Raw genomic sequence first — 70,155 nt, forward strand, 5'->3', positions numbered from 1 at the left:
GCTCCAGAACTAGCCGCGCCCCTAACCAAGCTGTTACTGTTCATGTCAGTTCCAGGACATCACTGCAGGAGTTCCTCAGGGTAGTGTTCCAGGCCCAGCCATCTTCAGCTGCTTCATCAATGACCTTCCTTCAATCAGAAGCTCAGAAGTGGGGATGTTCGCTGCTGATTGCACAATGTTCAGCACCATTCGTGACTCCTCAGATACAGAAGCAGTCCGTGTAGAAATGCAGCAAGACTTGGACAATATCCAGGCTTGGGCTGATAAGTGGCAAGTAACATTCACGCCACACAAGAGCCAGGCAATGACCATCTCAAACAAGAGAGAATCTAACCATCTCCCCTTGACATTCAATGGCATTACCATCGCTGAATCCCCCACTATCAACATCCTAGGGGCTACCATTGACCAGAAACTGAACTGGAGTAGCCATATAAATTTCATGGCGACAAGAGCAGGTCAGAGGCTAGGAATTCTGCAGCGGATAATTCTCACCTCCCCTTTCCCCAAAGTCTGTCCACCATCTACAAGGCACAAGTCAGGAGTGTGATGGAATACTCTCCACTTGCCTGGATGGATGCAGCTCCAACAACACTCAAGAAGCTCGACACCATCCAGGATAAAGCAGCCCGCTTGATTTTCATTTTAGCCATTCAGATTTGCCCAGTTTACTGTGGACAGTTTCTGTCTCTGCATTAAAGTCAGCTTTATCCAAAGGTATTATTTTAGTAACTGTTTCACATTTCTCCCTTTCACATATGATAAACTCTTTTCGAGCACTAATGTTTTCCTTCATCAAAACTGTTACCCTCTCCTTTCTTCCCCTTCCCTATTTTCCCCAAATACCTTGTACTCAGGAATATTAAGCATCCAATCTTCCTTTACTGCACCCAGGCCTTCGTTATCACCACATTATATTCCCATGTGGCTATTTGAACTTGCAACATTACACACTCATTCCAAAATTAATTAAGGCCTCTATTTTCCATGGTCCCATCTAATTCTGTATTATTTCTAACTGTCTTTCCCCATCCTCTGCACACTTTTCAAAAATGTTAGTAACCTTAATGCCCAAGCCCTTGCTAAATTAGCTTAAACCCTCCCCATCAGCACTAGTTAACAGACCTGCAGAGATATTGGTCTCACCTCTTTAGGTGCAAACTGTCTATCTTTAACAGGTCCTTGCTGCCACAGACCTGCTCCTAATGTCGCAGGAATCTCAAGCTCTTTCTCCTGCACCATGTCTCTAACCATGCATTAACCTGCCGTATCCTGCTAAATCTATTCTCACTCGCATGTGGCACTAGGAATATTCTGGAGATTGCTACCTTTGATGCCCTGCTTTACGTTCCTCCCGAGCTCCTTAAACTAACTGCAGAACCTTAACCCTTTCCCTCCATGTTGTTGGTTGTGGCATGAAAACAGAGTTCCACCCTTCCCCTTCCTGCTGCAGAATGTTCTATGCCCTCCACAATATCTCTTACCCTAGTAATAGTGAGGCAATGTACCATTGCCCCCTTCCTATCCTTCAATTGACTACATTCTTTATGTTTTTCCTGATATATATTAATGACCTAGACCTTGGTGTACAGGGCACAATTTCAAAATGTGTGGAAGATAAGGAAGCATTGTGGCGGCACAGTGGCACAGTGGTTAGCACTGCAGCCTCACAGCTCCAGGAACCCGGGTTCGATTCCGGGTACTGCCTGTGTGGAGTTTGCAAGTTCTCCCTGTGTCTGCGTGGGTTTTCTCCGGGTGCTCCGGTTTCCTCCCACAAGCCAAAAGACTTGCAGGTTGATAGGTAAATTGGCCATTATAAATTGTCACTAGTATAGGTAGGTGGTAGGGAAAATATAGGGACAGGTGGGGATGTTTGGTAGGAATATGGGATGAGTGTAGGATCAGTATAAATGGGTGGTTGATGGTCGGCACAGACTCGGTGGGCCGAAGGGCCTGTTTCAGTGCTGTATCTCTAATTGTGAACTGTGAGGAGGATAGTGTAGAACTTCAAAAGGACGTAAACAAGTTGGTGGAATGGGCAGAGAGGTGGCAGATGAAGTTGAACGCAGAGAAATGTGAAGTAATTCATTTTAGAGTCATAGAGTCAAACAGCACAGAAACAGGCCCTTCAGCCCATCGTGTCTGTGCCAGCCATCAAGCACTGACCTATTCTAATCCCATTTTCCAGCACTTGGGCTGTAGCCTTGTATTTTGGTAGGAAGAACATGGAGAGACAATATAAAATAAAGGCTACAATTCCAAAGTGGGTGCAGCAGCAGAGGGACCTGGTGTATATGTGCATAAATCATTGAAGGTGGCAGGACAGGTTGAGAGAGCGGTTAATAAAGCATACAGTATCCTGGGCTTTATTAATAGGGACATAGAGTACAAGAGCAAGGAAGTTATGTTGATCTTGAATAAGACACTAGTTCTAGGTCTGGGCGCCGCACTTGAGGAAAGATCTGAAGGCTTTAGAGAGGGTGCATAAAAGATTCTTTTTCTTTATTCCTTCCTGCAATGTGGGTGTCACTGGCTAGGCCAGCATTCATTGCCCATCTCTAATTGCCCTTGACAAGGTGGTGGTGAGCTGCCTTCTTGAACCACTGCAGTCCATGGGGTGTTGTCCAGGTCTTGCTGCATTTGGACACAGACTGCATCATTATCTGTGGAGTTGTGACCGATACTGAACATTGTGCAATCATCAGTGCACATCCCCACTTCTGACCTTATGATGGAGAGAAGGTCATTGATGAAGCAACTGAAGTTAGTTGGGCCTAGGACACTACTCTGAGGAACTCCTGCAGTGATGTCCTGGAGCTGAGATGATTGACCTCCAAAAACTACAACCATCTTCCATTGTACTAGATATGACTCCAGTCAGCAGAGAGTTTTCCCCCCGATTCCATTGACTCCAGTTTTTCTAGGGCTCCTTGATGCCAGACTCGGTCAAATGCTGCCTTGATGTCAAGGGCAGTCACTCTCGCCTCACGAGTTCAGCTTTGTTGTCCATGTTTGGACCAAGGCTGTGCTGAGCGGCCCTGGTGGAACCCAAACTGAGAGTCAGTGAGTAGGCTATTGCTGAACAAGTGCCACTTGATAGCACTGTTGACACCTTCCATTACTTTACTGATATTGGGAGAAGACTGATAGGGTGGTAATTGGTCAGGTCGGATTTGTCCTGCTGTTTGTGCACAGGACATACCGGGGCAATTTTCCACATTGCCGGGTAGATACCAGTGTTGTAGCTGTACTGGAACAGCTTAGCTGGGGGTACCACAAATTCTGGAGCACAAGTCAGGGTCCATAGTCTTTGCAGTATCCAGTGACTTCAGCCGTTTCTTGGTATCACTTGGAATTGACCGTAGTCTGGCATCTGTGATGCTGGGGACTTCAGGAGGAGGCCGAGATGGATCAGTCACTCAGCACTTCTGGCTGAAGATTGTTGCAAATGCTTCAGCCTTTTCTTTTGCACTGGTGTGTTTGGCTCCCCCATCATTGAGGTTGGAGATGTTTGTGGAGCCACCTCCTCCTGTTACTTGTTTAATTGTCCACCACCATTCACAACTGGATGTGGCAGGACTGCAGAACTTAGATCTGATCCGTTGGTTGTGGGTTCGTTTAGCTCTGTCTATTGCATGCTGCTTCCACTGTTTGGCACGCAAGAAGTCCTGGGTTATCGCTTCACCAGGTTGACACCTCATTTTGAGGTATGCCTGGTGCTGCTCCTGACATGCCCTCCTGCACTCTTCATTGAACCAGGGTTGGTCTCCCAGCTTGATGGTAATAGTAGAGTGGGGGATATGCCGGGCCATGAGGTTACAGATTGTGGTTGAATACAATTCTGCTGCTGCTGATGGCCCACAGCGCACAGTTGCGAGATATGTTTGAAATTTATCCCATTTAGCACAGTGATAGTGCCACACAACATGATGGAGGGTATCCTTAATGGGAAGACAGGACTTTGCCTCCACAAGGACTGTGCAGTTTTCACTCCTACCAATATTTACTATGACAGGTAGATTGGTGAGGATGAGGTCAAGTATATTTTTCCCTCTTGTTGGTTCCCTCACCACCTGCCCCAGACCCAGTCTAGCAGCTATGTCCTTTAGGACTCAGCCAGCTCGGTCAGTAATGGTGCTACCGAGCCACTCTCGGTGATGGACATTGAAGTCCCCCACCAAGAGTACATTCTGTACCCTTATCACCCTCAGTGCTTCCTCCAAGTGCTATTCAATATGGAGGAGTACTGAGTCATCAGCTGAGGGAGGACAGTAAGTGGTAATCAGTAGGAGGTTTCCTTGCCCATGTTTGGCCTGATGCTATGACACTTCATGGGGTCCGGAGTCCCTTCTGACTGTATGCCACTGTGCTGCCATCTCTGTCCTGCCGGTGGGACCGGACTTACCCAGGGATGGCACTGGTGGTGTCTGGGACATTGTCTCTAAGGTATGATTCCGTGAGTATGACTATGTCAGGCTGTTGCTTGACTAGTCTGTGGGACAGCTCTCCCAACTTTGGCACAAGTCCCCAGATGTTAGTAAGGAAGACTTTGCAGGGTCGACAGGGCTGGGTTTGCCGTTGTCATTTCCGGTGCCTAGGTTGATGCCGGGTGGTCCGTCCGGTTTCATTCTGTTTCTTAGATTTTGTAGCAGTTTGATTCAACTGAGTAGCTTGCTGGGCCATTTCAGAGGGCATGTAAGAGTTAACCACATTGCTGTGGATCTGGAGTCATATGTAGGCCAGACCAGGTAAGGACAGCAGATTTCCTTCCCTAAAGGACATTAGTGAACCAGATGGGTTTTTACAACAATCGACAATGGTTTCATGGTCACTGGAGTGCTGACTTGGGTTGCATTAGAGTGCTATAGTGGAAGTTTGGTAACTGAGGATAATGAGGGTTAATTTTATCTTAAATCTAATCTGTCTTTTATTTAGCGGATTAATTTAACAGTTGCTGTTAGGGTTGGAGAAGGTGAGTTTTAAAACAGCTTTAAACAGGGTTCACTCAGGCTCTGCTTGCAGCTGCACCTTGTTAATTAGAGAAGTGGCTTAAACCAGTTTTCAGGGGGCTAGAGTGAGTCAGTATAAAAGTGAGCCATCTTAAAGTGCTGACTTTGTTTCCACTAGGGTGCGACAGTGGAAGTTTGGTAACTGAGGAAGTTTGGTAACTGAGGAAGTTTGGTAACTGTGGAAGTTTGGTAACTGTGGAAGTTTGGTAACTGTGGAAGTTTGGTAACTGAGGAAGTTTGGTAACTGAGGAAGTTTGGTAAGGAGGGAGCGAGGAGCTGCTTTCATTTCCTCCCTGTCCTCAGAGTGAGGGGAGTCGAGAGCTTCCAAAGAGCACAGCTGACTGGGAGAAGACTCGGAGGGCGGAGATCCGGACCGGTAAGTATAAAAAAACTTACCTCTGGTAAAAAAAACTGAAAGTGACGTCACAGAAAGCTGTGACCTGATTGGCTAGTCGGGATTTTTTTTTTACTGATTTTGAATATAAAACATTGATAAAAATTGATTTAAAACCCTAATTAACTCATTAATAAGTAGAGTATTTCAACCAGAGGGAGGAGATGACTGTATTTCGATAGCATTTAATATTTATAGTAGGAATCTAGCACTAGGGACTATATAGTTATGATAACAATTTAGTAAGGATTTAATAAGTATTTATTTATCTTAAATTAATTAGTGCTAGAAATGTCAGTTAGAGGGGTGAAGTGCTTCACCTGTGAGATGTGGGAGGTCCGTGATGCTTCCAGCATTCCGGACGACTACATCTCCAGAAGTGTACCCAGTTGCAGCTCCTCACAGACCGCATGGATGGGTTGGAGAGGCAACTGGCTGCACTTAGGAGCATGCAGGTGGCAGAAAGCATCATAGACAGGAGTTTTAGAGAAGTGGTTACACCCAAGGTACAGGCAGATAGATGGGTGACCACTAGAACGGGCAGGCAGTCAGTGCAGGAATCCCCTGTGGCTATCCCCCTCTCTAACAAGTATACCGTTTTGGATGCTGTTGGGGGGGATGGCCTATCAGGGGAAAACAGCAGCAGCCAGAGCAGTGGCACCACGGCTGACACTGTTGTTCAGCAGGGAGGGGCATAGTGCAGAAGAGCAATAGTTATCGGGGACTCTATAGTCAGGGGCACAGATAGGCGCTTCTGTGGACGTGAAAGAGACACCAGGATGGTATGTTGCCTCCCTGGTGCCAGGGTCAAGGATGTCTCTGAACGGACAGGGGGCATTCTGAAGGGGGAGGGTGAACAGCCAGAGGTTGAGGTACACATCGGTACCAACGACATAGGCAGGAAGAGTGACGAGGTCCTGCAGGGGGAGTTTAGGGAGTTAAGTAGAAAGTTAAAAAACAGGACCTCTAGGGTTGTAATCTCGGGATTACTCCCTGTGCCACGTGCCAGTGAGGCTAGAAATAGAAAGATAGTGCAGCTAAACACGTGGCTGAACAGCTGGTGTAGAAGGGAGGGTTTCATATATCTGGACCATTGGGATCTCTTCAGGGACAGATGGGACCTGTACAAGAAGGACGGGTTGCATCTAAACTGGAGGGGTACAAATATCCTGGCTGCAAGGTTTGCTAGCGTCACTCAGGAGGGTTTAAACGAGTGTGGTAGGGGGGTGGGAACCAGAGCAGTAGGACAGCTAGTGAAGTAAATGAAGGGGAACTAGTAAATAAGGTCAGTAAGACTAAGAGGAAGAGCAGGCAGGGAGATGTTGCGGAGCACAGCGGGACTGGTGGTCTGAAGTGCATTTGTTTCAATGCGAGAAGTATAACAGGTAAGACAGATGAACTTAGAGTTTGGATTAGTACTTGGAACTATAATGTTGTTGCTATTTCAGAGACTTGGTTGAGGGAAGGACAGGATTGGCAGCTAAATGTTCCAGGATTTAGAAGCTTCAGGCGGGATAGAGGGGGATGTAAAAGGGGTGGGGGAGTTGCATTACTGGTTAAGGAGAATATCACAGCTGTACTGCGGGAGGACACCTCGGAGGGGTCATGCAGCGAGGCAACATGGGTGGAGCTCAGGAATAGGAAGGGTGCAGTCACGATGTTGGGGGTTTTCTACAGGCCTCCCAACAGCCAGCGGGAGGTAGAGGAGCAGATATGTAGACAGATTGTGGAAAGATGTAAAGGTAACAGGGTTGTGGTGGTGGGTGATTTTAACTTCCCCTATATTGACTGGGACTCACTTAGTGCTGGGGGCTTGGATGGGGCAGAATTTGTAAGGAGCATCCAGGAGGGCTTCTTGAAACAATACGTAGATAGTCCAACTAGGGATGGGGCCGTACTGGACCTGGTATTGGGGAATGAGCCTGGCCAGGTGGTCGAAGTTTCAGTAGGGGAGCATTTCGGGAACAGTGACCATAATTCCATAAGTTTTAAGGTACTTGTGGATAAGGATAAGAGTAGTTCTCGGGTGAAGGTGCTAAATTGGGGGAAGGCTAATTATAACAATATTAGGCAGGAACTGAAGAATTTAGATTGGAGGCGGCTGTTTGAGGGTAAATCAACATCTGACATGTGGGAGTCTTTCAAACGTCAGTTGATTAGAATCCAGGATCAGCATGTTCCTGTGAGGAAGAAGGATAAGTTTGGCAAGTTTCGGGAACCTTTTGATCAGCGGTAGCGGTGATAGTGCGAGCCAGGGGGCAGCTGGGAAGGTAAGTTTCACTATAAAGTACTTACCTCGTGATTCGGCGGACGCGGACACGGGGACTGCTGGGTAAGTGAACTTGTATATTCGGGCAGTGGCTAAACCTGAAACACTACACCTGTAGTGTCTCCCACCCATCCTCCTCCTCTAACCAAAAAAAAAGGACTCTTGTGTGGAGGGTTTGGTAAGGTAAGGTTTTCCTTTATTTGTTTTTATTCTCTGTTGTCCATTTAGTGCAGAGGGGATTGAAACTAGGGCAGTTGCATGCTCCTCTTGCAGGATGTGGGAGGTAAGGGTCACCACTGGTGTCCCTGCTGACTTCACCTGCGAGAAGTGCACCCAACTCCAGCTCCTCGCAGACCGCGTTAGGGAACATGCGGGAGGCTGAGGGGGTGATAGAGAGCAGTTATAGGGAAGTAGACACCTAAGCCACAGGATAAAGGTAGCTGGGTGACCGTCAGGGGAGGGAAAGGGAATAGGCGCACAGTGCAGGGATCCCCTGTGGCCGTTCCTCTCAATAATAATTATACCGTTTTGGATACGGTTGTGGGGGGGGGACCTACCAGGGGAAAGCCACAGCGGCCAGGTCTGTGGCACTGAGCCTGGCTCTGTGGCTCAGAAGGGAAGGGGGAAGAATAGGAGAGCGATAGTGAAAGGAGATTCAATGGTTAGAGGAACAGACAGGAGATTCTGTGGTCGTGAACGAAACTCCCGGATGGTATGTTGCCTCCCGGGTGCCAGGGTCAGGGATGTCTCGGATTGAGTCTACAGGATTCGTAAGGGGGAGGGGGAGCAGCCAGAAGTCGTGGTACACATCGGTACCAATGACATAGCTAGGAAAAGGGATGAGGACCTAAAAAGCGAATATAGGGAGTTAGGTTGGAAGCTAAAAGGCAGGACGAGCAGAGTAGTAATCTCAGGATTGATACCAGTGCCACGTGCGAGTGAGGCTAGAAACAGAGAGCGAGTGCAGCTGAACACGTGGCTACAGAGCTGGTGTAGGAGGGAGGGCTTCAGTTATGTGGATCATTGGGATACCTTCTGGGGAAGGTGGGACCTGTACAAGAAGGACGGGTTGCATCTGAACTGGAGGGGCACCAATATCCTGGGCGGGAGGTTTGCTAGAGCTCTTCGGGAGGGTTTAAACTAGTTTGGCAGGGGGATGGGAACCGGAGCTACAGATCAGTGGATGGGGTAACTGTTGAACAGGCAGATACCGAGTGCAGAGAGTCTGTGAGGATGGTTAGACAGTTGACAGGGCAAAGTTGCAGCCAGTATGATGGGTTGAAGTGTGTCTATTTTAACGCAAGAAGTGTCAGGAATAAGGGTGATGAACTTAGAGCATGGATCAGTACTTGGAGCTACGATGTTGTGGCCATTACGGAGACTTGGATATCACAGGGGCAGGAATGGATGTTGGATGTTCCGGGGTTTAGATGTTTCAAAAGGAATAGGGAGGGAGGTAAAAGAGGTGGGGGAGTGGCATTGTTAATCAGGGATAGTATCACAGCTGCAGAAAGGGAGGTCGTCGAGGAGGGTTTGTCTACTGAGTCATTATGGGTGGAAGTCAGAAACAAGAAAGGAGCAGTCACTTTATTGGGAGTTTTCTATAGACCCCCCAATAGCAACAGAGACACGGAGGAACAGATTGGGAGGCAGATTTTGGAAAGGTGCAGTAGTAACAGGGTTGTTGTCATGGGTGACTTCAACTTCCCTAATATTGATTGGAACCTCCTTAGTGCAAATAGTTTGGATGGAGCAGTTTTTGTCAGGTGTGTCCAGGAAGGTTTCCTGACTCAATATGTAGATAGGCCGACTAGAGGGGAGACTATGTTGGACTTGGTGCTTGGCAACGAACCAGGCCAAGTGGCAGATCTCTCGGTGGGAGAGCATTTCGGTGATAGTGATCACAACTGCCTGACCTTTCCGATAGTCATGGAGAGGGACAGGAGCAGACGGGGTGGGAAAATATTTAATTAGGGGAAGGGGAATTACAATGCTATTAGGCAGGAACTGGGGAGCATACATTGGGAACAGATGTTCTCAGGGAAATGCACGACAGAAATGTGGAGTTGTTTAGGGAGCACTTGCTGCGACTGCTGGATAGGTTTGTCCTGATGAGGCAAGGAAGGGATGGTAGGGTGAAGGAACCTTGGATGACAAGAGATGTGGAACAGCTAGTCAAGAGGAAGAAGGAAGCTTACTTAAGGTTGAGGAAGCAAGGATCAGACAGGGCTCTAGATGGTTACAAGGTAGCCAGGAAGGAACTGGACTTAGGAGAGCTAGAAGGGGACATGAAAAAGTCTTGGCGGGGAGGATTAAGAAAATCCCAAGGCGTTCTACACTTATGTGAGGAACAAGAGGATGGCCAGAGTGAGGGTAGGGCCGATCAGGGATAGTGGAGGGAACTTGTACCTGGAGTCGGAGGAGGTAGGGGAGGTCCTAAATGAATACTTTGCTTCAGTATTCACTAGTGAGAGGGACCTGGTCGTTTGTGAGGACAGCGTGAAACAGGCTGATATGCTCGAACAGGTTGAGGTTAAGAGGGAGGATGTGCTGGAAATTTTGAATGATATGAGGACAGATAAGTCCCCGGGGCCAGACGGGATATACCCAAGGTTATTACGAGAAGCGAGGGAAGAGATTGCCGCGCCTTTGGCGATGATCTTTGCATCCTCACTGTCCACTGGAGTAGTACCAGATGATTGGAAGGTGACAAATGTTATTCCCTTGTTCAAGAAAGGGAATAGGGATAACCCTGGGAATTATAGACCAGTCAGTCTTACGTCGGTAGTGGGCAAATTATTGGGGAGGATTCTGAGAGACAGGATTTATGATTATTTGGAAAAGCATAGTTTGATTAGAGACAGTCAGCATGGCTTTGTGAGGGGCAGGTCATGCCTCACAAGCCTTATTGAATTCTTTGAAGATGTGACAAAACACATTGATGAAGGAAGAGCAGTGGATGTGGTGTATATGGATTTTAGCAAGGCGTTTGATAAGGTTCCCCACGGTAGGCTCATTCAGAAAGTAAGGAGGCATGGGATACAGGGAAATTTGGCTGTCTGGATACAAGATTGGTTGGCCCACAGAAGTCAGAGGGTGGTAGTAGATGGAAAGTATTCAGCCTGGAGCTCGGTGACCAGTGGTGTTCCGCAGGGATCTGTTCTGGGACCTCTGCTCTTTGTGATTTTTATAAATGACTTGGATGAGGAAGTGGAAGGCTGGGTTAGCAAGTTTGCCGATGACACGAAGGTTGCTGGAGTTGTGGATAGTGTGGAAGGCTGTTGTAGGTTGCAACGGGACATTGACAGGATGCAGAGCTGGGCTGAGAAGTGGCAGATGGAGTTCAACCTGGAAAAGTGTGAAGTGATTCATTTTGGAAGGTCGAATTTGAATGCAGAATACAGGCTTAAAGACAGGATTCTTGGTAGTGTGGAGGAACAGAGGGATCCTGGGGTCCATGTCCATAGATCACTCAAAGTTGGCACCCAAGATGATAGGGTTGTTAATGAAAGCCAACACACCATACGCCTTCTTAACGGGGGGATTGAGTTTAAGAGCCGCGAGGTTATGCTGCAGGTCTATAAAGCCCTGGTTAGACCACACTTGGAATATTGTGTTCAGTTCTGGTCGCCTCATTATAGGAAGGATGTGGAAGCTTTAGAGAGGGTGCAGAGGAGATTTACCAGGATGCTGCCTGGACTGGAGGGCATGTCTTACGAAGAAAGGTTGAGGGTGCTAGGGCTTTTCTCATTGGAACGAAGAAGGATGAGAGGTGACTTGATGGAGGGGTACAAGATGATGACAGGCATAGATAGAGTGGATAGCCAGAGACTTTTTCCCAGGGCGGAAAGGGCTATCACCAGGGGGCATAATTTTAAGGTGATTGGAGGAAGGTTTCGGGGAGATGTCAGAGGTAGGTTCTTTACACAGAGAGTGGTGGGTGCGTGGAATGCACTGCCAGCGGTGGTAGCAGAAGCAGATACATTAGGGACATTTAAGCGACTCTTGGATAGGTACATGGATGATAGTAGAATGAAGGGTATGTAGGTAGTTTGATCTTCGAGTAGGTTAAAGGTTCGGCACAACATCGTGGGCCGAAGGGGCTGTACTGTTCTATGTTGCGGGATATTGTGAGCCTTGTCAAAAAAGTAAAAGGAAGCATTCGTAAGGGCTGGAAGGCTAGGAACAGATGAATCCCTGGAGGAATATAAAGACAGCAGGAAGGAACTTAAGCAAGGAGTCAGGAGGGTTAAAAGGGGTCATGAAAAGTCATTGGCAAACAGGATTAAGGATAATCCCAAGGCTTTTTATACGTATATAAGGAGCAAGAGGGTAACTAGGGAAAGGGTTGGCTCGCTCAAGGACAGAGAAGGGAATCTATGCGTGGAGCCAGAGGAAATGGGCGAGGTACTAAATGAGTACTTTGTATCAGTATTCACCAAAGAGAAGGACTTGGTGGATGATGAGCCTCGGGAAGGGAGTGTAGATAGTCTCAGTCATCTCATTATCAAAAAGGAGGTGGTGTTCTCTTTCCACAGATGCTGCCAGACCTGCTGAGTGGTTCCAGCATTTCTTGTTCTTATTTCACTCATTCCAGGTATCAATCTAATAAATCTCATCTGAACAGCCTCCAATGCACTTACATTCTACCTTAAATAACAAAACTGCATACAGTATTGGAGATGTGGTCTCACCAATACCCTGTAAAACTGAAGCACAACATCCTTACTTTGATTTTCAATTCCTCTTCTAATAAAGGATAGCATTCTATTAGCCTTCTTTATGATTGGCTGTACCTGCATACTAACTTTGTGTGACTCATGCACCAGAACACCTAGATCCTTCTGCACCTCGGAATTCTGCAGTCATTCTCTGTTTAAGTAATGCTGCTTTTATATTCTTCCTGCCAAAGTGAACTTCACATTTTCCCACATTATACTCCATCTGCTAGATTTTTGCCCACTCACTCAACCTATCTATATCTGGCTGCAACCTCCTTGTGTCCTCTTCACAACATACTTTTCTACCTATCTTTGTGTCATCTGCAAATTTATCTTCCTTGCCATCATCTAAGTGATTAAAATTGTAAATTTAAAGAGGGCTGGTGCAGAAAATAGGCTGAATGGCTTCCTTCTATACTCACAATTCTGTGATTCATAATGGATGGTGAACCAGTCTCTCTCTTCCCCCACAACCACCAGAAAGATTTGGTTCCTTCATTGCAGTATCTGGCTATGTTAATAGCAGTAACCACAGTCAAGTCATTTGAGAAACTATTCCACATGTGACCTCCAGCACATAATAGCAACAGGAATAAAGAAAGCAGTTATAAGCATGCTCCACAACTGCCAGTGAAGTAGCATTGTAATCCAGGAAATGCAGCAGCTAATTTGCACACAAGCTGCTATAAAAACAATGTGATAATTAGATCATCTGTTCTGTTTATTGGAAGATAAATATCAGCCAGGACACCAGGGATAAACATCCTGCTCGGAGAGTGCCAGGGGTTCTTGGACAGCCAGCTGAGGGGACAGATGAGGCCTCGGTTTAATGTTTCATGCAGAGGATGTTACGAGTGCAGCATTAGAATTTATGCTCGAGTGCTGGACTGGGACTGAAACCCACAACCTCTGATTCAGGTGAGCAAGCCATAGGGTCCCCTCAGACTTTGCCAATCAGTATCATTACTGACCGGGGGGGGGGGGGGGGGGGGCGGCGGGGGCACAATAAAAACAGTATTCAGGTGGTTATACAAACCAGCTCCAGACTTCCATTTGGAGAAATCACTCCTACTGGAGTGGGAAAAGTTCAACTCATTTCCTCCATAAATCCTTTATTGGATTGAGGATTTTTGGTAGGAAAGTGACTGCTGATTTTACTGAACAGAAAAATCAAATGTAATTAATTATAGACAAGAGGAAATCATTTGACAAAGGTTTATTTCAGAATGCAGTTACTTCTAAAATTGCAAGATACAAATTCATTACTCAATGTTGAGTATTAGTATTGAGGCCTTTGGGAGAGATGTGATAAACCTGCTCCTAAACAGGAGTGATGTTCCTTTCAACCCTCCCCTTAACAGGCAATTGAACTCTACTCACAAAACTGTCTCCAGTACCCAACTTAGATTCCAATTCGAGTTAGAGGTGGAAAGAGGAATTGTAAAAGGAAGCAGGATGTATGCAACAGGATACAAAGATAGAGCAGAGACTGCAGGTTATATTGTAAGTGAACTAAACCTGGCAAGTAAAAGCCCTGCAGCAGGTTAGAAGCACTTGCGATGGATTATAGAGGGACCAGACTCATCATACTCTTGCTTACTGATCCACATTTGCTGGAAGGTGGAGAGAGAAGCCAAGATGGATCCTCCGATCCACACTGAATACTTCCTCTCGGGTGGAGCAATGATCTTGATCTTCATTGTGCTCGGAGCCAAGGATGTGATTTCCTTCTGCATCCGATCAGCAATACCTGGGTACATGGTGGTTCCACCAGACAAGACAGTGTTGGCATACAGATCCTTCCTGATATCTACATCACATTTCATGATGCTGTTGTAACAGGTCTCATGGATCCCAGAAGATTCCATCCCAGGGACAGAGGGTTGGAAAAGGGCTTCTGGTGCCCTGAAACGCTCATTACCAATGGTAATGACTTGGCCATCAGGGAGCTCGTAGCTTTTCTCCAAGGCTGAAGAGGAGCTGGCCGTCGCCATCTCAGATTCAAAGTCGAGGGCCACATAGCAAAGTTTCTCCTTGATGTCACGCACGATCTCCCTCTCGGCTGTGGTTGTGAAGGAATACCCACGTTCAGTCAGGATCTTCATCAAGTAGTCAGTCAGATCCTGGCCAGCCAGGTCTAATCTCAGGATGGCATGAGGCAAGGCATACCCTTCATAAATTGGTACAGTGTGGGTCACACCATCACCAGAATCCAGCACAATGCCAGTCGTGCGGCCAGAGGCGTACAAGGACAGTACGGCTTGAATGGCAACATACATGGCCGGTGTGTTGAAGGTCTCAAACATGATCTGGGTCATTTTCTCCCGGTTGGCTTTGGGGTTGAGAGGTGCCTGAGAGAGGAGAACTGGATGCTCCTCTGGGGCCACTCGCAGTTCATTGTAGAAGGTGTGATGCCAGATCTTCTCCATGTCATCCCAGTTGGTCACAATGCCATGTTCGATTGGATACTTCAGGGTCAGAATTCCCCTCTTGCTCTGAGCTTCATCACCAACATAACTGTCTTTCTGACCCATTCCAACCATCACCCCCTAGAATGAGGAATAAAAACAAAAAGATCAATTCACAGTAAACCAGGGCAAAGAGACCGACACTAAAAGCCATCAGGGAGCTTCTGTTCTGACCTATATCCAGGGCTTCTAATGAATGCAAAAGCATTTAAAATAGATTTCCTTGTGTGTTATGCTCAGCTCGAGAAAACAGTTGAACATGCTCAGATCAGGGCTGAAGTTGGAGATAGAGGTGTCCAGACACCTGTATTAACTACACTTGTAATATAATTGTATATGGCCAGAAAAAGTAAAAGGAAGCCCATGGGATAAAGGGGAATGTGGAGAGTTCAATCCAAAATTGGCTCAGTGACAGGAAATCATGTGTAATGTTTGACAGATGTATTTGCAAATGGTAAGTGGTTTCCAGTGGTGTTCCACAGGGAAGTGTTGGGTCCCTTGTTGTTTGTGATGCAGATTAATGACTTGGACTTAATTTGGGAGGCATGATTGGGAAATTTGCAGAGGATACAAAAATTGGCCGTGTAGTTGATAGAGGATAGCTGTAGACTCCAGAATGATACCAGTAGTTTGGTTGAGTGGGCAGAAAAGTGAATTCCATTTGCCAATCAAGAGAGGTAATGCATTTGGGGAGGGCAAGCAAAGCAAGGGAATACACAATAAATGGGAGGATATGAGATGGGTAGAAGTAGTGAGAAATCTTGAAGTGCATGTCCACAGGTTTCTGAAGGTGGCAGGATAGCTAAATAAAGTAGTGTGTGTATGGAATGCTTTCCTTTATTGGCTGACATACAGAATACAAAAGCAGGAATGAAACGCTGGAATAAAAACAAGAAATGCTGGAAATACTCAGGTCTGGTAGCATCTGCGGAGAGAAGCAGAGTTAATGTTTCAGGTCAGTGACCCTTCTTCAGAACTGGCAAATATTAGAAATGTGAAAGGTTTTAAGCAAGTAAAGCAGCGGTGGGGCAAGAGATAAGAGGTGTAGATAGGACAAGGTCACAGAATAACCGACCAGAAGGTCGTGGAGCAAAGGCAAATAATATGTTAACGGTATGTTAAAAGACAAAGCATCAGTACAGATAGGGTGTAAATGGACTGAAACCTGAACAGCCACAAGCACAAACATGAAAAAAGTGGGTAAGCAAACTGAACAAACTAAGATAAATTTTTTTTTTTTGAATGTATAAAAAGAAAAACTAAAAATAAAGTACAATGGGGGGCCTCCCCATCATGCTCTGAAATTATTGAACTCAATGTTCAGTCCGGCAGGCTGTAGTGTGCTTAATCAGTTTAGGAGATGCTGTTCCTTGAGCTTGTAATGCTGGAACTGTATTAAATGCTATTTCGGCATCCCTTTGATAGTGTCGAGGCAGTAGAGTGTGTGGTATCAGTAGGTGTCCAAGAAAAGTGAGTACAGACTTGAATTGAAGTTGGATATTTATACCATGCAGATGTACTTACTAATTAGAGAAGGAGGCGGCCACTCGGCTGTTCAATAAGTTCATGGCTGAACTGACTACTCCACATTTCTACCTGCCCCCGATAACCTTTCATCCCCTTGCTTATCAAGAATCTACCTACCTCTGCCTTAAAAATATTCAAAGAATCTGCTTCCACTGCCTTTTATAGGAACAGCATTCCAAAGACTCACGACCCAAAAAAAGTTCACCTCATCTGTCTTAAATAGGTGACCCCTTAGTTCTAGATTCTGCCACAAGGGGAAACATCCTTTCCACATCCACCCTGTCAAGACCTCTCTGGATCACATGTTTCAATCAAGTCGCCTCTTACTCTAAATTCCAGTGGATACAAGCCTCGCCTGTCCAACCTTTCCTTGTAGACAGCCCGCTCATTCCAGGTATTAGTCCAGTAAACCTTCTCTTTTGTCTCCAACATATTTACATCCTTCCTTAAATAATGAGACCAGTACTGTACTCCAGATGTGGTCTCACCAATGCCCTGTATAAATGACACATAACCTCCCTACTTTTGTAGTCAATTCCCCTCATGATAAACATTCCTAAAGTTTTCCTCATTATGTGCTGTACCTGCATACTAACCTTTTGCAATTCATGCACTAGGACACCCAGATCCCTCTGCATCTCAGCTCTGCAATCTCTCACCATTTAGATATGCTTTATTCTTCCTGTCAAAATGAACAATTTCACACTTTCCCACATTAAACTCCATTTGCCAGATCCTTGCCCACTCACTTAATCTGTCCATATCCCTTCGTACACCCCCTTCTGGCCTTTTCACAAGTTACTTTCTGACCCATCTTTGTCATCAGCAAATTTAGCAACCATACCTCTGGTCCCTTCATCCAAGGGATTTATATAATTTGTAAACAGTTCAGGCCCCAGAGATCCCTGTGGCATACCACTAGTTCCATAATTCCTTAATCGATGTAATGAATGAGTCGAGTTGCAGATCAAGGCTGAATCCAATTGGATAGTGAAAATGGGTAAGGGGCTGATAGATTGACTCATCTGGGCTGTATACAGTAAATAGTTTTGTGATGGCAGTGGTACTGCCAATCAGAATCCCTTAGCACTTGCCATAGGAAGTATTTCCCCAACCTATCTCATGTTGGGAAGATTGTGGAACACCCAATACACAGATGTACAGGCAGGTAAAAATATTCTTTACCTCATGCAGGCAAAGGTGTCCATCCCAGAATTAAACTGGGCAGCAGATCTAATGGAGTCACAAGGATAGAATCGTGCTAGCCACAAAATATTGGCTTCAGGAGCAAGAGTACAGGCTTCTAATGATGGAGGATTCATGCTGGAGTAAGCAAAAGCCAAATCCAGGACCCCAACACAGTTCAGAGCCACATTGAAGAAGTGCTGCACTGTCTGATGGGCAGAGGCTAGAAAGGGAAGGGTAGGAAGGTCAGTCTTAGAGCATTAAGTCCCATCTGCCTACTTGAGTGGATGCAACAGGTCCCACTGCATTTCTCCACCCCCCCAACAGCAAAGCTGAACAGTTCTCCTGGTTAACACACCTCCACTAGAACAGTGGAACTGATCATTGTGTTAGTGTTATCCTGCAGTTCTCAGCCTTCCTCCAATCAGATGCCCAATCCACTGGAGTCAGCTCTTCTTGCTTCCCATTCCATCAGCTCTTGTTTTCTATTCTTCATTCAGGCTGCTCTAACATTCCACCTGCCAATCAACTCTGGTCCTTCAAACCTCAGCATTTTGTTTCTCTACCCTTACCTGTTCAATAGAATTTAAAAATACAGGGGAAAAAAAAAGCTATTCACCCCATTGTGCTGTCTCCTTAGCTATCCAATTCATCCCACTCCTGCTTTCCATAGCCCTGTAAATTGCTTGAACATACAAATTAGGAACAGGAATAGGCCACTTGGCCCCCTGAGCCTGCTCTGCCACTCGACAAGATCTTGGCCAATCTGATTGTAACCTCAACTCCACATTCCTGCCTACCACCACCCCCCCCCCCCCCACCAAATAATCTTTCACTCCCTTGAGTATCAAGAATCTACCTTAAAAATATTCAAAGACTGCTTCCACCAACTTTTGAAGGAGAGTTCCAAAGACGCATGACCCAGAGAATAAAATTCTCCAATCTTAATGGGCAACCCCTAGTTCTAGAGTATCCCAAGGGGAAACATCCTTTCCACATGAGCATTGTCAAGACCCTTCAAGGTCTTGTATGTTTCAATCAAGTCACCTCTTACTCATCTAAACTTCAACAGATATAAGTCTAGCCTAGCCTGTCCAACCCTTCCTCACAAGACAACCTGCCCATTCCAGGTACAAGTCTAGTAAACCTTCTCTGCACTGCTTCCAAAGCATTTACATCTTTCCTTTTAAAAAAAAAGAGAATAGTGTTCACAGTACTCCAGATGTGGTCTCACCAATGCCCCATATAATTGAAGCATAACCTCCCTACTTTTGTATTCAATTCCCCTCGTGATAAACGATAACATCCTATTATCTTTCCTAATTACGTGCTGTACCTGCAAACTAACTTTTTGCGATTCATGCACTAGGACACCCAGACCCCACTGCATCTCTGAGCTCTGCAACCTCACCATTTAGATTCTGTTTTTTTTTTTATTCTCCCTGCCAAAGTGGAGAATTTCACTTTCCCACATTATACTCCATTTGCCAGATCTTTTCCCATTCACTTAACCTATCTATATCCCTTTGTAGCCTCATGGCCTCTTCACAAATTACTTTCCTACCTATCTTGGTAATCAGCATATTTAGCAACCATTCCTTCATCCAAATCATTTATAGAAATGGTAAAATGTTGAGGCCCCAGCACAGATCCCTGTGGCACACCACTTGTTACATCTTGCCAACCAGAAAGTGACCATTTATGCCTGTTTCCTGTTAGCTAGCCAATCGTCTATCCATACCAAAATGTTACCCCTGCAAATATGAGTTTTTATTTTCTGCAATAAATTGATGTAGCACTTTATTAACTGCCTTCTGGAAATTTAAGTGCAATACATCCACCAGTTCCCCTTTATCCACAGCATATGTAACTCCCTCAAAGAACTCCAATAAATTGGTTAAATATGATTTCCCTTTCATAGAACCATGTTGACTCTGCCTGATTACCTTGAATTTTTCTAAATGCCCTGCGATAACATCTTTAATAACTTCTAACATTTTCCCTAAGACAGATGTTAAGCTAACTGGCCTATAGTTCCCTGCTTTCTGTCCCTCCCTTTTTGAATAAGAGTTGCATTGGTTATTTTCCTCCCTTCTATTTCCTGACTTACAGCTCTTTCTCCTTTATTTATCCAATTCCCTTTTGAAAGTTACTATTGAATCAGCTTCCACTGCTGTCAGGCAGCACATTCCAGATTAGAACTGAATGATTCCCCTTCCGGTTCTTTTGTCTCACTGTTTACGTCCTAGTTTTAAAAAGGAGGGCCAATGGTTGAAACATGGATTTTATTAGAAACAGTTGAGGCAGAATTGGTGGGAAACCAAAGTCACCTATTTTGCTGTTTGTGGGATGATCTTGTACTAATTGGCTGCCACATTTACTGACACAAGGGGCTCTTTGGGATAAAAGTCACTTGCCATGAAGTTCAGTCAGGATGTCTAGATATTGTTGTGGGAGACTGTTGTGGCAGGAATGTCACTGAACTAGTAATTCAGAAGTTCAGGCCAATTCCTCTTTGTGCCATAAACTATGATTCTATGGGTTTAAATCCCACCTCAGCAGTTGGGGGAATTTAAATTCCATTAATCCAAATCTGGAATTGAAAACTAGTCACTGTTTCATGGCACCAATACTCAGATTGTTGTAAAAACCCATCTGGTTCACCAATGGGCTTCAGGGAAGGAAATCTACTGTCTTTACTTGGTCTGGCCCATGTGACTCCAGACCCACAGCAATGTGGTTGACTCTTAACTGCTCTCTGAAATGGCCTAGCAATACACTCAGTTCTCAAGGGCAATTAGGGGTGGGTAACAAAAGCTGGCCTTACCAGTAACACCCTGATTCCATGAAGTAAACATCCTCCCAGGAGGGCAGCTCTTGACAGTACAGCACTACAGTGTCCAGTGAGCACACTCAAGTCTCTAGAGTGGGACTTGACACAACCTTCCGATTCAGCTACTCACTGAGCCATAGCACTTACATCAGATTCCACAGGAATGCTGTACCAGTGACCCACCTGCAAAACTTTTCTTGGATTGGGTGCAATGAAAGTATTCCAAACGTAAATAACTTGCACTCCTGGATCAGACCTGCAAGGTCAAAGTAACCAGAATATTTTCTTTGAGACTGAAGGGACTGTGGAAGAGCAAATGGATTTGAGAATCCATGTACACAGCCATTAAAAAAGGATAAGGGAAGATTCAGCTGGAAAAATAGAGGAAGCTGGAATTCCGAAGAGAAAGGGATGCTTCAGTTATATATAGACTTGATCATATTCCATCTACAGGACAGTTCTTGCCACAACACCAAGAAATAATATATGTGTCTTGGAGAGAGTGTAGCACAAATGCACCAGAATGATGAAGGCAGGATATTGGTCTTTGAATTTAGAATAAAAATGTAAACAGAGGGAGAAACCATTTCCCTGGCTGGGGAAAGCAAAGAATAAAAACGGGGACAACTTCAAAGTAAGTTAGGTCATGCAGGGTAATGTCAGGAAACATTGCACACATCTGGAAATCCATACCCAAAACTGTCCAGGGTCAGTCAGAAATGTTAAAATGGAGCAATAGATTTTGTTGGACAAGGGTTAGAAGTTGATGTATAGATCTGCCACGATTTAACTAAATGGCTGAACATCCTCCTCGTGCTCAACAAATCCATCGGATTACAGGGTTTAAATAAAAAAAAAATCAGACCAGCAATTAGGAAATGTACAGTCAGTTGAGGATTCAACGACAACAGCAGGAATACACAGGTATATCCAAAGGTATCCCATACAGCTCAGCTGTGTCCGAGCCACAAACCAAGGCTCAGGTTTCAATTCCAGATTCAAATCTGCATCTATGGAAAGTGGAGAATTAGATAAAAGCCCAAAATGGAATCCGAACACAATGGTTGCCACATGACACTGAAAGAGACTTTAGACCAGAAACAGATCTAACAAATACAATTGCTTTTTTTTTTGGAGGGCACAGCTCCCACCCAACACTCAAAGGACAGGATTAAAAGACCTTCCAATTAGTGAAAGAACTCACCTGGTGACGTGGCCTTCCCACAATGGAGGGAAACACATCCCTGGGGGCATTATCTCCTGCAAACCCAGCTTTACACAACCCAGATCCATTATCTACCACCAGAGCAGCAACATCAGCCATGGTTTAGAAGCTGCAGGAGATGAAGAGAACAAAGAAAAACCCATTAGAGACTCAAAGCACATTGGAGACCAGTTACTCATTAAATTAAAGCCAATCTTCTCTACCTTCTGGAACTTCTGCCTTTTTAAAAAAGGTTTAACACAAACCAATCCAAACTCAAGCATTTAGAACTACACCCAACAAATACCACAATGTTCAGAAGTTAGAGCAGAACTTATTACAAACACTTCAAATAAAAGTCAGTCCTTTCCACCTACCAAACTTTGTTTGTCAAACACCACTTACAATCTCACAGAATACAACCACTACTCCTCACCCAAGGGATGAATAATACATCATCCAAGCTCCCTGCTGCCTTTATTAGGTACGGGGCCATCGCTGTCCTGTCATAGGCCATTGAGGCTCATGAGGAGGAGCCAAGAACAACCAATTGAGGCACAGAGCAGGAGGAAGCCCAAAAAAAAACAATTGAGGCCCAGGGGCAGAGCTGAGAATGTCATTTGTTTATTGGCACCTTTTGCATCTTCAATTTCTTTGAATAATACATTTTTCACTTTGCTATCAGTTTAATATTAATGTTTGATTGAAAGCTGCAGTTCAGTTTAACTGAGTGTCTGACTGTCTCCTTTGTCCAATTTCCCTCCACTCTCTATCCCCCTCCCAGAGGGGTAACTCAGGCTGAGTTACCATTCCTCAGGCAGCCAGCAGATCCCTCAACCCGAATTGGAATCAGACAAAGCAGGCAGTTTGCACAACTGTTTCCCATCACACTGCACATGCACACACTCACACACTGCACACTCACACACTGCACACTCACACACTGCACACGCTGCACACTCACACACTGCACACCCCCACACCATACACATCAAACCCCACACTCACATACACATCAAACCCCACACTCATATATACACTGCTCATTCACCACACACAAACACAAACCCCACACTCACACACATACACACACTGCAGACTCGCGCACACACACACCACCTGCACATATTCTGCGGGCACACTGGTTCCACCAGGGACTCTCAGCTCCTGACCTCATTACAGCCTTGGTTTAAACATGGACAAAAGAGCTGAACTCGAGAGGTGAGGTGTAAGTGACTGCCCTTGACATCAAGACAGCATTTGTCAGAGTATGGTATCAAGGAGCCCTAGCAAAACTGGAGTCAATGGGAATCAGGGGGGAAACTCTCTGCCGGTTGGAGTCATACCTAGCACAAAAGGATGATGGTTGTGGTTGTTGGAGGTCAATCATCTCAGCTCCAGGACATCACTGCAGGAGTTCCTCAGGGTAGTGTCCGAGGCCCAACCATCTTCAGCTGCCTCAATGACCTTCCTTCAATCATAAGGTCAGAAGTGGGGATGTTCACACAATGTTCAGCACCATTTGTGACCTCTCAGATACTGAAGCAGATACTGTAGAAATGCAGCAAGACTTGGACAATATCCAGGCATGGGCAAATAATATTCATGCCCCACAAGTGCCAGGCAATGACCATCTCCAACAAGAGAGAATCTAAATGTCTCCCCTTGACATTCAATGTCATTACGATTACTGAATCCCCTACAAACAACATCCTGGGGGATCACCATTGCCCAGAAACTGAACTGGACCAGCTACATAAATGCTGTGGATACAAGTGCAAGTCAGAGGCTGGGAATCCTGTGGCGAGTAACTCACCTCCTGACTCCCCAGTGCCTGTCCACTATCTACAAGGCACAAGTCAGAAATGTGATGGAAGACTCTCCACTTCCCTGGATGGGTGTGGCTCCAACAACACTCAAGGGTTGATCCCCCAGCTTGATAGTAATGGCAGAGTGGGGGATATGCCAGGCCATGAGGTTACAGATTGTGGTTGAGTACAATTCTACTGCTGTTGACAGTCCACAGCACCTCATGGATGCCCAGTTTTGAGTTGCTAGATCTGTTCGAAATACATCCATTTCACATGGTGGTAGTGCCACACAACACAATGGAGGGTATCCTCAATGTGAAGGTGGGACTTCGTCTCCACAAGGACTGTGCGGTGGTCACTCCTACCAGTACTGTCATGGACAGATGCATCTGTGACAGGTAGATTGGGGAGGATGAGGTTAAGTATGTTTTTCCCTCTTGTTGGTTCCCCCACCACCTGCCGCAGACCCAGTCTTGCAGCTATGTCCTTTAGGACTCGGCCAGCTCGGTCAGTAGTGGTGCTACCAAGCCACTCTTGGTGATGGACATTGAAGTCCCCCACCCAGAGTACATTCTGCACCCTTGTCACCCTCAGTGCTTCCTCCAATTGATGTTCAACATGGAGGAGTACTGACTCATCAGCTGAGGGGTGCAGTAGGTAGTAATCAGCAGGAGGTTTCTTTGTCCATGTTTGACATGATGCCATGAGACTTCATGGGGTCCGATGTCGATGTTGAGGACACCCAGGGCAACTCCCTCCCTACTGTATACCACTGTGCCACCACCTCTGCTGGGTCTGTCCTGCCGGTGGGACAGGACATACCCGGGGATGGTGATGGCAGTGTCTGGGACATTGTCTGTAAGGTATGATTCCGTGAGTATGACTATGTCAGGCTGTTGCTTGACTAGTCTGTGGGACAGCTCTCCCAACTTTGGCACAAGTCTCCAGATGTTAGTAAGGAGGACTTTGCAGGGTCGACAGGGCTGGGTTTGGCGTTGTCGTTTCTGGTGCCTAGGTCGATGCCGGGTGGTCCATCCGGTTTCATTCTGTATTGACTTTGTAGTGGTTAGGTACTGAATGGCTTGCTAGGCCATTTCAGAGGGTGTGTAAGAGTTCACCATATTGCTGTGGGCCTGGAGTCACATGTAGGCCAGACCAGGTAAGGACATCAGATTTCCTTCCTTAAAGGACATTAGTGAACCAGATGGGTTTTTTACAACAATTGACAATGGTTTCATGGCCATCATTAGACTAGCTTTCAATTCCAGATTTTTATTAATTGAATTTAAATTTAATTACACCCCTCCCCCGTAGCCCTGCGCTGACCCCAGCCTTCAAATACACCCCTCCCCTGTCATGACAATTTAATATGAAACAAATGGGGCTCCCACAGTTGGATTCCTCCTTGTGTCCCAGTTTAAACGCTGGGCTCCTGTTCCTAGAAATTGGGTGTGATATGAAACCGGCGTGTGGGCCCGATGAAGAATTGTTCTTTACCAGCCTGTGGCCATGGCTTCAGATGGAGAATTGATGAGGATCGCAGAGTCACAGATACACCCAGTACACAAACAAACATTCAGAAACAGAAACTCAACTACATTGTGCTAGCCTCTGATCGAATTGCCCCTCACTATCCTCTCACATGAAGCTGTGCACCGGCAATGCTACTTTGTCGAATCTGCCAATTGATTCATGAATCGGTCCGGAGTTGGGGGAGTGGGAGGTGGTGTGAGGGCATGAAAGAGAATGAGGCCAGCAAATCACACTAAGCAGGCTAGCTGAAAGAGGGGAGCCAGTGTAAGAAAGAGAGTTACGAGTGATGGTCATAGTGTAAGTCAAGAAGACCTGGACCAATTCCGAACCCTGCAGCAGGTTAGAAGCACTTGCGATGGGCTATAGAGGGCCCAGACTCATCATACTCTTGCTTACTGATCCACATTTGCTGGAAGATGGAGAGAGAAGCCAAGATGGATCCTCCGATCCACACTGAATACCTCCTCTCGGGTGGAGCAATGATCTTGATCTTCATTGTGCTCGGAGCCAAGGATGTGATTTCCTTCTGCATCCGATCAGCAATACCTGGGTACATGGTGGTTCCACCAGACAAGACAGTGTTGGCATACAGATTCTTCCTGATATCTACATCACATTTCATGATGCTGTTGTAACAGGTCTCATGGATCCCAGCAGATACCATCCCAAGGAAGGAGGGTTGGAAAAGGGCTTCTGGGCACCTGAAATGCTCATTACCAATAGTAATGACTTGGCCATCAGGGAGCTCATAACTTTTCTCCAAGGCTGAAGAGGAGCTGGCCGTCGCCATCTCAGATTCAAAGTCTAGGGCCGCAAAGTTTGAAATTGTGCCCTGCACACCCAAGTCTAGGTCATTAATATAGATCAAGAAAAGCAGGGGTCCGAACACTGACCCCTGGAGAACCCCACTATATACCAGTCTGAAATACAACCGTTCACCACTCGTCTGTTCCCTGTCACTCAGCCAACATCATATTCATGCTGTCACTGTCCCTTTTATTCCATGGGTTTTAACTTTGCTGACAAACCCGTTATGTAACACTTTATCAAAAGCCTTTTGGAAGTCCATGTAAACCACATCAACTGCATTATCCTTATCAACCCTCTCTGTTACCTCATCGAAAAACTCAAGCAAGTTAGTTAGACATGATTTTCTCTTAAATTTGTGTTGTCTTTCCTTAATTAATCCACATTTGTCCAAGTGATTGTTAATTTTATCCATGTTATAACTCGAGTTTGTAAGGATTGGGAAACACACTGTGGGACTGTTGAAACATAGGCAGGGATTTTATCCAGGCAACGAGGGTCGCGATGTCCGGCAAAAGTGAACCGGCTCCCCGAATCAATTAATGGGACAGCGTTGGGTCTTCCACAGGATCAAGGACCCCGTGATGGAAGTCCCGCTCTCTGAGAGCTGCCAGCCAATCAGAGGCCTGCAGCTTTTTAACAGAGCCATGCCATCACAAAAGACGGTGGCTGCTGCTGGTGGAGTGAGGCCCAGGAGTGGCGTTGGACCCAGGCCACAGGTAGGTCAGAGCAGGAGGAGTCTTGCGGGGTGGGGGTTGCAGAAGAGGGGGGTGTAGGGGAGTCGGTAAGGCAGCGGGGTGGCTCTCAGTGGCCTCTCCCTTCCCAATGTCGGGTCCCTCGTTCAGGCTCTAAGGGCCTCTTAGTGAGGAACTCTCCCCCCGCTGCTCCCCCAGAGGCAGCAAGCAGTCCACACGGGTTTCCCTGCTGTGTGTCCCGTGCAGCGGCAGGGCTGCTCACCACATTGCTAATTGCAGCAGGATGAGGACCCCAAATCCCACTACCCCCGCCACAAGCCCACCCAATTATATGCTCTCCCTCACCTCCAAACCCGCCACAAGGGAGACATAAAATTCCCCCCATAAAGTTATCCCAGTCATCCCAGTTCTAGTAGAGGCAGCTTAGGGGACATGACATTTGGGGTGTTAAGGTGGGTGCTGGTGGCAGGAAGAGCACAAGGGCATCCAGCATTCTGTTGAATGTACTTGAATCCAGTTTCCCACCAATTGCTCATAGAATGGCAAGATCCCAGTCTCAAGATTGTGAAGTAGGATGTGGATGTGTCCAATCTTGTTGACTCTATACAAGGTGGGTGACTAAGGTTACAATTGCACTCACCCTTCTCTCAACCCCATTTTGACTGCAATTTGATGGAGCAGAATTCAAATGCAAATCCCCCAATACCATTATGTACCATAACATTACTCCCATTGAGAACCCACCCAACACCATTACTCCCATTGAGAACCCACCCAACACCATTACACCCATTGAGAACCCACCCAACACCATTACTCCCATTGAGAACCCACCCAACACCATTACTCCCATTGAGAACCCACCCAACACCATTACTCCCATTGAGAACCCACCCAACACCATTACTCCCATTGAGAACCCACACAACACCAATACTCCCATTGAGAACCCACACAACACCATTACTCCCATTGAGAACCCACCCAACACCATTACTCCCATTGAGAACCCACACAACACCATTACTCCCATTGAGAACCCACACAACACCATTACTCCCATTGAGAACCCACCCAACACCATTACTCCCATTGAGAACCCACCCAACACCATTACTCCCATTGAGAACCCACCCAACACCATTACTCCCATTGAGAACCCACACAATACCATTAGAATTTTTAGAATTAGAACATTACAGCGCAGTACAGGCCCTTCGGCCCTCGATGTTGCGCCGACCATCTGACCTACACTATTCCATTTTCATCCATATGTCTATCCAATGACCACTTAAATGCCCTTAAAGTTGGCGAGTCTACTACTGTTGCAGGCAGGGCGTTCCACGCCCCTACTACTCTCTGCGTAAAGAAACTACCTCTGACATCTGTCCTATATCTTTCACCCCTCAACTTAAAGCTATGTCCCCTCGTGTTTGCCATCATCATCCGAGGAAAAAGACTCTCACTATCCACCCTATCTAACCCTCTGATTATCTTGTATGTCTCTATTAAGTCACCTCTCCTCCTCCTTCTCTCTAACGAAAACAACCCCAAGTCCCTCAGCCTTTCCTTGTAAGAGCTTCCCTCCATACCAGGCAACATCCTAGTAAATCTCCTCTGCACCCTTTCCAAAGCTTCCACATCCTTCCTATAATGCGGTGACCAGAACTGCACACAATACTCAAGGTGCGGCCTCACCAGAGTTTTGTACAGCTGCATCATGACCTCGTGGCTCCGAAACTCGATCCCCCTACTAATAAAAGCTAACACACCATATGCCTTCTTAACAGCCCTATTAACCTGGGTAGCAACTTTCAGGGATTTATGTACCTGGACACCAAGATCTCTCTGCTCATCTACACTACCAAGAATCTTCCCATTAGCCCAGTACTCTGCATTGCTGTTACTCCTTCCAAAGTGACTATCGCAAATGAACTTATTCTTTTCAAGATGATTATAAATCCTGTCTCTTATAACCTTTTCCAACATTTTACCCACAACCGAAGTAAGGCTCACAGGTCTATAATTACCAGGGCTGTCTCTACTCCCCTTCTTGAACAAGGGGACAACATTTGCTATCCTCCAGTCCTCCGGCACTACTCCTGTCGACAATGACGACTTAAAGATCAACAACAACGGCTCTGCAATCTCCTCCCTGGCTTCCCAGAGAATCCTAGGATAAATCCCATCTGGCCCAGGGGACTTATCTATTTTCACTCTTTCCAAAATTGCTAACACCTCCTCCTTGTGAATCTCAATCCCATCTAGCCTAGCAGGCTGTATCTCAGTAATCCCCTCGGCAACATTTTCTTTTTCTACTGTAAATACTGACGAAAAATATTCATTTAACGCTTCCCCTATCTCCTCTGATTCCGCGCACAACTTCCCACTACTATCCTTGATTGGCCCTGTTCTAACTCTTATCATTCTTTTATTCCTGATATACCTATAGAAAGCCTTAGGGTTTTCTTTGATCCTATCCGCCAATGACTTCTCGTGTCCTCTCCTTGCTCTTCTTAGCCCTCCCTTTAGATCCTTCCTGGCTAGCTTGTAACTCTCAAGCGCCCTAACTGAGCCTTCACGTCTCATCCTAACATAAGCCGCCCTCTTCCTCTTGACAAGCGCTTCAACTTCTTGAGTAAACCACGGCTCCCTCGCTCGACAACTTCCTCCCTGCCTCACAGGTACATACTTATCAAGGACACGCATTAGCTGCTCCTTGAATAAGCTCCACATTTCGTTTGTGCCCATCCCCTGCAGTTTCCTTCCCCATTGAGAACCCACCCAACACCATTACTCCCATTGAGAACCCACCCAACACCATTACTCCCATTGAGAACCCACCCAACACCATTACTCCCATTGAGAACCCACACAACACCATTACTCCCATTGAGAACCCACCCAACACCATTACTCCCATTGAGAACCCACCCAACACCATTACTCCCATTGAGAACCCACACAACACCATTACTCCCATTGAGAACCCACCCAACACCATTACTCCCATTGAGAACCCACCCAACACCATTACTCCCATTGAGAACCCACACAACACCATTACTCCCATTGAGAACCCACCCAACACCATTACTCCCATTGAGAACCCACCCAACACCATTACTCCCATTGAGAACCCACCCAACACCATTACTCCCATTGAGAACCCACACAACACCATTACTCCCATTGAGAACCCACCCAACACCATTACTCCCATTGAGAACCCACACAACACCATTACTCCCATTAGGAACTTCCCAAAACCATTGCTTCTGATGGGATGATTGTGGAGAACTGAGGAGACTATTGTGCATGTACCAGCTTTTTGAAAGAGCAATCCCTGCTCTTTCCCAGTAACCCTGTTTTTTTTTACTTTTCAATTATTTATCAGTTTCCTATTGAAAGTTACTGTTGAATCTGCTTCCACCGCCCTTTCTGGCAGCGTATTCCAGATCACAACTCGCTGCGTAAAACAAAGTTCTCCTAATCTCCCCTCTGGCTATTTTGTCAATTGTTGTCTGTGTTCTCTGGTTACCGACCCACCCATAAGTAGAACGAGTTTTTCCTCATTTAGAGTCATAGAGCCATAGAGTTATACAGCACAGAAACAGGCCCTTCGGCCCATTGTGTCTGTGCCAGCCATCAAGTACCTAACTATTCTAATCCAATTTCCCTGCACTTGGCCTGTAGCCTTGTATGCTATGCGTTTCAAGTGCTCATCTAAATACTTCTTAAATGTTGTGAGGGTTCCTGCCTCTACCACCCCTTCAGATAGTGTGTTCCAGATTCCAACCACCCTCTGGGTGAAAACATTTTTCTACAAATCCCCTCTAAACCTGCTGCACCTTACCTTAAATCTATGCCCCCTGGTTATTGACCCCTCCGCTAAGGGAAAAAGTTTCTTCCCGGCTAATCTATCAATGCTCCTCATAATTTGGTATTCCTCAATCATGTCCCCCTTCAGCCTTCTGAGATCTTTCTGTAGATAAAGAGTGAAAGATTATTTCAACTGGTGGATGAGTGAGGAACAAGGAGATGGAGACTGAGATTCCCAGTGGAAGAACCAAGAGGAATGGAGAAGGAAGGATCTTGGACTGAAAATTCGAGCATGTACTATTCAGCACAACAACAGAATGCATTTATATAGTGCCTTTAAGATAGTAAAATGTCCCTGGCACTTTGCAGGAGAGTTTTTTGAACAGAATTTGACACCAAGCCACATAAGATGATATGAGTTTAAGAGATCAAAAACTTGTTCAAACAGATAGGTTTTAAGGAGTGTTTTAGTGGACGGAGAGGTAGAGAGGTTGAAGCAGGGAATGCCAGAGCTACAGCAGTTGGCAGCTGAAGGCATGGCCGCCAATGGTGGAGCAATTAAAATTAGGAATGCTCAAGAGGCCAGATCTGGAGATGTGCAGAGATCTCAGAGGGGTGTAGGGGCTGGAGGAGGTTACAGAGATAGGGAGGGTTGTAGGGGCTAGAGGAGGTTACAGAGATAGGGAAGGTTGTAGGGGCTAGAGGAGGTGACAGAGATAGGGAGGGTTGTAGGGGCTGGAGGAGGTTACAGAGATAGGGAGGGCATGAGGAGATTACAGAGATAGGGAGGGTTGTAGGGGCTGGAGGAGGTTACAGATAGGGAGGGTTGTAGGGGCCGGAGGACGTTACAGAGATAAGGAGGGCCTGAGGCGGTTACAGAGATAGGGAGGGTTGTAGGGGCTGGAGGAGGTTACAGAGATAGGGAGGGCCTGAGGAGGTTACAGAGATGGGGGGGGGGGGGGGGGGGGGTTGTAGGGGCTAGAGGAGGTTACAGAGATAGGGAGGGTTGTAGGGGCTGGAGGAGGTTACAGAGATAGGGAGGGTTGTAGGGGCTAGAAAAGGTTACAGAGATAGGGAGGGTTATAGGGGCTGGAGGAGGTTACAGAGATAGGGAGGGATGTAGGGGCTAGAGGAGGTTACAGAGATAGGAAGGATTTTAGGGGCTAGAGGAGGTTACAGAGATAGGGAGGGGTGTAGGGGCTGGAGGAGGTTACAGAGATAGGGAGGGTTGTAGGGGCTGGAGGAGGGTACAGAGATAGGGAGGGATGTAGGGGCTAGAGGAGGTTACAGAGATAGGAAGGATTTTAGGGGCTAGAGGAGGTTACAGAGATAGGGAGGGGTGTAGGGGCTGGAGGAGGTTACAGAGATAGGGAGGGTTGTAGGGGCTGGAGGAGGTTACAGAGATAGGGAGGGTTGTAGGGGCTGGAGGAGGTTACAGAGATAGGGAGGATTGTCGGGGCTAGAGGAGGTTACAGAGATAGGGAGGGTTGTAGGGGCTGGAGGAGGTTACAGAGATAGGGAGGGTTGTAGGGGCTGGAGGAGGTTACAGAGATAGGGAGGGCATGAGGAGATTACAGAGATAGGGAGGGTTGTAGGGGCTGGAGGAGGTTACAGAGATAGGAAGGGTTATAGGGGCTGGAGGAGGTTACAGAGATAGGGAGGGGTGTAGGGGCTGGAGGAGGTTACAGAGATAGGGAGGGCATGAGGAGATTACAGAGATAGGTAGGGTTGTAGGGGCTGGAGGAGGTTACAGAGATAGGGAGGGGTGTAGGGGCTAGAGGAGGTTACAGAGATAGGGAGGGTTGTAGGGGCTAGAGGAGGTTACAGAGATAGGGAGGGTTGTAGGGGCTGGAGGAGGTTACAGAGATAGGGAGGGTTGTAGGGGCTAGAGGAGGTTACAGAGATAGGGAGGATTGTCGGGGCTAGAGGAGGTTACAGAGATAGGGAGGGTTGTAGGGGCTGGAGGAGGTTACAGAGATAGGGAGGGCATGAGAAGGTTACAGAGATAGGGAGGGTTGTAGGGGCTGGAGGAGGTTACAGAGATAGGGAGGGTTGTAGGGGCTAGAGGAGGTTACAGAGATAGGAAGGGTTATAGGGGCTGGAGGAGGTTACAGAGATAGGGAGGGGTGTAGGGGCTAGAGGAGGTTACAGAGATAGGGAGGGTTGTAGGGGCTAGAGGAGGTTACAGAGATAGGGAGGGTTGTAGGGGCTGGAGGAGGTTACAGAGATAGGGAGGGTTGTAGGGGCTAGAGGAGCTTACAGAGATAGGGAGGGTTGTAGGGGCTGGAGGAGGTTACAGAGATAGGGAAGGTTGTAGGGGCTGGAGGAGGTTACAGAGATAGGGAGGGTTGTCGGGGCTGTAGGAGGTTACAGAGATAGGGAGGGTTGTGGGGGTTGGAGGAGGTTACAGAGATAGGGAGGGTTGTAGGGGCTGGAGGAGGTTACAGAGATAGGGAGGGTTGTCGGGGCTGGAGGAGGTTACAGAGATAGGGAGGGTTGTCGGGGCTGGAGGAGGGTACAGAGATAGGGAGGGTTGTAGGGGCTGGAGGAGGTTAGAGATCGGGAGGGTTGTAGGGGCTGGAGGAGATTACAGAGATAGGAAGGGTTGTAGGGACTGGAGGAGGTTACAGAGATAGGAAGGGTTGTAGGGGCTGGAGGAGGTTACAGAGATAGGGAGGGTTGTCGGGGCTAGAGGAGGTTACAGAGATAGGGAGGGTTGTAGGGGCTGGAGGAGGTTACAGAGATAGGGAGGGTTGTAGGGGCTAGAGGAGGTTACAGAGATAGGGAGGGTTGTAGGGGCTGGAGGAGGTTACAGAGATAGGGAGGGTTGTCGGGGCTGGAGGAGGTTACAGAGATAGGGAGGGTTGTAGGGGCTGGAGGAGGTTACAGAGATAGGGAGGGCATGAGGAGATTACAGAGATAGGGAGGGTTGTAGGGGCTGGAGGAGGTTACAGAGATAGGGAGGGTTGTAGGGGCCGGAGGACGTTACAGAGATAAGGAGGGCCTGAGGCGGTTACAGAGATAGGGAGGGTTGTAGGGGCTGGAGGAGGTTACAGAGATAGGGAGGGCCTGAGGAGGTTACAGAGATGGGGGGGGGGGGGTTGTAGGGGCTAGAGGAGGTTACAGAGATAGGGAGGGTTGTAGGGGCTGGAGGAGGTTACAGAGATAGGGAGGGTTGTAGGGGCTAGAAAAGGTTACAGAGATAGGGAGGGTTATAGGGGCTGGAGGAGGTTACAGAGATAGGGAGGGATGTAGGGGCTAGAGGAGGTTACAGAGATAGGAAGGATTTTAGGGGCTAGAGGAGGTTACAGAGATAGGGAGGGGTGTAGGGGCTGGAGGAGGTTACAGAGATAGGGAGGGTTGTAGGGGCTGGAGGAGGGTACAGAGATAGGGAGGGATGTAGGGGCTAGAGGAGGTTACAGAGATAGGAAGGATTTTAGGGGCTAGAGGAGGTTACAGAGATAGGGAGGGGTGTAGGGGCTGGAGGAGGTTACAGAGATAGGGAGGGTTGTAGGGGCTGGAGGAGGTTACAGAGATAGGGAGGGTTGTAGGGGCTGGAGGAGGTTACAGAGATAGGGAGGATTGTCGGGGCTAGAGGAGGTTACTGAGATAGGGAGGGTTGTAGGGGCTGGAGGAGGTTACAGAGATAGGGAGGGTTGTAGGGGCTGGAGGAGGTTACAGAGATAGGGAGGGCATGAGGAGATTACAGAGATAGGGAGGGTTGTAGGGGCTGGAGGAGGTTACAGAGATAGGAAGGGTTATAGGGGCTGGAGGAGGTTACAGAGATAGGGAGGGGTGTAGGGGCTAGAGGAGGTTACAGAGATAGGGAGGGTTGTAGGGGCTGGAGGAGGTTACAGAGATAGGGAGGGCATGAGGAGATTACAGAGATAGGGAGGGTTGTAGGGGCTGGAGGAGGTTACAGAGATAGGGAGGGGTGTAGGGGCTAGAGGAGGTTACAGAGATAGGGAGGGTTGTAGGGGCTAGAGGAGGTTACAGAGATAGGGAGGGTTGTAGGGGCTGGAGGAGGTTACAGAGATAGGGAGGGCTGTAGGGGCTAGAGGAGGTTACAGAGATAGGGAGGATTGTCGGGGCTAGAGGAGGTTACAGAGATAGGGAGGGTTGTAGGGGCTGGAGGAGGTTACAGAGATAGGGAGGGCATGAGGAGGTTACAGAGATAGGGAGGGTTGTAGGGGCTGGAGGAGGTTACAGAGATAGGGAGGGTTGTAGGGGCTAGAGGAGGTTACAGAGATAGGAAGGGTTATAGGGGCTGGAGGAGGTTACAGAGATAGGGAGGGGTGTAGGGGCTAGAGGAGGTTACAGAGATAGGGAGGGTTGTAGGGGCTAGAGGAGGTTACAGAGATAGGGAGGGTTGTAGGGGCTGGAGGAGGTTACAGAGATAGGGAGGGTTGTAGGGGCTAGAGGAGCTTACAGAGATAGGGAGGGTTGTAGGGGCTGGAGGAGGTTACAGAGATAGGGTGGGTTGTAGGGGCTGGAGGAGGTTACAGAGATAGGGAGGGTTGTCGGGGCTGGAGGAGGTTACAGAGATAGGGAGGGTTGTGGGGGCTGGAGGAGGTTACAGAGATAGGGAGGGTTGTAGGGGCTGGAGGAGGTTACAGAGATAGGGAGGGTTGTCGGGGCTGGAGGAGGTTACAGAGATAGGGAGGGTTGTCGGGGCTGGAGGAGGGTACAGAGATAGGGAGGGTTGTAGGGGCTGGAGGAGGTTAGAGATCGGGAGGGTTGTAGGGGCTGGAGGAGATTACAGAGATAGGAAGGGTTGTAGGGACTGGAGGAGGTTACAGAGATAGGAAGGGTTGTAGGGGCTGGAGGAGGTTACAGAGATAGGGAGGGTTGTCGGGGCTAGAGGAGGTTACAGAGATAGGGAGGGTTGTAGGGGCTGGAGGAGGTTACAGAGATAGGGAGGGTTGTAGGGGCTAGAGGAGGTTACAGAGATAGGGAGGGTTGTAGGGGCTGGAGGAGGTTACAGAGATAGGGAGGGTTGTCGGGGCTGGAGGAGGTTACAGAGATAGGGAGGGTTGTAGGGGCTGGAGGAGGTTACAGAGATAGGGAGGGTTGTCGGGGCTGGAGGAGGTTACAGAGATAGGGAGGGTTGTCGGGGCTGGAGGAGGTTACAGAGATAGGGAGGGTTGTAGGGGCTGGAGGAGGTTACAGAGATAGGGAGGGTTGTAGGGGCTAGAGGAGGTTACAGAGATAGGGAGGGTTGTAGGGGCTGGAGGAGATTACAGAGATAGGGAGGGTTGTAGGGGCTGGAGGAGATTACAGAGATCGGGAGGGTTGTAGGAGCTGGAGGAGGTTACAGAGATAGGGAGGGTTGTAGGGGCTGGAGGAGGTTACAGAGATAGGGAGGGTTGTAGGGGCTAGAGGAGGTTACAGAGATAGGGAGGGTTGTAGGGGCTGGAGGAGATTACAGAGATAGGGAGGGTTGTAGGGGCTGGAGGAGATTACAGAGATCGGGAGGGTTGTAGGAGCTGGAGGAGGTTACAGAGATCGGGAGGGTTGTAGGGGCTGGAGGAGATTACAGAGATAGGAAGGGTTGTAGGGACTGGAGGAGGTTACAGAGATAGGAAGGGTTGTAGGGGCTGGAGGAGGTTACAGAGATAGGGAGGGTTGTAGGGGCTGGAGGAGGTTACAGAGATAGGGAGGGTTGTCGGGGCTAGAGGAGGTTACAGAGATAGGGAGGGTTGTAGGGGCTGGAGGAGATTACAGAGATAGGGAGGGTTGTAGGGGCTGGAGGAGATTACAGAGATCGGGAGGGTTGTAGGAGCTGGAGGAGGTTACAGAGATAGGGAGGGTTGTAGGGGCTGGAGGAGGTTACAGAGATAGGGAGGGTTGTAGGAGCTGGAGGAGGTTACAGAGATAGGGAGGGTTGTAGGGGCTGGAGGAGATTACAGAGATGGGAAGGGTTGTAGGGGCTGGAGGAGATTACAGAGATCGGGAGGGTTGTAGGGGCTAGAGGAGGTTACAGAGATAAGGGAGGGTTGTAGGGGCTGGAGGAGATTACAGAGATAGGGATGGTTGTAGGGGCTGGAGGAGATTACAGAGATAGGGAGGGTTGTAGGGGCTGGAGGAGATTACAGAGATGGGAAGGGTTGTAGGGGCTGGAGGAGATTTCAGAGATAGGGAGGGTTGTAGGGACTGGAGGAGATTTCAGAGATAGGGAGGGTTGTAGGGGCTGGAGGAGATTACAGAGATCGGGAGGGTTGAGGCAATGGAGAGATTTGATAACAAGGTTAAAAATGTTAATGCTGGACCAGGAATGTAGGTCAGAGAGTTCAAGTGGCTATCGAGGTCGTGACTAGAATATCATTTAAAAAGGAAATGGTGTAAATATTTTGAAAAGGAGGAATGTAAAAGGATGAGCGAGGAATGGGAGGATAGGCAGCAATGACACAGGAACTGAAAGACAATCTGAGAGTTGACAATCTGAATTTGATCGGATGACTCCTTCCTTAAGGAAAGCAGAGACAAGAGATGCGATGACACTGCTATAGCAAGTCTATAACTAATGCTGGCTGTGTCTTTGGGAATGTCTCACTTGCAGGGCATTCTCTCAGTTATACAGCATGGGAAAAGACACACGGGGAATGGAGAGATCACTAATTACAGGGGAAAGCTGGGCACATGAAGCGTCTTCTTACTGCCGCAGCAAGACCTAGCAGGGGTTTAACACTGACCCCATTGTCCATCATCAGGGCTGCAATATTTGCCATGATTGATAGCCTGCGGGAAGTGACTGAGAAGGTGGATCCCCATTAATAGAGACTCAACAACACAGACCCAAATCCGTCAACATCCTTTTAACCAACACAACATTCCATGAAATCTCCCCTCACCTCTTCTTAAAGTGAGCTCTATTCCCACTCCGCCTGTAAGACAAGCTCTAGTTCAATCAGCCCATCGCGTTCGCCCCCCCCATCATTTGAGGCAGCCAGCCAATAAGGTTTAGGAGGTGGAGTCAAAAACATCCAATGAGGTTTAGTGGGAGGGTCAAACACAGCCATTAGAGTCAGGGGGTGCAACCAATGAAATGTTGAGACATTGCACTGTCTTTCAATCTTGTCCTTTGGATCTGAGGCAGGGGTTGGACTCTTAATCTTGTGTTTTTAATTCATTCAGGCAAGATCAGCATTTATTGCCAATCTCTAATTGCCCTTGAGAAGGTGGTGGTGAGCTGCCTTCTTGAACCGCTGCAGTCCATCTGGTCCCGATACACCCACAGTGCTGTTAGGGAGGGAGTTCCAGGATTTTGACCCAGCGACAGTGAAGGAACAGCGATCTAGTTCCAAAACAGGATGGTGTGTGACTTGGAGGGGAACTTGCAGGTGGTGGTGTTCCCATGCATTTGCTGCCCTTGTCCTTCTAGGTGGTAGAGGTCGTGGGTTTGGAAGGTGTTGTTGAAGGCGCCTTGGTGAGTTGCTGCAGTGCATCTTATAGATGGTACACACTGCTGCCACTGTGCGTCGGTGGTGGAGGGAGTGAATGTTGAAGGTGGTGGGTGGGCTGTTGATCAAGCTTTGTCCTGGATGGTGTCAAGCTTCTTGAGTGTTGTTGGAGCTGCACCCATCCAGGCAAGTGGAGAGTATTCCATCACACTTCTGACTTGTACCTTGTAGATGGTGGACAGGCTTTGGGGAGGCAGGAGTAAAGGCCTGCTCAGGTCAGGAAAAAAAACCCGACATGTACCCGACCAATCCACAGCGGACCCGACCCGACCCGACCCGAGCCCCTCCAATTTTGCCCCGAGCCCGACTCCACCCGACGATCCCTTTATTTACCTTCCTGACACCGAACCTGCAGGAGGCTGCAGTGCATGCGTGATGGTGTCATTGTGACATCACTTGCACACTGCACAGACTCAGTTTCATCCCGGACTATCAGCTCAGGTAATACTTACTGGTAGAGCATTACCGTGTGTGTCCGGCCCGACCCAGACCCGGCCCGACCGCTGGACTCAGAAGAGCGACCCAACCTGACACATGTCGTCGGGTCCCATCTGGTTCGGGTCGGGTAACCTCTAGTCAGGAGGTGAGTTACTCGCTGCAGAATTCCCAGCCTTTGACCTGCTGTTTGGGCCACAGTATTTATATGTGGATCTGCTAGGTTGTTGGTTAGTGGTGACTCCAGGATGGTGAGGAATTTGAAGATGGTGATGCCAAATGGAATTTGAACCCACCAGCTCTGGGTGGCTCATCCTGCACCATAACCGCTAGGCTACTATGCCAATCTCTGGAAGGGACCTTGCATCCCAGAACTAAACCTCTCGCCTTGAATGTTCCCATCTACCTTTTATTAATAGCCCAATCAGCTGTTTCTGTAAACAGCACTCTCCTGCGCTGGAAAATTCTTCCATATAAGGTATGGTATGCTGAGAGTAGCTGTTGTTTACACGGGGCAGGCTCCAGCCCTCAAGGCACTCTCAGCAATGCCGCCCTGTCTCGCTGGCCCATGTTCCGGCCTGTTTTCGAATCTCTAACTTTTCAGCACGGAGGTCTGACTGTCTTGACAAGTTTTGTGAGTTGGTTAGTTTGCCGGGAGGGGCGGAAGGATTACGGAGAGGGGTGAAGAAGGATGGGGGTTGGGGGTGGCTGAGGAAGAATTTAGGGTGATGAGATATGGGGAGGGGTTTGAGGAAGGATTGGGAGGAAGGAGGTGTGGGAGAGCTGTTCCAACTGAGTTGGAGGAATGACAGAGATAAGAGACAGAGATTGAGTGGGTGACTAGACTTTCTAAACTCAATCCTGTTCACTCACTCCTTGATGATAGACCTGATGGTCACCATTGCCCGTAATCCTTTCTCACCACGCGTACCTTGCTGCCAGCGTGGCCCAATTGTCTGCGGAGCAAAGCACTGGATACCGGGCACTGAGGAGCACAGCACCCTCCCTTCCTTCCCAGAGAGGCACCAAACTGTTTCGCTCAAGCCCTGCTGACTCCTGTCTCTTACCTCACCTGCTTCTTGAAGGACTTCTTTCCAAATCCAGCATGTGACTGGCTGTGAAAGTGAAGAAACATCAGTGTCGCTTTCCCATTTACCATAACATGTGCATGGTCAAGAATACAGTGGCTGAAAGAAGGTGGAAAGTAAACTCAGGTGAAGAGCTGGATTTTAGCAGCGGTGATGGTGGTTGAGGATAAATTGCAGTTTGAATGGTGAAAGCTGGCAGGATGTACAGACAGTAGAGTGCATTGTTCATCATGTTTGGTGGAACCACAGAAATCTTCTCGAGAATCTCCACTCAGACCCCTGTTCTACGTAATATTCCAACACAAACAATTAAAAGCTAGATATTCAGGGACGGGTTTCTGAAACTGGGATCTCTTCCAAAGACATTATTTGTTGGGGTGAGGGGGGTGGTGCGGGTGCACAGGACCTCATCCAGCGACTGTCCTTGCAACACTGTCAATAGAACATTAAGAAAAGGAAAGAGAGAAGGGCAGAGAAAGAGATGGGAACTGGGACTGGAACCACTTAAGACCCTGGTGTACCTGCCCCTTTAAGACCCCGGTGTGCCTGCCTCTTTAAGACCCCGGTGTACCTGCCCTTTTAAGAGCCTGGGATGCCTACCTCTTTAAGAACCCAGTGTACCTCCCACTTTAGGAACAGAGTGCCTGTCCCTTTAAGATCCCGGGTGCCTGTCCCTTTAAGATCCTGAGGTGTGTCCCTTGAAGATCCCGGGGGTGCCTGACCCTTTAAGATCCCGGAGTGACTGTCCCTTTATGATCCCGGGGTGCCTGCACCTTTAAGATCCGGGGGTGCCTGTCCCTTTAAGATCCCGGGGTGCTTGTCCCTTTATGATCCCGGGGTGCCTGTCCCTTTAAGATCCGGGGGTGCCTGTCCCTTTAAGATCCGGGGGTGCTTGTCCCTTTATGATCCCGGGGTGCTTGTCCCTTTATGATCCCGGGGTGCTTGTCCCTTTAAGATCCCGGGGTGCCTGTCCCTTGAAGATCCCGCGGTGCCTGTCCCTTTAAGATCCCGGGGTGCCTGTCCCTTTAAGTTTCGCATGCTCCTGATCACGTGCTGCAGAATGTTGTCTCGCGGTTCACTTCCTGTTCCGCTGGGTGTTGCGCTTCCGGCCGGTTGCCCTGACGATGCTGCGACCCCGGGACCTGAGCTCCGGGCGGAGAGTCTGGGCCCGCGGCTGGAGGACGGAGCCGGCCCTGGACCCCCGGCCCCGCATCCAACCCGGGCCCCACTCAGTGCCGGCGCGGCCGGGAGCCCGTTCCAGGACTGGCCCCGCCCCCGGAGCCCTCAGCGCGGCCGGATTGGGTAAGAAGGCGGAAGGGGAGGAGCAATGTATTAGCCCCGCCTCCGGGCATTGGCGCCTCTTCCCCCCCCCCCACCCCAACCTCACCTTCCCCCCAATCCCCACCTCACTGACCCCCCCCCCCAATCCCCACCTCACTGACCCCCCCCCCCCAATCCCCACCTCACTGACCCCCCCCCCTCAACCCCCACCTCACCGACCCCCCCCCCCAATCCCCACCTCACCGACCCCCCCCCAATCCCCACCTCACCGACCCCCCCCCCAATCCCCACCTCACCGACCCCCCCCCCAATCCCCCACCTCACCGACCCCCCCCAATCCTCACCTCACCGACCCCCCCCCCAATCCCCTCACCTCACCGACACCCCCCCCAATCCCCACCTCACCGACCCCCCCCCCCAATCCCCACCTCACCGACCCCCCCCCCAATCCCCACCTCACCGACCCCCCCCCCAATCCCCACCTCACCGACCCCCCCCCCCAATCCCCACCTCACCGACCCCCCCCCCCAATCCCCACCTCACCGACCCCCCCCCCAATCCCCACCTCACCGACCCCCCCCCCCAATCCCCACCTCACCGACCCCCCCCCCAATCCCCACCTCACCGACCCCCCCCCCAATCCCCACCTCACCGACCCCCCCCCCAATCCCCACCTCACCGACCCCCCCCCCAATCCCCACCTCACCGACCCCCCCCCAATCCTCACCTCACCGATCCCCCCCCCCCAATCCCCACCTCACCGACCCCCCCCCAATCCCCACCTCACCGACCCCCCCCCAATCCCCACCTCACCGACCCCCCCCCAATCCCACCTCACCGACCCCCCCCCAATCCCCACCTCACCGACCCCCCCCCCAATCCCCACCTCACCGACCCCCCCCCCAATCCCCACCTCACCGACCCCCCCCCCAATCCCCACCTCACCGACCCCCCCCCCAATCCCCACCTCACCGACCCCCCCCAATCCCCACCTCACCGACCCCCCCCCAATCCCCACCTCACCGACCCCCCCCCCAATCCCCCACCTCACCGACCCCCCCCCAATCCCCACCTCACCGACCCCCCCCCAATCCCCACCTCACCGACCCCCCCCCAATCCCCACCTCACCGACCCCCCCCCAATCCCCACCTCACGACCCCCCCCCAATCCCCACCTCACCGGACCCCCCCCCCAATCCCCCACCTCACCGACCCCCCCCCAATCCCCACCTCACCGACCCCCCCCCAATCCCCACCTCACCGACCCCCCCCCAATCCCCACCTCACCGACCCCCCCCCAATCCCCACCTCACCGACCCCCCCCCCAATCCCCACCTCACCGACCCCCCCAATCCCCCCCCCCCCAATCCCCACCTCACCGACCCCCCCCCAATCCCCACCTCACCGACCCCCCCCCAATCCCCACCTCACCGACCCCCCCCCAATCCCCACCTCACCGACCCCCCCCCAATCCCCACCTCACCGACCCCCCCCCAATCCCCACCTCACCGACCCCCCCCCAATCCCCACCTCACCGACCCCCCCCAATCCCCACCTCACCGACCCCCCCCCCAATCCCCACCTCACCGACCCACCCCCCCAATCCCCACCTCACCGACCCCCCCCCAATCCCCACCTCACCGACCCCCCCCCAATCCCCACCTCACCGACCCCCCCCCAATCCCCACCTCACCGACCCCCCCCCAATCCCCACCTCACCGACCACCCCCCAATCCCCACCTCACCGACCCCCCCCCAATCCCCACCTCACCGACCCCCCCCCAATCCCCACCTCACCGACCCCCCCCCCAATCCCCACCTCACCGACCCCCCCCCCCCCCCAATCCCCCCAATCCTCACCGACCCCCCCCCCAATCCCCACCTCACCGACCCCCCCCCCAATCCCCACCTCACCGACCCCCCCCCCCAATCCCCACCTCACCGACCCCCCCCAATCCCCACCTCACCGACCCCCCCCCAATCCCCACCTCACCGACCCCCCCCCCAATCCCCACCTCACCGACCCCCCCCCAATCCCCACCTCACCGACCCCCCCCCCAATCCCCACCTCACCGACCCCCCCCCAATCCCCACCTCACCGATCCCCCCCCCAATCCCCACCTCACCGATCCCCCCCCAATCCCCACCTCACCGATCCCCCCCCAATCCCCACCTCACCGATCCCCCCCCAATCCCCACCTCACCGACCCCCCCAATCCCCACCTCACCGACCCCCCCCCAATCCCCACCTCACCGACCCCCCCCCAATCCCCACCTCACCGACCCCCCCCCAATCCCCACCTCACCCGACCCCCCCCCAATCCCCACCTCACCGACCCCCCCCCCAATCCCCACCTCACCGACCCCCCCCCAATCCCCACCTCACCGACCCCCCCCCCAATCCCCACCTCACCGACCCCCCCCAATCCCCACCTCACCGACCCCCCCCCAATCCCCACCTCACCGACCCCCCCCAATCCCCACCTCACCGACCCCCCCCCAATCCCCACCTCACCGACCCCCCCCCAATCCCCACCTCACCGACCCCCCCCCAATCCCCACCTCACCGACCCTCCCCCCAATCCCCACCTCACCGACCCTCCCCCCAATCCCCACCTCACCGACCCTCCCCCCAATCCCCACCTCACCGACCCTCCCCCCAATCCCCACCTCACCGACCCCCCCCCCCCAAATCCCCAACTCACCGCCCCCCGCTCTCTGTCCTGTTTTCGAAGCTAACTGTTGTGATTATTCTCTCCAGCGTTTCTTGCTGCCACCCGACTGTTCACCCCGCGATGAGAAGGAACATCAAAACATGGAGGATGAGATTATCCTGCTGATCAAAAAGGCAAAGGTTTGGTACTTTGACTCCACCCATCGGCTGCGCGAGTTCCAAACAATTACCTCTGGGGAGTGGGGAGGGGATACAAGCTCCCCCAGGCCAGTTCAGATCCAAGCCTGCATCACGGGGACCCCAGTTATCTCAGGCTATACAGGGTGGTGTGTCCACTGCATCTGGAACCCTCTCCTCCCCCCAAGAGGGTCAGATTGGTGGATATTTGTTAGATATTAGCATCGAGGGGTTTGGAGCACGGAGGTGAGGTACACAAGACAGCCATGGCTCAGCAGGCAGCACTCTCACCTCTCGTACTCCTGCCTAAGAACATTGTGGATTCAACCTCCACTCCAGAGGCTTCAACACAGAATCTAGGCTGCCACTCCGAGTACCGAGGGAGTGCTGCGCTGTCGGAGGTGCTATTCTTCGAAGCCGAGGCCCTGTCCTGCTCTCTCAGGTGGACGTAGAAGATCCCATGGCTACTGTTTTGAAGAGGGGCAGGGGAGTTCTGTCTGGTGTCCTGCCGTTATATGTCCTTAGTCAACATCAGTAAAACAGATGTGGTTATTAACACGTTGAAGTTGTGGAATCTTGCTGTGCACTATTTGGCTGCTGTGTTTCCTATGTTACTACAGTGACAAACGGCAGAAGTGCTTCATTGGCTGTAAAGCCATTTGAGACGTCCTGCGGATGCGAAAGGCACTATAGAAATGCAAGTCTTATTGTTTGTGATGTGATTGAATGGTGGAGCAGGCTGTGTTGCTGTTCTACACGATGATTGTGTTGCCTCTGTTCAGACGTTATTTGGATGTAAATGAGGAGGGAGGGAGGTCGATTGAAAACCTGTTAACAGCCTCTGACTCCCCGCAGCTGAGTGCCATGACGGGGAATCTGGAGGATGCTGACCATTTCTTGCACCAGGCTCTAAATCTTGCCCAGCAGTCACACAACAACCAGGCCATCAGCTACACCTACATTCAGGTAGGAGGCAAGGTCCCAGAGTGTCCAAGAAGCTCTGGGAGGGGGACAGGGAGAGGTTCTGTGGGCGAGGGTGTGGTCCCACAATAGCCGAGGGGCTATGGGCTGTCTGTCGGGAGTAGGATGGTGGGGGGTGCTGCTCTGCCACTGTTTATCAGCTGGATTTCAGTCTCTCCTGTTCCTTCGCCACACGGGATTGATTCCTCTTGCGCCTGCTAATGGTACACCTGAGCTGAATATTGAAGCTCCCTCATGTTAGGAAGCAGAACCTTTGTGTTTCACGCACATGTCTGAGGGCGGGGTGGGCTGTGTCGTGTCTGCGAGTGCGGGGTGAGCTGTGTCGTGTCTGCGAGTGCGGGGTGAGCTGTGTCGTGTCTGCGAGTGCGGGGTGAGCTGTGTCGTGTCTGCGAGTGCGGGGTGGGCTGTGTCGTGTCTGCGAGTGCGGGGTGAGCTGTGTCGTGTCTGCGAGTGCGGGGTGAGCTGTGTCGTGTCTGCGAGTGCGGGGTGGGCTGTCGCCTGTCTGCGAGTGCGGGGTGGGCTGTCGCCTGTCTGCGAGTGCGGGGTGGGCTGTGTCGTGTCTGAGAGTGCGGGGTGGGCTGTGTCGTGTCTGAGAGTGCGGGGTGAGCTGTGTCGTGTCTGCGAGTGCGGGGTGAGCTGTGTCGTGTCTGCGAGTGCGGGGTGAGCTGTGTCGTGTCTGCGAGTGCGGGGTGAGCTGTGTCGTGTCTGCGAGTGCGGGGTGAGCTGTGTCGTGTCTGCGAGTGCGGGGTGAGCTGTGTCGTGTCTGCGAGTGCGGGGTGAGCTGTGTCGTGTCTGCGAGTGCGGGGTGAGCTGTGTCGTGTCTGCGAGTGCGGGGTGGGCTGTGTCGTGTCTGCGAGTGCGGGGTGGGCTGTGTCGTGTCTGCGAGTGCGGGGTGGGCTGTGTCGTGTCTGCGAGTGCGGGGTGGGCTGTGTCGTGTCTGCGAGTGCGGGGTGGGCTGCGGCCTGTCTGCGAGTGCGGGGTGGGCTGCGGCCTGTCTGCGAGTGCGGGGTGGGCTGCGGCCTGTCTGCGAGTGCGGGGTGGGCTGCGGCCTGTCTGCGAGTGCGGGGTGGGCTGCGGCCTGTCTGCGAGTGCGGGGTGGGCTGCGGCCTGTCTGCGAGTGCGGGGTGGGCTGCGGCCTGTCTGCGAGTGCGGGGTGGGCTGCGGGCCTGTCTGCGAGTGCGGGGTGGGCTGCGGCCTGTCTGCGAGTGCGGGGTGGGCTGCCGCCTGTCTGCGAGTGCGGGGTGGGCTGCCGCCTGTCTGCGAGTGCGGGGTGGGCTGCCGCCTGTCTGCGAGTGCGGGGTGGGCTGCCGCCTGTCTGCGAGTGCGGGGTGGGCTGCCGCCTGTCTGCGAGTGCGGGGTGGGCTGCCGCCTGTCTGCGAGTGCGGGGTGGGCTGCGGCCTGTCTGCGAGTGCGGGGTGGGCTGCGGCCTGTCTGCGAGTGCGGGGTGGGCTGCGGCCTGTCTGCGAGTGCGGGGTGGGCTGCCGCCTGTCTGCGAGTGCGGGGTGGGCTGTCACGTGTCAAGGCTTTGTTTGCTTCAGTTTCCTCCAACATAAACAAAACCTGCAGAACCCAGCATGTATCGGACACCCGGTACAAAGCAATCTTTCTCCAGTTTTATATACAGACACAAGAGTGCCAGACTGACCCCGCATCACTTTCAGTCTGGGTTCGACACCCACACTAGAGACTTGAGTTCACATTCTACACTGACACTCTCAGTGCAGTACTGAGGGAGCGCTGCACTGTCGGAGGGTCAGTACTGAGGGAGTGCCGCACTGTCGGAGGGTCAGTACTGAGGGAGTGCTGCACTGTCGGAGGGTCAGTACTGAGGGAGCGCCGCACTGTCGGAGGGTCAGTACTGAGGGAGCGCCGCACTGTCGGAGGGTCAGTACTGAGGGAGCGCCGCACTGTCGGAGGGTCAGTACTGAGGGAGCGCCGCACTGTCGGAGGGTCAGTACTGAGGGAGCGCCGCACTGTCGGAGGGTCAGTACTGAGGGAGCGCCGCACTGTCGGAGGGACAGTACTGAGGGAGCGCCGCACTGTCGGAGGGACAGTACTGAGGGAGCGCCGCACTGTCGGAGGGACAGTACTGAGGGAGCGCCGCACTGTCGGAGGGACAGTACTGAGGGAGCGCCGCACTGTCGGAGGGACAGTACTGAGGGAGCGCCGCACTGTCGGAGGGACAGTACTGAGGGAGCACCGCACTGTCGGAGGGTCAGTGCTGAGGGAGCGCCGCACTGTCGGAGGGTCAGTGCTGAGGGAGCGCCGCACTGTCGGAGGGTCAGTGCTGAGGGAGCGCCACACTGTCGGAGGGTCAATACTGAGGGAGCGCCGCACTGTCGGAGGGTCAGTGATGAGGGAGCGCCACACTGTCGGAGGGTCAGTACTGAGGGAGGGCCTCACTGTCGGAGGGTCAGTACTGAGGGAGGGCCTCACTGTCGGAGGGTCAGTACTGAGGGAGGGCCTCACTGTCGGAGGGTCAGTACTGAGGGAGGGCCTCACTGTCGGAGGGTCAGTACTGAGGGAGGGCCTCACTGTCGGACGGTCAGTACTGAGGGAGGGCCTCACTGTCGGAGGGTCAGTACTGAGGGAGCGCCGCACTGTCGCAGTACAGTACTGAGGGAGCGCCGCACTGTCGGAGGGTCAGTACTGAGGGAGGGCCTCACTGTCGGAGGGTCAGTACTGAGGGAGGGCCTCACTGTCGGAGGGTCAGTACTGAGGGAGCGCCGCACTGTCGGAGTACAGTACTGAGGGAGCGCCGCACTGTCGGAGGGTCAGTGCTGAGGGAGGGCCTCGCTGTCGGAGGGGCAGCCAGGGCTCCAACATCATCTTTTCCTCTGTGATACCACTGAGGGTGTTTTAGTATGTTAGACTCTCTGGCTGTCTCGTCAGTGCTGTGATGTGCTCGCTGTAGATGTTGTCTTTGTTTTGTGTATTCATTGTTTCTCTGATGCTGGTGTCTCTCTCTCTCTCCGGTGTTCTCTGCAGATGGCCAACCTGGCGTTTCTCCGAGGAGATCTGCTCAATGTGAGTGAGCAAAATGACCAGCCCAGCTCAACCTAAAACCATCCCCAATCGCCCGTCCTGCCAACACCTTCCTCTTCCACCACCCCCCCCCACCTCCCACCCCCACTCGTCCTTTCAACAACCTCCTGTTCCTAACCTCCGCTGGTTCCCACCCCCCCCCCCCCACCACCCCAAACCCACCCATGCTTGTATCCGTCTTGCATATTTAAACAATAGCTTCTCAACTTCTCCATCTCTCTCTCTTCCTCTCGCTCAGGCCGAGAAGCTCTTTAAAGCAGCTATGGGCTTCCTGCTGGGATCTGGGACACAGCAGGTAAGTGTATTATCATCTGAGTATGCCATTTTAATAAAATATTCATCTTGGAATTTGGGTGTCGCTGGCTAGGCCAGCATTTATTGCCCATCCCTAATTGCCCTTGAGAAGGTGGTGGTGAGCTGCCTTCTTGAACTGCTGCAGTCTATGTGGGGTAGATACACCCACAGGGAGGGAGTTCCAGGATTTTGACCCAGCGACTGTGAAGGAACGGCGATATAGTTCCAAGTCAGGATGGTGTGTGACTTGGAGGGGAAGTTGCAGGTGGTGGTTTTTTTTTTTAAGAGATCTAGCACTGAAACAGGCCCTTCGGCCCACCGAGTCTGTGCCGACCATTAACCACCCATTTATACTAATCCTACACTAATCCCATATTCCTACCACATCCTAACCTGTCCCTATATTTCCCTACCACCTACCTATACTAGTGGCAATTTATAATGGCCAATTTACCTATCAACCTGCAAGTCTTTGGCATGTGGGAGGAAACCGGAGCACCCGGCGGGAACCCACGCAGACACAGGGAGAACTTGCAAACTCCACATAGGCAGTACCCAGAATTGAACCCGGGTCGCTGGAGCTGTGAGGCTGCGGTGCTAACCACTGCGTCACTGTGCCGCATGGTGTTCTCATACATCTGCTGCCTTGTCCTTCTAGTTGGTAGAGGTCGCGGGTTTGGAAGGTGCTGTCAAAGGAGGCTTGGTGAGTTGCTGCAGTGCATCTTGTAGATGGTACACACTGCTGCCACCGCGCGACAGTGGTGGAGGGAGTGAATGTTTAAGGTGGTGGATGGGGTGCCAATCAAGTGGGCAGCTGTGTCCTGGATGGGCTCGAGCTTCTTGAGTGTTTTAAACATTACCTGAAATGATAAAATGCCTGTGCCTGCTTTCTGTGTTGGTGCGGATCACTGACCCTTTTGCCAAGGCACCGTGATGGGTAGAGATCGTGTGCGTGTAATGTAATGTCTAACTTGTTTCTCTCTTCCCTCCTGCAGGATGATAATGCAGTGATTGAGATGTCCCTCAAGTTGTGCAGCATCTACGCAAGCACAGAGCAGTGAGTACATTTGGAGCAGCAAACCCGCCTCCCATGTCTTTGGGAATCCATTTCCCCACAGGTGCTGGGGTACAGGGTGCACGGGTAGTGCTTCTTCCCGGGTTATAGGTTCCATGGCCACTGTCTGATAATTTGCCTGTGTTGCTGTTCTTGCCGTGTGATCCCAGGTTTGACGGGGTGCTCTTCCACAGACTGCTGAGACCTGCCCTATGCCCCCCAACCACCACTCCAAGTGTCAGGACTGCACGCTGACCCTCACTGAAAAAGACCAGTAGCCCATCGATCTCTCCCTCTAAACACACGAGACTGGATGTTTAAAAGCATCTTTTACCTTTTTTATGTATATTCTTTCATGGGATGTGGGCTTCACAGGCTAGACCAGCATTTGTTGCCCATCCCTTGGTTGAGGTTCACTGGCTGTGAAGGTAACTGAGCGGGACCTCCCTGTACGCGGGGAGAGGAGCTGGTCTGAGCCACATCTCCTCACCACCTGATTGTAGTGTGTTTTCCCCCCATGGTCCAATAGCCGGTCATTCTGCTCTCTCAGTACTAATGGGGCTTTCCACTGGGTGGGGAGGTAGGCAAGGGCTGCGGGCTAGCAGCTGTACCCTGTGCTTCCTTCTTCAGAGGGTTGGAGGTGGGGGGAGAGCCCAGAAAGCCTTGCTGTGCCTGGATCTTGCAGCCCGAGTAGGCTGGGGGCGGATCAGTTCCATTGAGGGCCAGAAGGAAAGGCGAGGTGGGACCACAGGAACCAAAGGAGACCATTCAGCCCCTCGAACCTGTTCCACCATTCAGTTACATCATGGCTGATCTGTATCTTAACTCCATCTATCTGCCTTGGCTCTGAAACCCTCAATCATAGAATCATAGAAATATACAGCACGTAAGAAGGCCATTCAGCCCATCACGTCCGTGCTATCTGACAAGGACCCATCCAGAATAATTGCACTTTCCGTCCCCTTACCAAACAAAAATCTATCAACTCAGTTTTGGAATTTTCAATTGATCCCCATTCTCAACAGGGAAAGAATTCCAGATTTCCACTCCCCTTTGTGTGAAGAAGTGCTTCCTGACATCACCCCTGAACAGCCTGGATCTAATTTAAAGGTTTTTCCCCCTTGTTCTGGACTCCCCCCCACCTGAGGAAATAGTTTCTCTCTATCGGCCCTATCAAATCCTTTAGATCACCCGTGACTGTGTAAACAGCCTGGGTGAAACTTGCAAGACCATAAATAGGAGCAGGAGTAGGCCATTCGGCCCCTCGAGCCTGCTCCACCATTTAATAAGATCGTGGCTGATTTGATTGTGGCCTTAATTCCACTTTCCTGCCTGTCCACCATAACCCTTGACTCCCTTGTAGATCAAAATCTGTCTAACTCAGCCTTGAATATATTCATTGATCCAGCCTCCACTGCTGTCTGGGGAAGAGAATTCCAAAGAATAACAACCCTCTGAGAGAAGAAATTCCTCCTCATCTGTGTCATAAAAGATAGACCCATGTTTCAATAAGATCACTTCTCATTCTTCTAAACTCCAATGAGTAGAGGCCCAACCTGCTCAACATTTCCTTTTAAGACAACCCCTTCATCCCAGGAATCAACCTAGTGAACCTTCTCTGAACTGCTTCCTAGGCAAGTATATCCCTTCTTAAATCAGGAGACCAAAACTGTACTCAGTACTCTAGGTGTGGTGTCACCAATGCCCTGAACAGTTGTAGCAAGACTTCCCTACTTTTATGCTCCATCCCTCTTGCAATAAAGGCCAACATTCCATTTATGTTCCTAATTACTTACTGTACCTGCATGCTGATGTTTTGTGATTCATGTACAAGGACATCCAGATCCCTCTGTACTGCAGCATTCTGCAGTGTCACCATTTAAATAATATTATAATCCATTTTCTATTCTTCCTGCCAAAGTGGACAACATCACACTTTCCTACATTATACTGCATCTGTCAAATTTTTGCCCACTCACTTCCCCTCTCTATATCCCTTTGCAGACACTTTGTGTCCTCCTCACAACTTGCTTTCCTACCTATCTTTGTATCGTTAACAAATTTGGCTACAATACACTCAGTCCCTTCATCCAAGTCATTAATATAAATCATTAATAGTTGAGGTCCCAGCACTGGTCCCTGTGGCACTCCACTAGTTACAGATTGCCAGCCTGAAAATGCCCCATTTATTTCCTGTTAGCCAATCCTCTATCCATGCTAGTATATCGACCCCCAACACCATGAGCTCTGATCTTGTGTAGTTTTTATGTGGCACCTTCTCAAATGCCTTTTGGAAATCCAAATGCACGACATCTACTGGTTCCCCTTTATCCATCCGGCTTGTTACATCCTTAAAGGACTCGAATAAATTTGTCAAACATGATTTCCTTTTCATAAAACCATGTTGACTCTGCCTGATTGCATTATGTTTTTCTAAATGTCCTGCTAGTAGTTCCTCAATAATGACTTCTAGCATTTTCCCAATGACAGATGTTAGGCTAACTGGTCTATAGTTTCCTGTTTTCTGTCTTCCTCCTTTCTTGAAACTGCGTGAGTGACATTGATGTTTGTTCCTTTCTGCCTGTTGCAGGCACAGTTTAGCAGTGGAGGGGTACAAGTGGTGCATTGAGACCCTGGAAGAGAAAGTTCAGAGTCAGAAAACTGTTCCTGAAGAAACCCTGTCGGGTAAGATTGTCTGTTGATGGGATCAGTTCTCATGTCTGCACTCAGCCTGGTTAAACCTCAGGTCACAGTGTGATCGATTCCTTTCGCTACCCATGCACGGTGGCTGCACTTTAACCACACAGACTGCAGTGGTTCAAGAAGGCAGCTCACTCTCACCACCTCGAGACTAATAAGGGTTGGGTAACAAATGCTGGCCTTGCCAGTGACAGTCACATACCAAGAATGAATGAACGATAAAGACTGCCCTCTGCTGTTTAATCCCAGTAAAGCAAGTGAGGTTCTTGCTTGGTTTGCTGTAGATCTGTAATAGTCCAACTCCCCCTCTGCCCCTTGGCACGAAGGGTCTCTGTACCATCCCCACTGTTGCCCTTGTCTGGTATTACCCAGGCATAGACAGAGGGAGTGCCGCACTGTCGGTGGAGCAGCACTGAGGGAGTGCCGCGCTGTCGGTGGAGCAGCACTGAGGGAGTGCCGCGCTGTCGGTGGAGCAGCACTGAGGGAGTGCCGCGCTGTCGGTGGAGCAGCACTGAGGGAGTGCCGCGCTGTCTCTCGGATGAGACGTTAAACTGATGGCCCATCTGCCCTCTTAGGTGGCCATAAAGGATAATTAGAGAAGGGGTGTTTCCTGGGGTCAATATTTATCCCCAAGCAACATCACTAAAATAGACTAACTGGTCAGTATCATATTGATGTTTGTGGGATCTTGCTGTGCATGACTTGGCTGCTATGTTTCCTACATTACAACAGCGACTATACTTCAAAAGCACTTCAGTGGCTTTGGGACATTGTGAGGATGTGAGAGGCGTTATAGAAATGCAAGCCTGCCTTTGAGTGAAAGGTGTGTTTTTGTTTTTTTTCACTGGTTTGTTTTGCAGCTGATGAGAAGGACAATACCCGCCTGTTACTGGGGATGAGCCTGGACTCGTGTGCTCGCTACCTGGTGAGCCAGAAGCAGCTGGAGTTAGCAGCAAGTCTGTACGAGAAGGCACTGGCAATCTGTCAACAGGTGCAGGGCGAGACTCACCCACAGGTAACCTGCTGCAGCAGTCCCCCTTCAGCCCTCCCCACCGCTCCCCTGGGCTGTCCCGCCACCTTGCTCCCCCAGGTCATCCTGCTCCCCAGCATCTGTGGAACGAGAAATAGAGTTAACGTTTCAGATCGATGACCTTCCTTCAGATGAAAGATTATCTAACTATGAGGTTAATGGAGTAGAGTACAAAAGTCGGGGAGTTATGCTAAACCTTTGTGAAACGCTGGTTAGGCCGCAACAGGAATATTGTGTCCAAAATGAGCTTCATGTTTTAGGAAGGACGTGAAGGCATTAGAAACAGTGCAGAAATGATTTACAAGAATGGTTCCAGGGATCAGAGACCTCAGTTATGTGGAGAGACAGGAGTTGTTCCAGGAGATGGTCATCCCACAGGCAGTGAGAGTTCAGGACATTAGGTGAGTGGCTATCCGGAAGGATAGAACGTGCAGGGGTCTGCGGGGTGTGCGCCACTCTCGAACAGGTTCTCCGCTTTGGAGACTGCTGGGAGTGATGACACCTTGAAGGAGTGCAGTCCAGACCATGGCACCAATGGGCATGGGAGGGAGCAGCAAAGTGCAGAAATACAGTTGTTATAGGTGACAGGCAATTCTGTAACTGTTATCCTGAGTCCCGCATGGTGTGTTGCCTCCCTGGTGCCACGGTAAAGGACATCATGGAGAGGGTGCAGGACATGCTGCAGGGGGAAGGGAGTGAACCAGAAGTTGTGGTACACGTTGGTACCAATGACATAGAGAGGTCAGGTACTGAGGTCATACAGTCAGATTTTCAGGAGCTAGGGAGGAAGTTAAATCTCTGGATTGCTCCCAGTGCCATGTGCTAGCGAGAGTGGAAATAGGAAAATAGGGAGGATCAATGCGTGGCTTGAAGTACGGTGCAGGACGGAGGGGTTCAGATTCATTGGGCATTGGGACAAGTTCTGTGGCAGGAGGCACCTATTCAAAAGGGACAGATTGTACCTCAACAGAACTGGGACACATGTCCTTGTGGGGAGGTTCAGGAGTATGGTTGAGAAGGGTTTAAGCTAAATCGGCAGGGGGGTGGGCACCAGGATATAGAAGTAGAAAAGAGGAATAAGAAGCATAAAGAAGTCAGAGTGTTGGACAATACCAGAGAAGGAAGTAGTTCCATATTAGATAGGAGCAGACTGAGTACGACTACAAGGAAGGCAAAGGCAGGTTTTGAATGCATGTATGTAAACACGCAAAGTGTGAATAAGGTTGGTGAGGTACAAGCACAAATAGCTGTTTGGGAATATGATGTGGCAATAACAGAAACGTGGCTTAAAAATGTTGAGGACTGGGCACTTAATATTCAAGGATACAAAGTGTTTAGAAAAGACAGAGAAGAAAAAAGGGATAAAAACAAGAAATGCTGGAAATACTCAGCAGGTCTGGCAGCATCTGTGGAGAGAGAAGCAGAGTTAACATTTCAGGTCAGTGACCCTTCCTCAGAATGTTCTGAAGAAAGGTCACTGACCTGAAACATTAGCTCTGCTTCTCTCCCCACAGATACTGCCAGACCTGCTGAGTATTTCTTGTTTTTATTTCAGATTTCTAGCAGCTGCAGTATTTTGCTTTAATATAAGGAAAAAAGGGAGGTGGGGTGGCAGTACTGATTAAGGAAAATGGTGTAATGTTGGAAAGGGAGGATGTCCTTGAGGGGGCAAGGACAGAATTCATTTGGTTAGAGTTGAGAAGCAAAAAGATTATGATCAGACCATTGGGGGTATTTCTATACACCTCCAAATAATGAGAGAGAGATAGAGGAGCAAATCTGCAGGGAAATCACAGAGATGTGCAAGAACTATATAGTGGTGATATTGGGGGACTTTAATTCTCCAAATATTGATTGGGATAATGTTGGAGTAAAGGGTTAAGGAGGGGGAGGAATTTCTGAAATGTGTTCAGGAGAGCTTTCTTGATCAGTATGTTCACAGCCCAACTAGAAAGGAGGCATTGCTGGAACTGGTGCTGGGAAATGAGGTGGGCCAAGTGGACCAAGTGTCTGTGGGGGAGCACTTGGGTAGGAGTGATCATTGTATCATAAGGTTTAGTTTAGTAATGGAGAAGAGCAAGGAACAATCTAAAGTAGAACTTCCAAACTGGAAGAGGGCTAACTTCAGTGGGATGAGAGGGGATCCAGCCAGGGTAAAATGGAACAAAAGACTGACAGGAAAAACTGTAACAGAACAATGATTTATTTTTAAGGATGAGACGCTTCAGGTACAGGCTAGGAATATTTGAACAAGGTGAAGGGTAAAGGAACCAAAGCCAGGGCTCCTTAGATAACGAAGGAGCAAGAGGATTTGATGAAACTAAGCGAAGGATGTGTGGCATATCAGATGAATTCTTCAAACGAGAATCAGGCTGATTACATTAAGTCGAGAGGGGAAGTGAAGAGGAAAATAAGACTGGCAAGGAGAGAATATGAGAGTAGAATGGCAGCTAAAATAACAGAGAACCCAAAAATCTTCCACCAGCATGCGAATAGTAAGCGGGTAGTAAGAGGCGGGGAGGGGCCTATTACGGACAAAGAGGGTAATATACGCGCAGAGTATAGCTAAAATATTTAAGTATTTTGTATCAGTGTTTACTAAAGATATGGCATCTGACAAAATATCAGTAGAAGCAGAGATAGTGGAAGTAATGGATGGGGTGAAAATTGAGAAGCAGCATGTACTGGAAAGGCTGGCTATTCTAGGGTGTATAATTCACCTGGTCCAGATGGCTTGCATCCCAGGTTGCTAAAGGAATTGGGGATAGAGATAGTGGAAGGGCTTGCATTAATCTTCCAATCTTCCCCAGATACTGGGGTGGTGCCAGAGGATTGCAGAGTGGCAAATGTGATGCCCTTATTCAAGAAAGGGTGTAAGAACAGTTAGTTTAACATCTGTGGTGAGTAAGGTTTTAGAAACAATCAGGGAAAATATCAACAGGCACTTGGAGAGGTTTGAGTTAATTAAGGAGAGCCAGCGTGGATTTGTAAAAGACAGATCATGCTTGACTAACCTAATTGAATTTTTTGATGAAGTAACGGAGAAAGTTGATGAAGGGAATGTGGTGCATGTTGTTTATATGGATTTTAAGAAAGAGTTTGACAAAGTACCACATAAAAGGCTGGTTAACAAAATTGAGGGTCATAGAATAGGAGGGTCAGCTTGGATAAAAAATAGACTTAAGGACAGAAAACAGCGAGTCGTAGTAAATGGTTGTTTTTCAGACTGGAGGATGGTAGATAGTGGTGTTCCCCAAGGGTCAGTGCTAGGACCACTGATTTTTTGCAATATATATATAATATATAACATATTGGAATTCAGAGTAAAATTTCAAAATTTGCTGATGATGCCAAACTTGGAGGTGTGGCAGTGAGAATGATACGAACCACCTGCAACAGGTCATAGATAGTCTAGTAGAATGGGCAGAGAGGTGGAAGATGGAATTTAATACTGACAAGTGTGAGGTGATGTATTTTGGCAGAAGAGATAGGGAGAGGCAATGTGCACTTAATGGCACAGTTCTAAAGAGTGTGAAGGAACAGAGAGACCTGGAGGGGTTCTTGTGCACCGATCTTTGAAAGTAACAATACATATTGAGAGAGTGGTTAGTAAAGTGTATGGGATCTTGGGCTTTGTAAATAGAGGCAATGAGTACAAAAGCAGGGAATTTATGCGGAATCTTTATAAAGCTCTAGTTAGACCCCAGCTATAGTATTGCATCCAGTTCTGGTCACCACACTTTTTAAGAAGGATGTGAGGGTCCTTGAGAGGATGCAGAGGAGATTTACCAGAATGGTTCCAGGGATGGAGGATTTTAGTTACAAAGTTATGTTGAAAAACTGGGTCTGTTCTCCCTAGAGCAAAGGAGATTGAGGGGAGATTTAATAGAGGTGTACAAGATTATGACAGGCTTAGATACGTTAGACAAAGAAAAACTGTTCCCATTAACAAATGGTACAAGGACTAGGAGACACAGATTGAAGGTTTTGGGCAAAAAATGCAGGGGGATGTGAGGAAGAACATTTTTCTGCAGCGAATGGTAATGGCCTGGAACTTCTGCCTACGAGGATGGTGGAAGTGGAGATGATGAATGATTTCAGAAGGATGGAAATAAACTTCCAGGGTGTTATGAAAGTACTTCCATTTTTAAATATTTTTTGAGGACTCGTGTTTAAAAATTTTGGAAATGGATTCCTTTGGGGGACTGAATTGATTTCATAGATGTTGGACTTTAGTTTTTAAAAAAAAAATCACTGGAAGGACTTTGGGACTTGGGCTTTCTGTTTAAAAACAACCCTTACTGGATGCCACATGTCTTGAGCTAAATAAACAACAGGAGCCTTGGTGACTAGGGGGAGTTGTTTACAGAGAAGTGACATGTCAAGATTTATGGTGGTCAAGATTTATGGTGGTCAAGAGTTGATTTCGTTTTGGACTGTTCTGAGTCAGTTGGGTTTGCAGCCTGCTGAGAGAAGCACCCAGCTCATGCTTTCTCAGCTTTCTGAGAAACTCTGAGAATCCAGTGTATGATCTTATCCTTTTCTTTCAAGAATTAACAAGTATTCGGCCAAAGTTTTTTTTTGTTATAAAGTGATCTCTGCAGAGAAAACCTCTTTATTTTTTTCTTTAACCAGTGTTTGTGTGTGTGTGTGTGTTGACGTTGGGCTAAGTTAGAAGGGAAATTTTATATTTCAGTCTTAATGAATGTCTTGTTTTATAACAAAGTGATAATTTTGTTTATTAAAGGAACCTGGTTGGTGGATTTTATTCTGAAATAAAAATGGAATATATAATTGGCTGTATCGGTAACTGAATAAACATTTAAATGTATGTTGTGACCTGTGGAGAAGTGAAACTAGAGAAAGACAGTGCACTCCTCCTGCCTCAGTTGTAACGAGGGCTGCGGGGATAGAACAGGGAATAGGACTGACCAGATAGCTCCGTGGACAGCCGGCATGGACTTGATGGGCTGACTGGGCACCTTCTGTGCTGTAAATGACTATATGACTCTAAGCTGGGGCTGTTCAGCTTATAGCAGAGAAGGTTAAGTTGAGTTTTAATAGAGGTGTTTGAAATCATGGAGAGTTGAGATAGAGTAAATAAGGAGAAACCGTTTCCAGTCGATGAATGGTGGATAACGAGACAGAACAGATTTAATGTGATGGTCAAAGGAACCAGAGACAATATGAGGAAACGCTTTATCTCATTGCGAGTTGTTGTGATCTGCCTAAAAGGAAGGTGGAAGTAGATTCAATAATAACTTTCAAAAGGAAATTGGAGAAATACTTGAAGGGAAAAAAAATTGCAGGGCTATGGGGAAAGAGCAGGGGAGTGGGACTAACTGGATTACTCTTTGAAAGAGCTGGCACAGGCTCAATGGGTGGAATGGTCTCTTTTTGTGCAGTGCTATTCTCTGATGCCTGAATCTCTGTGTGTAGTAGTTTGATATGAATGTGTTGTTGCATTAGTCCCTCCTAGAGCCTCCCCATTAACCTGCGCTCAGCCAGTTTGCTGTACCTCCTGAAGTGTGTCTAGCCCTGACCACGTGTGCTCACTTTCTCTCTCTCTCTCTCTCTCTCTCTCTCTCTCCCACAGGCAGTGGTGCTGATGAATGATCTGGCCACCGTACTAGACATGAAGGGCCATCATGACCAGGCCTATGAATATGTCAAAAGGGCGTCAAACCTGGCGAAAGAGACCAGCCACCCAGATGAATACGTGATTCACAGTAACTTGGCCGGAGTTCTCATGCACAGAGGTAATGTCGCTGTTAAACCACCGAGAGCTGGACAGGGATTGGTGTGGGGGAGGGTGGGTGGGGTTGCACCCCTGTACAGGGAGGAGGGAGGGTCACTTCTGATTAGTCTGGGGATATGGGGTGGTGGGAGGTTTGGGGGCGGGGGGATTAATATATTCCAACATGCTTCACAGGAGCCATATGGCAATGAGCCAAATAAGGAGGTATTAGGTCAGGCGACCTAAAGGTTAGTCAACGAGGTAGGTTTTGAGGAGAGGGAGAGGTGGAGAGGTTTAGGGAATTAAGAACATAAGAAATATGAGCAAGAGTAGACCATTCAGCCCCTCGAGCCTGCTCAGCCATTCAGTATGATCATGGTTGATCTTCTGCCTCAGCTCTACTTTCCCACCCGCTCCCCATACCCCTTGATTCCCTGAGAGATCAAAAAATCAGTTGATCTCAGTGTTAATTATATTCAACAATCCACAGCCCTCTGGGGTAGAAAATTCCAAAGATTCCAGAGCTTAGGAGCCCAGGCAGCAGGAAGTGGGTTTTATACCTTTATCCACCACTGTTTCTTTCTGTTCTGCCAGCAGGGAACTACAGCGAAGCAAAACAGGTCTATGAGGAGGCTCTGAAACAAGCTGAGTCAAAGGGTGACAAACCAGTGATAGAACGTATCCGCAAGGGAATGGAGGAGCTACAGGCAAAGACTGTGAAATCCCAAGTGCTCGGGGAAACAAGTCATTAAATGGAAGACGTTCACACTGGTCGTTCCCACTGGCAACTAATTAATTCCTGGGGACTTTTTCTGTGTGGTTTTGGTGTTATTAAGGTAACACACTTGCCCCTGAATCAGAGGGTCATGGGTTCAAGCCCCACTCCAGAGACTTGAGCACAAAATCCAGGCTGAAACTCCCAGTGGCTAGACTGGGGGAGCGCTGCACTGTCAGAGGGTCAGTACTGAGGGAGTGCTGCACTGTCGCAGGGTCAGTACTGAGGGAGTGCTGCACTGTCGGAGGGTCAGTACTGAGGGAGTGTCACACTGTCGGAGGGTCAGTACTGAGGGGGTGTCACACTGTCGGAGGGTCAGTACTGAGGGAGTGCCGCACTGTCGCAGGGTCAGTACCGAGGGAGTGCTGCACTGTCGCAGGGTCAGTACCGAGGGAGGGCCGCACTGTCGGAGGGTCAGTACCGAGGGAGGGCCGCACTGTCGGAGGGTCAGTACCGAGGGAGCACCGCACTGTCGGAGGGTCAGTACCGAGGGAGCGCCGCACTGTCACAGGGTCAGTACTGACGGAGCGCCGCACTGTCGGAGTGCTGTCTTTTGGATAAGACTTTAAACCGAGGCCCATCTGTCCTGTTGGGTGTGTGGCACTATTTCAAAGTGCAGGGCAGGTCTCGGGCTGTGTACTGTTAGTTGTTAGGAACAAAGGGATATTCAGGGGTCGTGAAAGCTGTGATCTCAATGTGGAAATAGGTATTTTTCATAATAAAATAATCAAAAACAAATGCAGTACCTGGTGCAGAGGGAGTGTGTTTCCACAGGATTCATATTGAAATAGAAACATAGAAGCATAGAAAAATAGGAACAGGAGTAGGCCATTTGGCCCTTCGAGCCTGCACTGCCATTCACTACGATCTTGGCTGATCATCCATACCCTGTTCCCGCTTTCTCCCCATATCCCTTGATCCCTTTACCGTAAGAACTATATCTAACTCTTTCTTGAATATATTTAATGATTTGGCCTGAACTGCTTTCCGTGGTAGAGAATTCCACAGGTTCACCACTCTCTGGGTGAAGAAATCTCTCCTCATCTCAGTCCTAAATGGCTTACCTCTTATCCTTAGACTGTGACCCCTGGTCCTGGATTCCCCCGCCATCTAGTTTGTCCAGTCCTCTTAGAATTTTGTAGGTTTCTATAGAGATCCCCTTTCATTCTTCTAAACTCGAGTGAATACAAGCCTAATCTAATCTAATCCTAATATAGACAGGCACAGCTTTAAACAGGTGTATGTGAGAGAGATGCACCACACACAGACAGCCTTGTTACAGATTGGGCATGGAGCCTGCTCTGTATGTGGTGCTCAGTATCACACTGGGTGAGATCAACTCTTGTTGAGAATGTATTTTAGTTGTTAACAGCTGCGATTTTTCATCCTACGATACCCACAGTTCCTTGTTCCTGGCAGGAGATGCAGATCCCAAGGATCAGGCTTTTTGTTCCCGGCCAAATCTGGAAGCAGCTCTTCCATTCCCCAGCCAGCAGTTTTTTTTATTCTTTGATGGAATGTGTGCATCGCTGGCAAGGTTAGCATTTGTTGCCCATTCCTAATTGCCCTTAAAGGTGGTGCTGAGCTGTGTTCTTGAACTGCTGCAGTCCATCTGGTGTAGGTGCACCAACAGTGCTGCAGGTTTTCTGTAGCATTGCTGAAAATAGAGACATTTTGTCAGAGCTTTTCGTCTTGCACTCATCAGGACAATTTGCAAGAATACCAATGTAAGGGAAGCAACAAAGTTAGACTGTATGAGAAGAGAGTGCTGATTGGTTGGCAAGTGGACTCTAATTGGTAGAGTTGTTGCCATGGAGAATTTTGTGGTGACTGACTGTTAACTGCCAAGGCATTGCCCTGAGGAATGAACTAGTGAATGGCTGTCACTTACTTTGTTTAGCTGAAACAGGGACAATGTGCGTACATGTTTTTCTGTCTGCAAAGAACAGTGCCCTGTGTATTAATATATGTAGCTTCCAGTATGCGCAAATGCGCCACACTGCGAGCCCAGCTGGCGATGTTGGTGAGGTGTCCCAAAGTCGAATAGTTGGATGCCACTCGAAGTCTTTCCAGGCGAGGTTGATGAACAGTCTGTGATGGGTAGGTGTTCAAAGAACTTTTAACAGTTGAAGGCTTCACATAAGGTCTTCCATCAGTGTGCAGCAACAAGGATCTTCTTTGATCTTAGAACGGCAGTATAGCAGAAACAGGTTACTTCCAATATTCAGGATTTCTTAAACTCGGGAGGCAACTTTACAATTTGATGCAGGGATTCTTCAGAGACAGGAGGCAATAGGAATCTGCCACATTTAAAATACAGGATTTCTTTCTCAAGAGATGCAGGATTCCTTTACAGAGAGGTAATTTTTTCTGGGTCTTCTGATTTTTTAAATTTTCTTTTATGGGATGTGGGCGCCACTGTCAAGTCCAGCATTTTTTGCCCATCCCTAATTGCCTTTGACAACTGAGTTAAGAGTTAACCACATTGCTGTGGGTCTGGAGTCACATGTAGGCCAGATCAGGTAAGGACAGCAGATTTCCTTCCCTAAAGGACATTAGTGAACCAGATGGGTTTTTTACAACAATTGACTATGGGAGAAATGAATACATTTGCTCCAGTCAAATCATTCCATAGGAGTAGCAAACTATGGACAACTACCAGCAAACTATGGACAACTCCTACAGTTACCATCCCAGACATTAGGTCACACTCTAGGCGCACTCAATACAAAAGGTATGGGTATATACTTCCTGCCAATACCCTTCACTAAAATCTTACCCCAGCAAAAGAGTTTGGGTTGCTCCTGTAGCCCTAAGTATACTATAGGCTTGCCTGACTCATTTGAGGGATAAGGAGTTAGTTTTCCTTTCAACAAAAATTCCCGATAACTTTCAGGTATCTTATTCTCAGCCCCTACACTCATACTGGTTTTGTATCTGCTTTTACAGCTGCTGTCAAAGCTACAGCCCGATCTGCTGTACTCTCAGTCAGAGCCCCTTTCTCTGCATTAGCTTTGTTTCCCCCAACAAGTCCCATGGGTTTACCTCGCAACTTCCAGCATTCTGAACGAAGATGTCCCACCTTGTGACAACACTTTGGCTTGCGGATCTCACTTCCACCCTCAGTACCTTCCTTTCTGGCCTGAGGAGGGGATCCTGGGGCGTTCCCAGCTGTCTCTTCTTGTCCCCATCTCCTTGCCTTGCTTTCACTCTCCTACCTTCTATGCTTCTCAGGTTTGTAGGGGTGACGGACAAAGGGTTTGGGATTATACACAAACTCAAAATCATCAGCGATTTCTGCTGCTTGTCTGGCTCTTAAACTTTTGGTTCTCTACATGAGTTCTCACTCCGGGAGGGAGTGAATTTTAAACACTTCCAGGAGAATCAGTTCTCCAAGCTTCTCATGTGGCTTCCATCTTTACTGCCCGTATCCAACAATCAAAATTAATTTGCTTTGCCCTCTTAAATTCTACATAAGTCAGCCCAACCAATCTCCTGAAATTCCAAAACGTCTGTCGGTAAGCTTCAGGGACTGACTGATACGTAGTGAGAATAGCCATTTTTGTCATCTCATAATCTTCTACGTCCCTTTCCTCAAACTTAGGGAGAGCTTATATAAACTTAAACAGCTTCACGCTGGGTCCTGATCTAAATTCAGACTCTTCCTGACCCTTTTGTCTTAGTTCCATCTCTTTTAGCCTAAATTCTCTCTTTCTCCCTGTCTTCCAATTCACGTTTTCTTAATTCTTTTTCACCCTCAAGTTTTTTCCGTCTCTAACTGAATCCTAGCCAATACCACTGCATCACTCTCGGACCTACTATTTCTTGTCTCTCGTGTTCCCTTTCTTGTTCCTCACATTCCCCTTCATCATCATCATCTACTAATTCCAGATGTTCGGCTATTATGTCAATTATCTCTGCTTTTTTTGGCGCCTAATTTCAATTCCAACCCCAATTTTACTGCCAATTCTTTTAATGTCTTCTTAGTTAAAATTATCAAGTCACTTAGGGAAATATTCTGCTTTCCCAAAAACTCTGCTGCAACCACTAATGCCATTACAATGGTATAAACTGTACCTTATTCTATAAGAGACCTAGTTCTTTTATTTCTTTGTAATTGGCATTAGATTTAGATCCCAACAATCGAGTTTCCAATTGCTATGATCCCAAATGCGAGAGAAATAAATATGATGCCAAACGCAGGACCCCAGTTTAAATATGTTATCCCAGAAATGAGTAATCAATATGATTCCAAATGTGAGCCCTCCAAATTAGTCTGATTCTGATCCCTGATGTGAGCCACTGAATTAAATATGATTCAATCTCCAGCGGGCCCCCAATTAATATGTTATGACCAACCGCTCAAGACAAAGCCCCCAATCAACACACTGTTGATTCAGTCCCGCCCCTCCACAGGTCATCTAACCTATCATTTTAAACTTTCCAAATTAAAGAAAGACCCAGCCAAATTGCACCATCTATTAACCCCTGAATGAGGCTATAAAAACCAGATGTCTTTAGATCAACAAATTAACTGTTTAATTAGATAAACTAAATTCTTATTCCCTACTAAGATATAAACAATATTTGAAATAGAAAAATTCGTGTCCTTGCATATTTACGCTCCTGCTGAAGTGAAATCTTCCAATGTGGAACAGTCCAAGATTGCTTGAAGTCCTCACAGCCATCCGATGGGAAAAAAAGGTTCTTCGACAGTAGAACAGTCCGTTGTCTAATACAGCAGTTGAATTGATGCTCTTCTTTTCCAGCAATGAATTTCAGCGATTACAGTTAAGTAGTTAAAGAATTTTGGTTATTTTCTTTTAAAAAATTGATTTGGCTTGACATCAGAATTCTGAGAGTATAATAAATAGGGTTTAAATAAACCAAGAGAGCTCTCTTTTCCTTCAGTATATGCTGGCAGACAGTCTGTGTGTGTCAATTAACTGTCAAAAGCCAGTTTTTCAGCTAGTTTCAAATGTCAATTGGTAACATTGTATCTCGTGTCCTTGGTCCTGAGTGGCTGTATCCTACAGCAATGAGAATGCATCCTGTGACTCAGTCCCTGGAGCTTGCTGCATTAAAGCAGTACTGATCCTGTTACAGCCTTAAAGGTACACTGCATACATTTAGAGAGCCTCCACAACTCTGAGGTAGAGAATTCCAGATATTCACTGCCCTCTGAGAGAAGAAATTCCTTCGTATCTCAGTTTTAAATGAGTGTCCCTTATTCTGTAACTATGTCCCCTAGTTCGAGATTCCCCCATCAGTGGAAACATCTTCTCAACATCTACCCTGTCAAAGCCCCCTCAGAATCTTGTACATTTCAATAAGATCACCCCTCATTCTTCTAAACTCTGATGAATAAAGGCCTAACCTGTTTAGCTGTTCTTGATAAGTCAACCCCTTCATCCTAGGAATCAGCCTAGTGAATCTCTTTTGAACTGCCTCCAATGCCAGTATATCCTTTCTTAAATACAGGGACCCAAAACTGTACGCAGTACTCCAGGTGTGGCCTCACCAACACCCTGTACAGTTGTAATAAGACTTCCCTATTTTTAAACTCCAACCCCCTAACAATAAAGGCCAAGATTCCATTTGTCGTCTTAATTACTTGCTGCACCTGCATGCTAACTTTTTGTGTTTCATGCACAAGAACATCCAGATCCCTCTGCTGCACTTTTTTTTGAAGTCTCTCTCTATTTAAATAATAGTCTGCTTTTTGATTCTTCTTACCAAAGTGGTACATTAAACTCCATCTGCCAAGTTTTTGCCCACTCACTCAACCTTGCAGATTCCCTATGTCCTCATTACAACATGCCCTCCCACCTATTTTTGTATCGTCAGCAAATTTGGATATATTACACTCTGCCCCCTCCTCCAAGTCATTAATATAGATAGTAAATAATTGAGGCCCTAAGACTGATCCTTGTGGCACTCCACTAGTTACGTCTTTCCAACCTGAAAACGACCCATTTATCTCGACTCTGTCTTTTCTGTGAATTAACCAATCCTCAATCCATGCTAATACATTACCCCCAATACCGTGAGCTCCTATCTTGTACAATAATCTTTTATGTGGCACCTTATCGAATGTCTTCTGGAAATCTAAATACACCAAATAAAGGTTCCCCTTTATCAACTCTGCTTGTTATATCCTCAAAGAACTCCAGCAAATTAGTCAAATATGATTTCCCTTTCACAAAACCATGTTGACTCTGTTTGATTGTGTTAAGCTTTTCTAAATGTCCTGCTATTTCTTCCTCAATAATGGACTCTAGCATTTTCCCAACGACCGATATTAGGCTGACTGGCCTATAGTTTCCTGCTTTTTGTCTCCCTCCCTTCTTGAACAGGACATTAGTGGTTTTCCAATCCGTTGGGACCCTCCTGGAATCCAGTGAGTTCTGGAATATTTCGACCAATGCCTCCGCTATCTCTGCAGCCACTTCCTTTAAACCCTTGGATGCAGGCCATCAGGTCCTGGCGACTTGTCTGCCTTTAGTCCCGTTAGTTTGTCAAATACTTAATCCCTCATGATAGAGACTGTTACAAGATCTTTCCTTCCATTAGCTCCTTGCTTATCTGATGTCTGTGGGATGTTTATAGTGTCCTCCACCATGAAGACTGATGCAAAATATTGGTTTAAGTTATCTGCCATTTCCCTGTTCCCTGTTTCCCGTTATCCAGTCGCAACCTCCAAGGATCCCAAGCTCACTTTAGCTACCCTCTTTTTATATATCTGTAGAAGCTCTTGCTGTTTGTTTCTATATTTCTTGTTTTATATTTCTTGCCAATTTCCTTTCATAATCAATTTTATCCTTTATTAGCTTTTTAGTCATCCACTGCTGGTTCCTAAGTTCCCAATCCTCTGTCCTACCACTAGTTTTTGCCGCTTTGTATGTCTTAGTTTTTGATTGGATACTCTCTCCTTGACCGCCTTTGTTAACCACGAGTGGTTCATCCTTCTCATCGAGTCCTTTTTGACCGGGATAAGTTTTTGCTGAGCGTTATGAAATATCTGCTTAAATGTCTGCCACTGCTCGTCCACTGACCTTCCCCTTAGTCTATTTTCCCAGCCCGCTTTAGACAACTGTTTCTTCATACCTCTGTAATTGCCCTTGTTTAATTTGAGGACACTGGTTTGAGACCCGAGTTGCTCGCCCTGAAACTGAATTTGAAATTCTACCATGTGATCGTTACCCCCAGAGTATCCTTTGATCCAGTCCCTGGAGCTTGCTGCCTTAAAGCAGTACTGATCCTGTTACAGCCTTAAAGGCACACTGCATACTTTCTGTAAAAGAAAAAAAACTACAGGATCATAACATTATAACCCACAATAGCTGTCAGCGCACGGAGAATATCACTACCCAAAATTCCCTTTTCATTGGTCATAAGCATATACACGGGTTCGACAATCTGTCCCAAAGTAATACTGATACTATCTCCCGGGTAAACTGAAACTTTACTGCCTGTGACACCAGTAATGGTGAAGCAGCTTTTCCCTGCCACAAGATGGCATGCAGGGTGAGGGGTGTGTACAATCTCAGCATGTTTTGTTGTCGGCCCCCAGGCAGTAAAGCAGGAACAACTGGTTGGCCTTGGCCATGGCTGTCTCGCCTGAGCCCCACCTCGGAGCAGACCAGCGGGGCCAGCCCCCGACAGTCGGGGTTTCCAGTTCCATTCGAAGTAGGCAGAGGTGGGCTCATAGTTTGTGGCATGGGGCATTCTGATGCTTGGGTGCTCACCAAGGCCTGCATAATAGCAGACAATGTTTCCAAATTAGAGGCCAATGCGTCTGTTTTAGTTTCTATGATACTGGGCGGTCGTGAGGCATAAGGGAGTGAAGTTGGTCATTGATAATTGTTAAATTTCCCTGCCCCGGGTCCCAACTGTTTACTGCTCCAGCAGTCACTGGCATGGTGCCCTGACTTGCCACAATTATAGCACTCTCCTGACTGTTTAAGGGGTGGCACAGATGGACGGGCACAGGGTCCTTCTACAATTTGGAGGGGTTTCTCTTTCTGGGAATCCTGGTTCTGGCTTTTAGCATGTATCCACACAGTGTTCACTTTGTGTAGGAGATCAGCCCAGAGTGAGTTGTGGCTAACAGTGTGTCTCAGGGCTGTTGGTAAGGAAGGCTATATATTCTTCAGATATACCTTTTTAAAAGCGGCTTCATTTCCATTTAGAGCATTAATATTGGGATTTCCCTGCATCATTTCGTAAATAGCGTATCACCGAATGCAGTGGGGCTTTCATGAGGGCCCTGCTTATTTTGATGTATCTTTCTCCCAGGTCTATGTTACCTATTCCCAAAGCAGTTTGCAAAGCAGTGATCAAATCATTCAGGGCAGTATCCCGGTTAAAAACAATAAAAAGGGAGACTACCTCGGCAGTCTGAGGTAAGGGTGGACAAGATAACATTCTTCATATCGCTGTCTTCGAGATTGAGGTGATAATTCCAAAATGCCTATAAACACTGTCTTAGGTCTATGGGGCATGTTTGTGGGTTGATTGGTCCTAATTGTTGAACACATGTCTGTAGTTCGGAATAGTCTAAGGGTTGGGATTGTTCATATGTACCTGTCCACGGGACCTTGCTCCTCATTCCCATTTCCCAGTGGTGGATTTTGTGGATTTGCTCCTAGTCCCGTGGCTGGGGCATTCGGAACCACTTGAGTTCTGTATCTGGGAAATCAAATGGAGCGTTCTCTTCACAGTGGATTTTCGGGACTTCCTCTTTGTTACTATTAAAATACGATGGAGGACCTGATGCAGAAGGAGAGGGTAGGGGAGAATATAAATTTTCACTAAACTTATCAGATTCTGGGCCATAATCTGGGTAAGGGACCCCATGGGTACTGCTGTTACAATTTCATCTTGTTTCCTCAGCTGTTTTTCTAACTGTTTCTAACTATAGCCTGACCGTGTCGGAGATCAGCCTCTCTTTGGGAGTGTGGAGAGCTCCTAACGCTTCCTGTGAGTCTTACAATTGTCTGGTGAGGCGGTTATTATATTTGGCCAGGGTGTCTAACTGACACTTGATTTCAAGATTCTGCAGTACTGAACCTGCCTGATCAGCATTTACACTCTGCTGTTATATAATTGCCGCAGACGAGGCCACGACTCCGCTGAAGCTCGATCTAATGTTATGCCTGTCTTTTTGTGGGATATGTCGAGCATTCTTTGTTCCAGTCCTACTCAGGCCCCCTCCCCCAACTCTTTTTCCGGTACATTGATGACTGTATCGGTGCCGTTTCCTGCTCTCGCCTCGAACTGGAAAACTTTATCAACTTTGCTTCCAATTTCCACCCTTCTCTCACCTTTACATGGTCCATCTCTGACACTTCCCTTCCCTTCCTCGACTTCTCTGTCTCCATCTCTGGGGATAGACTGTCTACTAATATCCATTATAAGCCCACCGACTCCCACAGCTACCTTGACTACACTTCTTCACACCCTACCTCCTGTAAGGACTCCATTCCATTCTCCCAGTTTCTCCGTCTCCGACGCATCTGCTCTGATGATGCTACCTTCCATGACGGTGCTTCTGATATGACCTCCTTTTTCCCAACCGAGGATTCCCCCCCACTGTGGTTGACAGGGCCCTCAACCGTGTCTGGCCCATTTCCCGCACCTCTACCCTCACCCCTTCCCCTCCCTCCCAGAACTGTGACAGGGTTCCCCTTGTCCTCACTTTCCACCCCATCAGCCTCCATATCCAAAGGGTCATCCTCCGTCATTTCCGCCACCTCCAGCGTGATGCCACTACCAAACGCATCTTCCCCTCCCTTCCCCTGTCAGCATTCCGAAGGGATCGTTCCCTCCGTGACACCCTGGCCCACTCCTCCATTACCCCCACCACCTCGTCCCCATCCCATGGCACCTTCCCCTGCAGTCGCAGGAGGTGTAATACCTGCCCATTTACTTCCTCTCTCCTCACTATCCCAGGCCCCAAACACTCCTTTCAGGTGAAGCAGCGATTTACTTGTACTTCTTTCAATGTAGTATACTGTATTCACTGCTCACAATGTGGTCTCCTCTACATTGGGGAGACCAAGCGCAGACTGGGTGACCGCTTTGCGGAACACCTCCGCTCAGTCCGCAAGCAGGTCCCTGAGCTTCTGGTTGCTTGCCATTTCAACACTCCCCCCCCCCCCCCCCCTGCTCTCATGCTCACATCTCTGTCCTGGGATTGCTGCAGTGTTCCAGTGAACATCAACGCAAGCTCGAGGAACAGCATCTCATCTACCGATTAGGCACACTACAGCCTGCCGGACTGAACATTGAGTTCAATAATTTCAGAGAATGACGGGCCCCCATTTTACTTTCATTTTTAGTTATTTTTTTCTTTTTCTCTTTTTTACATTTTTTACAATCTTTTTTTTTTTGCATTTATTTCATTTCATCTTAGTTTGTTCAGTTTGCTTACCCACTGTTTTTTTTCAGGTTTGCCCTTGCTGCTGTTCAATATTCAGTCCGTTAACACCTAATCTGCACTAATGCTTTGTCTTTCAACACACCATTAACATATTGTTTGCCTTTGCTCCATGACCTTTTGGTCAGCTATGTGGCCTTGTCCAATCTACACCTTCTCCTTTGTTACCTCTTGCCCCACCCCCACCTCACTTGCTTATGACCTGTGACTTTTCTAATATTTGTCAGTTCCGAAGAAGGGTCACTGACCCGAAACATTAACTCTGCTTCTCTTTTCACAGATGCTGCCAGACCTGCTGAGTGGTTCCAGCATTTCTTGTTTTTATTCTCGATCTGATGTTATTGTTCTGATATCTGTTTTTGCTGTTCTATCATTTTGTCATCCTTCAATATGATGACCTCATTCTCTGCGTGCAGTACAAGGCTGCAAACGCAATCAAACTCATCACTTTATTTAACTTCCATTTCTTAGCCTTAGCTTTTTCCCTGAGCTTGACTGCATTCTCAAAAGATACTTTCAGGTCTCTAGCCAGGCACACCTTTAATAGTGTCTGTACCTGTGTACAGGTCATGCTTGGCCATGTGAGCCGCATGGAAGATGGCAGGGTCCCCAAGGACACATTGTACAGCGAGCTCGTCACTGGTATCAGACCCACCGGCCGTCCATGTCTCCGCTTTAAAGACGTCTGCAAACGCGACATGAAGT

At 48.8% G+C, this 70,155-nt stretch overlaps 3 protein-coding genes across 3 annotated transcripts; 1 reads left to right on the forward strand and 2 right to left on the reverse strand.

Moving 5' to 3' along the window:
- Window positions 1-13,593: 13,593 nt before the first annotated feature.
- Window positions 13,594-40,504, reverse strand: LOC137369715 (actin-2-like). Its single transcript, XM_068031075.1, has 3 exons — window positions 39,241-40,504; window positions 21,611-21,740; window positions 13,594-14,942 (listed from the first exon to the last, which is right to left on the reverse strand). Exons 2-3 carry the CDS (start codon window positions 21,728-21,730, stop codon window positions 13,938-13,940), a joined length of 1,125 nt encoding a protein of 374 aa, XP_067887176.1. The 5' UTR covers window positions 21,731-21,740; window positions 39,241-40,504; the 3' UTR covers window positions 13,594-13,937.
- LOC137369511 (actin, cytoskeletal 3) lies at window positions 25,289-25,755 on the reverse strand. The gene has a single exon (XM_068030768.1). It carries the CDS (start codon window positions 25,742-25,744, stop codon window positions 25,295-25,297), a length of 450 nt encoding a protein of 149 aa, XP_067886869.1. The 5' UTR covers window positions 25,745-25,755; the 3' UTR covers window positions 25,289-25,294.
- Window positions 40,346-59,751, forward strand: ttc19 (tetratricopeptide repeat domain 19). The gene is given in 11 exon segments (XM_068031076.1): window positions 40,346-40,563; window positions 43,304-43,329; window positions 43,331-43,396; window positions 44,249-44,359; window positions 47,363-47,401; window positions 47,658-47,714; window positions 48,709-48,770; window positions 51,358-51,452; window positions 52,328-52,482; window positions 58,094-58,256; window positions 58,832-59,751. Coding segments are annotated over 11 exon segments (1,107 nt in total). The 5' UTR covers window positions 40,346-40,385; the 3' UTR covers window positions 58,987-59,751.
- Window positions 59,752-70,155: the final 10,404 nt, after the last annotated feature.

Source organism: Heterodontus francisci, chromosome 5, assembly GCF_036365525.1.
Source record: "Heterodontus francisci isolate sHetFra1 chromosome 5, sHetFra1.hap1, whole genome shotgun sequence".
In the NCBI taxonomy this organism is placed as follows: domain Eukaryota; kingdom Metazoa; phylum Chordata; class Chondrichthyes; order Heterodontiformes; family Heterodontidae; genus Heterodontus; species Heterodontus francisci.

What these genes read in the sequence shown, in the direction of transcription:
- LOC137369715 (XM_068031075.1), bottom strand. Translation starts at nt 21,730, where the DNA reads ATGGCTGATGTTGCTGCTCTGGTGGTAGATAATGGATCTGGGTTGTGT. An exon ending in TGGGAAGGCCACGTCACCAG is followed by an intron (nt 14,943 to 21,610) that starts GTGAGTTCTTTC and finishes TCCTCATTCTAG; the next exon opens with GGGGTGATGGTTGGAATGGG.
- LOC137369511 (XM_068030768.1), bottom strand. Translation starts at nt 25,744, where the DNA reads ATGGCGACGGCCAGCTCCTCTTCAGCCTTGGAGAAAAGTTATGAGCTC.